The following is a 72,089-nucleotide window of genomic DNA, read 5'->3' on the forward strand; positions in this document are numbered from 1 at the left end:
GATATAACGATGGGAGATATGCGTTCGAGCGCATGGATGCATGTTATTGACTCAAATACCTCGTATAATATCTTGTTAGGAAGGACATGGATACATGAGAACAAAGTGGTACCGTCCACCTACCATCAATGTTTTAAATACTTTGAAGATGGGGTTCAAAAAAAGGTAATTGCTGATGATGAACCTTTCACCTAGACAGAAGCGCACTTTGCTGATACAAAATTCTACTTAAAGAATTATGTCTCAAAAGAAGTCAAAGTTGATAACACGATACCAATCAGAAAGGCTGATATCACAAAAAAGGTTGATGTAGCACCTGATAATGCAAGGGTCATGATTGAAAAGAATAAAACGCTTTTAGATATGAATAAAATACTTAAGACAAGTGAGGCATCTTCAAATAAGAGAGAGATTCCTATTTCTCACTATGTCCCAAAGACAAAAAAGGTCAAGATCCCACCCTCTGAGTTACAAAGTAGCAAATTGACATTTCCTATCAAGCAAATTAATGTAATCAAATCACCTTAAAAAATAATAGAAGGATTTGTCAGACCATCAAATCATGATTCATATGAATCACTTCCTAAAAAGCATACAAATGAGGGTTTTTATCCAAATGCATATAAGTTATTGGTGAAAGCATGATACAATCCCAATGAATCTTTTAAAGTAGGGAAGCTTCCAAATAAAGTTATTGACAAGGCAAATCATGGCCTAAATCCAACTCAAAAGATGATGATTGAGAGAGGGTATGTTGTCAAGCAATCGCGTGAAGGCTTGGGTTACAAACAATCGTCGCCAGTTGGAATCTATATAAATAGGATGAACATCAACTACATTACCCCTGTGGAAGAACCTATGATGTTCAACAAGAAGCCTTATGTGTTTGATCGACTTAGTGGCATGACTCCTAACATTTCTGCATTTGATCGGCTAATCAAATCAACTCTAAAAACTTCAGTGTTTGATCCATTGGGACCAATGAATAAGAAATACAAGCGCCAAAGAAATTATAAAATAATGGAAGAACAGGTACATGCTCGAGAGCATAATTCACCCAAGAATTGCCCCAGTTTGAATCCTTCTAGAATGAGGCGAGAAACAAAACTTGTAGTTTTATGTGGAGATGTCCTGAGAGAAAAAACTGATACCATAGGTCACACTAGGGAGTTAGATGAAGATGAAGAAAGTGTGAGATTATCAAATCACATCACAATTTGTGATGAGGAAAGTACTTTACTATATGCAAAAATTGAGAATGGGTTTGTTGATATTCATGCATGCCATCACATATCTTTTAACGATGGTGATCCTCAAGAAGATGAGGATGCTGAAGATGCGCCACCTGAACTCAAGGAAGGGATAAATAATATTGTTGATGCATTGAAGGAAACAAATCTTGGGGTTGATAATGATATAAGGCCTACATATGTAAGTGTTTCACTGGATGACGATGAAGAGAAGAAACATATTGAGCTGCTTATGAAATTTAGGAATGTATTTGCTTGGAGTTATAAAGATATGTCAGGATTAGACCCTAAAGTTGTAGTTCATCATCTTGCTGTGAAATGAGGCACTCGTCCTATTAAACAAGCTCAACGTCGTTTTAAACCTAAACTGGTTTCTTTGATTAAAACTAAAGTTAACAAGCTCATTAAAGTAGGTTTCATTAGTAAAGTCAAATATCCTACATGAATTTCAAGCATTGTACATGTAAGAAAGAAAAATGGTCAAATACGAGTTTGTGTTGATTTTAGTGATCTTAATAATGCATTCCCTAAGGATGAGTTCCATTCCCTGAGCTTATGATTGATGCCACAACTAGATAAGAGACAATGTCTTTCATGGATGGTTCATCTGGATACAACAAAATTCGCATGGCACCAAGGGATGAAGAACTTACTGCGTTTTGCACTTCTAAAGGTATATATTGCTACAAAGTAATGCCTTTTGGTTTAAAAAATGTTGGGGCTACTTATCAATGAGCCATGCAGAATATCTTTGATGACATGCCTCATAAAACTGTTGAGTGTTATATTGATGACTTAGTGGTGAAATCGAGGAAGAATGATGACCACTTGCAAGATTTGAGAATGGTGTTCGAACAACTTCGAAGATACCAACTCAAAATAAACCCGTTAAAATGTTCCTTTGAAGTTACTTTGGGAAAGTTTCTCGATTTTATTATTCGACATCGATGAAGATTGACCAAGATAAGATAGATGCTATTTTGAAGATTTATGAGCCAAAAAATATTCATGAGTTAAAAAGCTAACAGGGAAAATTAGCATACCTTAGGAGGTTTATCTCAAATTTAGCTGGGGATGTCAACCGTTCAGTCGCCTTATGAAGAAAGATGTTCCTTTTGAATGGAACCAAGCTTGTACCAATATTTTTGAGAACATAAAGTCTTATTTGATGAAGCCTCCAGTACTTGTAGCTCCTATACCTAGAAAACCATTGATTTTATATATTGCAGCACAAGAAAGGTCAGTAGGAGCACTTCTCGCACAAAAAAATAATAAAGGGAAAGAAAACGCCCTATATTACTTGAGTAGGATAATGACACACAACGAGATCAAATATTCACCTATTGAGAAGTTATGTCTAGCACTCGTATTCTCGATTCAAAAGATGAAGAATTTCTTTCAGGTTCATATTATACAACTTGTCTCTAAAGTGAATCCTATCAAGTTTTTCATATCCAAACCTATCTTAAGTGATCGACTAGCAAGGTGGTACCACCAATTTCAACAATTTAAAATTGTGTATATATCTCAGAAAGCAGTAAAAGGACAAGTGCTAGCAGATTTCTTGGCCAATCATCCAATTCTGAATGATTGGGAGTTATCTGATGAATTGCCTGACGAAGACGCAATGCTAGTGGAAATTCAGCCACATTGAAAGATGTATTTTAACGGTGCTTCACATCGTGAAGGAGCCGGTGCTTGAGTGGTATTTGTCACTTCCCATGGAGAAGTTTTTCCATACTACTTCACTCTAATACAACACTGCTCCAATAATGTTGTTGAGTATCAAACACTCTTACTTGGGCTTGAAATGACTATTGATATGAAATAATTGCAACTACAAAATTTTGGGGATTCCAAGTTGGTGATCAATCAAGTCTTGGGTAATTATGAAGTAAAAAAGCCTGAGTTACTCCCATACTGCAATTATGCTCAAAAGATGATAGGGTGGCTTGGAGAGGTGACTATTCAACATGTCCCTAGAAAGGAAAATAAGAAGGCTGATCCTTGGCAGCTTTAGCTTCTGCATTAGTATCGCCTGATGAAATGCAAGTTGTGGTTTGCCAAAGATGGATAACTCTGCCTCCAGATAAGCATGAAGAAGAATTTCGACATGTTATCGCCACTTCAGAGGCTGAAATTGAAGATTGGCGACAATCAATAATAGATTACTTGTGTTATGGAATATTGCCAGAAAATCTTCAAAGAAGGACAGAAATCCGACGACGAGCCCTTCATTTTGTTTATTATAAAAATATACTTTACAGGCGGTCGTTCGATGGAGTTCTTTTATGATGTTTGGGGGCAGATGAATCTACTCAAGCTATGTGAGTATGTGAGCGCATCAATCTGGGCCAAAACTTTATTTTCACATAAAAAGGATGGGATATGACTGGCAAACCATGGTGAAATATTGTCTGGATTACATCCGAAGATGTAAAGCTTGCCAATTTCATGCAAATTTTATACATCAACCCCCAGAAGTATTGCACCCAATTATTGCCTCATGGCCATTTGAAGCTTGGGGTTTGGATGTTGTTGGACCATTGCGTAAGTCCTCTGGTGGACATTTGTACATCCTGGTTGCAACTAAATACTTCTCAAAATGGGCAAAAGTTGTTTCTCTTAGATAAGTGAAGAAAGAGAATGTCGCTAACTTCATTTGAGTCAATATTATCTACCGTTTTGATATTCCTTAATACATAATGATAGATAATGGCAACCCATTTGATAACAAATTAATAACGAAGATATGTGATCTTTTTGGCTTCAAGCAACACAATTTCTCTATGTATTATGCGGCTGCTAAAGGTCTCGCTGAAGCATTTAACAAGAGACTCTGTGACTTGTTGAAGAAAGTTGTTTTCAAGTCTAAGAGAGATTGGCATGAAAGAATCGAAGAGGCTCTTTGGGTATATAGGACTATGTATCGCACGCCAACACAAGTGACTCCCTATTCTTTTGTTTATGGAGTTGAAGCAGTCCTTCCACTTGAGTGTCAAATCCCATCATTGCACCTTGCCATTCAAGAAGGACTCACTAATGAAGAAAATGCTCGGTTACACCTTGAAGAATTGGAGGCTCTTAATGAAAAAAGACTAGAGGCCCAATAAAGTCTAGAATGTTATCAAGCTCGTCTAGCTCGATCTTTTAATAAAAAGGTTCGTCTTAGATGCTTCCAAGTGGGTGATCAAGTTCTTATTGTAAGAAGGCCTATTATAACTTCTCGTTGGTCTGGAAGAAAGTTCTCTGGTAAATGGGATGGACCATATATGGTACAAGAAGTATACTCAAGTGGCGCTTACAAACTAGTTGATTCAGAAGGATTGTGCATTGGCCCCATTAATGGAAAGTTCATAAAGAGATACTATATTTGAAGAAAAGAAACACACTCCTTAAGGTACGAGTATAAACTACATGTTACTCTTGGCCCACAAGAGTATAAACTGTGCATGACATAAAAAAAAAAAATCCGCTAGGTTGAAAATTTTAAAAGAGGCGGCCTAGGAAAAAGTTAGGACACAAAAAAATAAAAAATAAAAATAAAAAAATAACTCTTTCAAAACTACGTTATGACTTGACCCTCTTCACTGAGGTACGTAGGCGCTTGGAATTACATTCTGAGTTCAGTCGTATCAGTATTCAAAAAACACATAGTTTCATTTGACCCTATTCGCCGAGGTCCATGGTGCTTAGAGTTACATCTTAAGTTTAGTATCATAAGTTCAAAAGAAATGGGGCACGCTATTATTTGAGCAATACAATGTTCTTGTAAATTGTCATATATAATGTGTGAATTAGAGAAGGCCAATCAGGACAGTATTTGAATTGACTTCAAAGAAATATTCGTACAAATCTGTAAAGCTATTAGTTTTGATTATTGTACATGTTGTAGTTCTATGAATCTTCTTTTTGGCTTCTCTACGCTAAGATATGAGTATTTTAATAAGATCATGCGTATATGAATCTGTCAGATTTTCTGCATGTGAAATTCATTTTTGAAGTTTGTTTAAAATGATCGTGAGGGACTTGAGCTATAAATTTTGGATATGTTTTAGATTAAGAAGTTTGGTTTCTGCTAAATTAAGTCTCTCCTGGCTTTGGTGCTCTCATACAATGATATATCTCTCGTACTATTGAAACACACAAAGTGATAAACAACGATGTTTAGGAAAAAATCCAAGCTTAATGCGATTATGTAAATGCATCAATATGAGTAAATAACTCTTGAAGCTAAAACGTAAAAGAAATACTTAAAGAAATATGTAATATAATGCAATCAAAAGGATTTCTAAAAGAGTGATAACTAATCTATCAGAATGCTAAAAAAATGTTTTATTAGCTCTTAAATTAGTAATTCAATAATCATGGTCATGAATTTCAATAATGAACGATTATATTCTTTAAGCAATAACTATACCTAATCTAGATGGTGGAAAGTATTTACAAACCGCATAAAGTCTTTGTCTTAGACGGTATAAAGTCTTTGGGATTGGACTATGGGATGCATTTGACTCATACGGTGTAAACTCTTTGCCACAAATCATGTAAAGTCTTTGCCTTAGAGGGTGTAAAGTCTTTGGATTGGACTATGGGATGCCTTTCACTCAAACGGTGTAAAGTCTTTGCCACAAATCATGTAAAGTATTTGCCTCAGATGGTGTAAAGTCTTTGCCTTGGATGGTGTAAAGTTTTTGGCTTGGACTATGGGATGCCTTTGACTCAGACGGTGTAAAGTCTTTGCCACAAATCATATAAAGTCTTTGCCTCAAATGGTGTAAAGTCTTTAGCTTGAATTATGTGATGTCTTTGACTCAGACGGTGTAAAGTCTTTGCCACAAATCATATGAAGTCTTTGCCTCAGATGGTGTAAAGTCTTTGGCTTGGACTATGTGATGCCTTTGAATCAGACGGTGTAAAGTCTTTACCACAAATCATATGAAGTCTTTGCCTCAGATGGTGTTAAGTCTTTGGCTTGGACTATGTGATGCCTTTGACTCAGACGGTGTGAAGTCTTTGGCTTAGACTATGTGATGCATTTGATTCAATCAGTGTAAAGTCTTCGTCAATGATAATATAAAATTATTGGCACAAATAATGCAGCACATTTGACTCCAATAGAATAAAAATTTATTGTATATGAAGTAATATTTTTCACTTGCAAAAAAAATGACTTAAACCAAAAAAGTGTACCTCGTATCTTGATGAACTCAAGAGTGTATGCAAAAAAGAGCATCAAAATGGTCAATGTCAATGATAAAAATAAATTAAAGGAGAGAGTCTATTTATAGGCAAATATTGAGGGAGTCCTTCTCCCAAAGTAACTATAATTACTTTTTGGTTAGGACTCTAGTGGAATGGTACAGATTTATTCTCTCCAAATCATAATTGGTTGTGAAATTGTAAAAAATTGGGCTATCTGTATTCTAAAAGGAGTGTGTCCTTTCTAAATTCTAATTGAATTATTATTATTATTATTATTATTATTATTATTATTATTATTATTATATTTATTATTTATTATTTATTATTTTTTTTGTTAGAAAATGCATACCCTTTATTTTGTTGATCTTTATCCTATTCTAATTGTTCAAATCTAGTAAAATAAATTGGCCACGTGATCAAGTTTCAATTGGAGTCTCATTACTTACTCCAACTATGTCACTCTAATTGGAGGAACGTATTAATTTAATATCTTCATGGTGCATATTAAATTGCACGACATACTATTATTGTTTAGTTAATACTTCAATTCCAGTCTTTTTATGAAATACTTCGACAAGACTTGAAGTAGGGGGCATTTGTAAACATTAGAATTATATTGGATTTAAATCCGTAAATTAATTTAGACTATATTAAATTTAAGAAAATAGTTCAAATAATGTGGCAATCCAAGTCAAATAAATGATCCACTAAAAGCACACCATGTGTCAAAGTTATGTGTCAATCCAAGTCAAATTAAATGAGCTACTAAAATCACACCACGTGTAAAGTTATATAACACTCTAAGTCAAATTAAATGAGCCATTAGAATCATGCCATGTGCCAAAATTATGTGGAGATCCAAATCAAATTAAATAAACCACTAAAATCATGCCACGTGTTGAAGCTATGTGGCAATCTAAGTCAAATTAAATGAGCCACTAAAATAATGTCATGTGTATATGTGACATGTTCTGACCAATCAAATTAAAGCTCTTCACCAAAGAAATCTGATTGGTGAGTTCTAACCAATCAATCAAATCACACCCTCATATCACTCTCTACAACTATATATAGGGGTCCTCATTATTCTCAAAAGGGGGTTATAAAAGAACAAGAAGCAAGAAGAGAGCTCATGGATTAAAGGCCACAACTTTTCTACAAAGCTACGAAATTCAAGTAATCAAATTCAAACTCAAGTTCAAGATCAAGAACGAAGGAAAATATCAATAAGTTCAAGATCAAGTTACTTGTTCATATTTATTATTCGTCATAACCATACAAATGTTTGTGACGAATAATTCAAATCCAAATTTGAAGATGAAGATTCAAGATCAAGCTATTCAAGCCCTTGACTCTAAATCAAATTTAAGTTCAACATATTCCATATTATTTGAAAAATCAGAGGATTATCATAGAAATTGTAACACGCACTATATTTTGAAATCAAATATTACTCGTGTTACTCTAATTTTCTGGTCTTGATTATTTATTTTTTCTCGGCTCAAAAATTTATTGTTTACAAATTTTGGCACGCCTAGTGGGACCAAATCCCCTTCATCTCTTCTCTCACAAATCAAATATGCAAATCTGAAGCCATAAAATTGCAAGGATGGAAGAATGAATACTTCAAGCCTCGTCTTTGAGCTTCATCTAGTCTACGCTTCGACAAGCCATGAAGTAGAGGGCATTTGTTGACATCAAAATTTTGTAGGACTCTACAAGACGAGTCATATTTCAGTTAGGGTTTTTTGGAGGTCACTCTACCCTAAACCCTAATTCATGTCTATATAAAGGTATTATATTCACTTGAAAAGATATCTCGAAAATTTCACAAATTAATGAAATATTCATAAAGAGATTAAAATATATCAAACTCTTCTTGATAATCAAATACTTGAAGAAGATTTATAAATCCTTTCATAGAGATCAAGTTCAAATCATCCTGGCTAGTTCAATAAATACGCTACTAAAGATCCTCGAATCACGGAGAAATCCACAGAGAAGAATCAAGGGAGGAACAGAATTGTACCCACATTATTTATCGGCATAATATTTTTTGTTTCTTTATATTTTATTTGTGATTGTAATTTATTTTTCATCATTTTAAAATTTGTTGCAAATAGGGTGTATATTGATACTTCAAAATTTTTAAAAAGTTTTCTCTCCCTTTTTAAATTTTAAATTTCTCCCTTCATCATTTTTCATTGCGCCCTTTTTTTTTTTGGTTCTTATTTTTATAATATGTTGCAACATGTTAGCAATACATGTTAACAATTTGTTGCAACATGTGTCATTAGAATTAAATTTTAAATTGTCAAATCTATTTAATAATTAATACTTGAATTACTTTTTTAAAATTTTGAATTTTTTTTATCATCTTTAATAAAAAAATTTAGAAAATAAATGAAACAAATAAAATTAAAACGAACAGAATATAAAGATTAATTTATTCGTACTTTCTTGAATAGTGGGGAAGGAGTCATGTTGCTGTCAAAATGGCGGCGAATTCTGGTATGGTCGCCAGTTTTTGGCATAATTATGTTGTGCGGAAATGATTGATTCATTTCATGTAGACCCATTCTTTTCTTTTTTTGCAAAATAACTTGGAACATACAATTCCTAGTTTTAAAAGAGTCTGGCCAACTTCCCACATTTTGTATGATTTAACAACTTTTCCTCGTGAATTTTTCTCTTGATTTTCTCTTCTGTTTTTTTGTTGTATTAAGTTTATCCTTAGTTAATAATTGAGTTTAGATCTATCCCTATTCATCACAAATCTTTCTTTGTTTAGAATTTTTTATTTGGTGTTTGATAGTTATATTAAAGTTCGACCTTCAAATAAATTTTCATTCTGAAAGCTCTAATTAAAAATGAAGAAATCTCAATCGTTCCACAATATTTCAGATCATTTTTTCCCTATTAACTACCGATAAAGGCTTTTCAATATTTAGGCTATTTTTCACAAGGAAAAGTGATTAAATTTATCCTTCACTTTTGCAAAATGATCTAAAATTGTCCCCGCACGTAAAGAAATGGTCCAAATTTCAATTTTCTCAATCTTCATCCCCCGTTCTTCTAGATTATAACAATAGATTTTGTCCACTTACAAAAACAAATAACAAAAATGACATAAATAGAAATAACAAACAAAAATTCCGTACAAAATCATTTTCATCTTTATTACTATTTTTTTCAGTGATTATTTTACCTCACTAAAAGTTTATCGGCCATCAACTACTATAGCCCCATTTTAATTGCCACAATATTATTGAAACAGCTATAATTAGAAGCTGAATAATGTATATCTGAGTTTATTTTGGTATTAGGTGGTCGATATAGAGCTCTCCATTGATAGATAATCTGAAAAGAATTATTAGTAATGGAGTTATGTCAATAGTGTTTTGATAAATGTGGGAATCCGACTATTTAGTGGTGCAATATTATTCTATTCTTTGAGCTTATTTGAGGTTTCAAGGCGGTTAATTTGAGCTTAAAGATGTAGTAATTGGTGTTTTATGAATGTTGAAGAATGTGACTGAGAGAAGTACTGAAAATATGGCGTAAATTATTGGTTTCGTTTATCAACTATTAATAGGCTTAAAAGCATATTTTTACTTGACTAATTAAATTTAGATACACTTCTGATCTGCCACATGACATAACAAGTGGTCTCAAATTTTTATAAGAGCATAAAATTTTTAATAAAAAATCGAGAGAAGTGTTGAAAACACTTTTAAATTTGAAGTGTTTTTAACATGAATAAGAAAAAATGTCTGATTTTTTTATTGTCCGACTTTTTAGTTCTAGCATTTGTTATATACTCTTAATGACGTGTCCTTATTAAAATGATAGGACATATTCAATATTAAAAGATTTTTAGATAAAAGTTTTTTTTTTTGTTATATACATATTTAGTTTATAATCATTACAAACCTATAGGTTCTTAGTAGTGTTGACAAAGAAGAAGAAGCCGGTTAAAAGAATCAAAAGCTTCTTGTGATATTCTTAAATTGCGTATGGAACAAAGGAATTAAGTATAATTTTCGACAAATAGAATGATATATTGAATTTAAGTCACAATATGAGCTCAAATTAAGACACCTAAAGGAAACGAAGGAAGAATAATTCGACAAATGACTTGATATATTGCAATCAAGTCCTAATATGTAATTATTCTTCCTTCTTTTTCCTCAATGAATATTAAAAACATGACCTTAATTAATTTGTTCATGGAAAATTAAAAGATTACTGAAATAGGGACAAACATAAGTAAATGTACAATTTGTGAATCTCATAGATGAATCATTGATTGAATGGCAATAGAACAGCAAGAGAGAAAGCTCTGTCAATTATATTACCACAACATTGGAATTTTTATTTAAGGCTTATAACATGCATGTAAAACAAAATTAATCCAAAATGGGAGCAACGATGTTCCTAATTGGTTGGTAGTATTTATTATTATATGAACATATATAGATGAACACATTAATGTATTTCATTTTATTAAAATTATTCCTAGGTCCCTGGCTTTATTCAATTGCACATGCATATATACATATTGCATCAAACTAAAACATGGTATCCTTATCTTGATAGCCTCTATTTCTTCATGTAGAATTGTCAGCTAAGGTGGAATAATCGCCTAATCAACGAATATATATCATTTCCATTTCCCACTATTTTGTAGATAAGTGACAAAAGAGTGATAAATAAAACCTACCCTACAAGTTACTACTATACGAAGCGTCTAGAACCACGTAGCAGTTGGTCAACATGTCTGCTTTTAGTTAGGATATTTTTGGATTTTTTTATATATTTTTTTAATATGTTATATATTTAAAATTACGTAAAAAGAATATAAATCACAATAATGATAACTTAAAATATTTAAAAGACATATAAAAAAAAATTGATTGACTTTCAAAATTCATTACCATATAATTAAATTGAGTAAAGAGGAAATAACATTTATTATTTGAAATTGACATAATAAGTACTTTAAATCACAATTAAAACAACTTAAAAATTTAAAGATATATAAAATATTTTGGTTTGACTCTTCAAATTCTATCAGTTGCACATAAATTGGGACAGGGGAAATTACATATATTATTTAAAAATTAAGTAAAAAGAATTATAAATCACAATAATTAACAGCTTAAAATATCTAAAAATTACATAATATTTTTTATTGACTTTCCAAATCTTATTTGTGTCACGTAAATTGAGACAACAAAATAACATACTCTCTTTTTCCATCTTTACTTGTTTACTATGCTAAAAATAAATTGTCCAACAATACTTGTTCAATTTATGAAATCAAAAAATAATTTTAACTTAGTTTCTAATTTACCCTTATCATTATCACTAATTAGTAGTCATTTTTCTATTATATTTTTCAAGAAATTATATTTATTATATTCAAAAGATGATAGAATAAAATTATCCATATATAAAAAATATTGTTAGAGGGAGGAAGTATATTGAACTCATAATGACACGGCCTTAAATATCTAGTAACACCAAAATTATTCATGTTTTACTTTTTTATTTTTTTCTCTTTTTGGATGGTGAAGAATGAATATGCGTAGTTTTTCCGTGTGACATTGAACTTTATATTTTGTCGATTGTTAGGGACGGAGATTATCTGGCCTGAATTAACAACAAATTCCACACACAACCATTAATTTCTCACCTCTTGTGTCCAAGTGTAGTGCGGTGATATATATTCCCATAAAAAGAATGGAAAATTGTTGAGAAAAAATTGAAAAATTTTCTATTAAAAGGAGAGATTCGAATTCTTAATGATTTTTTTATGGATACATATAATCGCTCAATACATGTATACTTTATCAAATATATAAATTTTTAATTAAATATATATATACATTTTTATTAGATACATATTTTAATCATCATCTCTTTTCTTTTTTCCTTCGTCTCTTTCTCCTCTTCGGTCAGAAATCGCCGTCTCCGTGAAAATTTTACTAAACCAGCAAAGGAACATATCTGCAGGTCATGGCATTGATAAACTGAAACTTTACTCCACAAATCAGTGTAGAAGCATTCTAGCGGTCATGATGATGATAGACTTAATCTTTACTCCAACAAACCAGTGAGAAGGCGTTCTGTCAGCCATGACGTTGACAAACTGAAACTTTGGTGGACCTTGTTGCTTGGACCATTCTGCTGGCCATGGATGTTGATGCTATAAAAATAGCATGGAAAGGAAAGGATTAGGAAAGAATGGACTAATTTGGAGTGGAGTAAATTAGAGAGATAATTAAGTGGATAGGACTCTATTTTAAATTATTTTTAAGGAGTGATATGTTTTAATACATCTGATTCTAAATTTAGTACATAATTAATAAATAGTTTTTCTTTGGAAAAAGACATAAATTTTCTCTTGAACTTAGCTCGAAAAGTCAGTTACACGTTTAAACTATTATGATAATCTATTACACATTTTTACTCCTTAAAGTGAATTTAATACCACACTGAGACGTACAACACCACTCTCACAATATGTGGTGTATTACACTCGTTGCCACATCAGCGCTACATCAGTATCATGTCAAAAATTATAATTCTTTTATATTTTTTTTGTTTTCTATTCTTTATTAATTAATTTTTTTTTGTTAACTATATTTTACGCTAATTAAATCCTAATTACTTATTAAAATTCTCAGAATACCACTCATCCGAACCCCCCCTCCCCCTCCAGCCCCAATTGTCTTCTCCACCAAAATCAAACTCACCCCCTTCGTCTTCTCGGCCATATCCAAGGACTCTCTATTTTTTCTAATCAAAATATATTAAATGTTCTTGCCTATACATTAAATTCGCTTGAATTTGAATAATTTGAGTGAACGAAAATTCCTATTCCATATTTAGGGCTGGGCATTCAGTAATTCAGTTCGGTTTTGATTTTTCCGATTTTCGATTTATGTATTTGTTGTATCGAACACTGATCCAAATCAATTCGATTCGATTTTTTGTAATTCAATCCGGTTCAATTTATTAAATTCGGTTTTTTATGTTATAGACCTGCTTAATGAGCTTTTTAAAATTTTAAATTATATGATATTTTTACAAGTATTATGGGTACTATATTATATATTGGTAACTCGTATCATGAAAAAAAAACTCTTAAAAATTAAAATTACTTACTTTTAACTATATTTTATTATGTGGTATTAATTTGTTGTTCCCTACAGGTTAACTAAGTGATCCTCTGTGTTGATATAACTAACCGTAGATGATGTGCATGTGTTGTACTATTGTTTGAAGAACAAACTTTTTTATGTGCTGCACTAACAAGCTAAGAACAATTCAGTCAAGAATTTGAAGAACAAACTTTTTTAACCTGTAGGAAGAAAATGAAAAAATAAATTGTACAGTGCGAAAATTACGGTTAAACCAAAATATCTAAATATTAAAATTGTGTCACTGAATATCGAATTGAAAAATTAAAATTACAAAACATATGAATCGAAAATCGAATTGGAATATCGAAATCAAAAAATCAAAATATTGAAATTTTTTAATTCGATTCAATATTTTGATTTTTTGATACTTATACGAGCCTTATACATATCTAAAGTGGAGTAGCAAGAAATTTGAGGAAGGTTTGACCAGACAAAATGAAGAAATTTATCTGAACTTACGTGATACGTGTCAATTCACATGGGGACTGATTAGAGCAGTAAATAGAGAATGGAATCTATGAAAAACGATGAAAAGGGAATTTGAGGGAATTATGTTCTAAAAGGAATCTGAGGGTTAAACTAGCAAGTAACAAGATTTTGTTTTTTCACTTTGAGGTTGTGATGAAATATAAAAATTGTGGTAAAAAATAAAGACCGAAGAAGAAAATAATAGATGGGGGTGTGAAGAAGAAGATGCACGGAGGGGGGGTGGTTTTTGATTTTTTAATTTGTTTAATTTAAATTTAATTTGACGCGCTATATTTCTATTTTATTTTTTGTTAGAGTAAATAAATTTATTTTTAAATAATAAAATATGTAATAAATCACAGTTTAAACGTGTGACAGTTTTTTTTGAGAGGAATGTATGCTTTTAGCCAGGAGTTAAATATTTGAGTGCCCAATAGAATTGAGTCTTGTTAAAGTCAAAATATCAACGTGGCATGAATATGCTTTAAGCATAATAATTAGCCTGGGCTAAGTTGGTTTGACCAACTTAGAGCCCATTTGGATGGGCTTTTAAGTTGGTCAAACCAATTTATAAGTCTTTTTTAGTTTATTGTGGTATTTGTCTAACTCTAACTTTAAGCCATAAAGTTTCTAAAGTCAGTTAAAAATGAAAAGTTAGGATTCCTAACTTTTTTTTCTAAGTACTTAAAACCATTTTCTTTGACTATATAAATTATTTTTATATCCCTTATATTTTAATTAAATTCCCAAACTACCATTTTTATTCGTTTAACCCTAAAATTCACATTATTTTCCTCATTTCTTCGGCATAAGCACTTTTATCCAAACACTCAACTGCTTATTTATAAAAATATCTTTTAGCACTTTAAAGTTCTAAAAGCATTTCATACATAAAAGTTACTTTTTTTAAGCTCATCTAAATGAGCTCTTATAAGTCCTTTTTAGCTTATTGCGGTGTTTGCCTAATACTAACTTTAATCTATAAAGTTCTTAAAGTCAGACAAAAATGAAAAGTTAGGATTCCTAACTTTTTTTTTCTAAGTGCTTAAAGCCATTTTTTTACCATAGAAATTACTTTTATATCCCTTATATTTTAACTAAATTCCCAAACTACCCTTTTTATTCTTTTAACCCTAAAATTCACATTATTTTCCTCATTTCTTCGGCATAAGCACTTTTATTCAAACACTCAACTGCTTATTTATAAAAATATCTTTCAGCACTTCAAAGTTCTAAAAGCACTTCATACATAAAAATTACTTTTTTAAGCTCATCCAAACGGGCTCAATAACGGATTTAAAAGTGAGCTAAGATACATCGTAAACCGTGACCTAATTCAATGGCTCTTCCTTATTTATTGCAACAGCCTTCAAAACGACCTGAGCTTAGCCTCGTATATACATTTTGGAGAGTAATAATTTTTTATTAATAGTAGAGCAGTATTTTATACTTGATCAATGTTTTAAAAATACTTAAGAAAATAAATATTTTTAATTTCTATTATATTACGTTAAAACAAAAGAACTATAAGGAGCATTAGATCCCTAATGTACATTGTTATGTATTACTATATTATTGTCTATTACTATATGCTTTGAAGTCAAATTTAATTGGGTCGAGGCGGTACTAAAAAAAGGTAATGAAATATATGTTGAGAATCGGTTTTCGTCGTTAAACAAAATTAAAAGGAAAATATTAATTGAAACTGTTGTAAACATAGAGTATGTGTTTAATATTCGCTCTTATCTTTTTAGAATAGATATTAAAAGACAGTGTTCACGTTATTGAGAGTGACAGTCTAATAATTTAATGCGTGCAAGCCAGAATAAGGGTGTGTTTGGTAGAACGGAAATATTTTCCTAAAATAAGTGGATTTTTTATTCATTTGCTAGTGTATTTGGTAAGTAATGGTCTTAGATAGAAGGTTAAGATAGATAGTTAAGCATTGTCTCACTTATTCTTCTATAATATTAGTTGTAACTATTAATTATGATATTATATTTGTAGATTCTTCTTCTTTGAGTTTGATTTGATTTTATGGTTTTTTATTTTTTACACTTTTTTATTATTTTATTTTATCAAGACTATTGTTTAGGATGATTTGATAGATTGTTTATAGAATTTTGTCAGGACTTTCTCCATTTTTGATATTTCCCTATATACTGATTTGGTCTTCTTCTTTTTTTGGAGTTGATGGTCTTACATGAAACAATCTCTCTAGTTTTTACCTATAAAATAGTGATAAAAATTGCATATATTTTATCTCCTTAAATTTTATTTTATGAAATTACATTAAATATATTATTATTACTATCATTTGATAAATAAATAAAGAATATTATCCTTATAATATGTGCAACACTATGAAGGTCAGGGTGGTGGTGAAGGACGGACAAGAATGAAATATCACTAACAATATTATTTTCCTCAATTTTAAATATTATTTTCCTCAATTTTAAAATATACAACCTCATTTTGATATTGAAACATCGTGATTGCTTAAAATAAATTACTATATTATAATTTTTTGTGTTTTATCAAGCTAAAAAATGATGAGTTGGTCAAGTCAATCCCCAAATATACCTTCACCTCACTAGTCACTACTAACCTTTTTTACTCCGACTCCAAAATTATTGGCTATTTCCGCGTAATTTCTCATTTTATCACTCCCAGCCAAAACACAATGCGTAAGCAGTGACAAAATCCCACTCATTCTTAGTTATCCACACCTCACTTTATTTTCCGACACGTGTCCACCTACAATTCCTCTGTTTTTCCTTACCCACTTTTATTCAAAGACCTTTCTCCTTCTCTAGCCACGTTTCCCTCTCATCTCCTATATATTCGCTTCTCCCCCACTGGTTTCAACGTTTCAACTTTCAAAGCCCCTTTTTCTCTGTAATCAGGCAATCAAATCAAATTCAATTCAAATCATTTCTCGCAAAAAGTAATGGTGGAATTGCAATTTCCCGCTGGATTTCGATTCCACCCAACTGATGAAGAGCTTGTGATGCATTATCTATGTCGAAAATGTGCGTCACAGCCGATTGCTGTTCCTATTATAGCTGAAATTGACCTCTATAAGTACAATCCATGGGATCTTCCTGGTAATTTTCATCAATTTATTCACCATGTTCTTTTTTTTAAAGATAAAGGTGTACAACTTTGATTTCTGATATTAATTAATGAAGATATTTGGTTTCAGATTTGGCTTTGTATGGGGAAAAAGAGTGGTATTTCTTTTCGCCGCGAGATCGCAAGTATCCGAACGGTTCACGACCGAATCGAGCTGCGGGAAATGGATATTGGAAGGCAACAGGTGCGGATAAGCCGATTGGTCGTCCGAAGTCAATGGGAATTAAGAAAGCTTTGGTATTTTACGCAGGCAAAGCTCCGAAAGGAGAAAAAACCAATTGGATTATGCACGAATATCGGCTTGCTCATGTGGATCGATCTGCTCGTAACAAGAACAATAGCTTAAGGGTCAGTAAATGGAACTGAATTACATTTGTGATTTGAGTGAATTTAACGATTGAGATTTGATCCTTTTGACTGATCGAATGGTTGCCTTTTTTTTGTTGTTGTTGCTTTTCACAGCTTGACGATTGGGTTTTATGCCGAATTTACAATAAGAAGGGTAAAATTGAGGAGAACCAATTGAATAGTCGAAAAATGGATGTTGGAATGTCGCCGGCGGCGAGCGAAGGTGATATAAAGCCAGAGATTATGCCGTTTTCAGTTTCAACAAGGCCGTCGCACCAGATTTACGATGACTTGATGCACTTTGATTCGTCGGATTCTCTCCCAAAACTTCACACTGATTCCAGTTGCTCGGAGCACGTGCCTTCGCCGGAGTTCACATGCGAGAGGGAAGTTCAGAGCGAGCCGCCACTGAAACTGAGTGACTGGGAGGAAAGTGCCCTTGATTTTCCATTTAATTACACAGATGCCACTACCACCACCAGTTTGTTTTGTTCTTCTCCGTTCCAGAGCTGTTATGAGACGTCGCCGCTTCAGGATATATTCATGTATCTACAAAAGCCCTTTTAAGTGGGGCCCTCCTCCTTCAATTTTTGATCGCACGTGCGGAAGAGACCGAAGTCAATGACTTGGCACGTGCAGATGCATTGTAGAAATTAAACGCCTTTTTCTATTGCTTTCATATTGGCGATTGTTTTAGAGATAAGAGAAACAAATTGGCGTATATAGTTTAGTACAAGGTAGAACAATAGTAGAAAAAAAGCTGTGAAGTCGAATTTTTATTGTATTTATTAGAATATTTATGCAACTTTTGGATTGATACTCACAAACTACAAAAATTCAACTCTCTCTATCATTATTGTCAAATGATGTACAAACGACGGAAATTTGACATCTTTGTTACGAAATCAAATACGATCATAATACTGTATAATAATCATCAATAGAAAAACACGAGGATAACCATGCAATTTCGGTGGGAAATTACGCAAAATAAATTCAATTATAAAATAATTTATTATAAATGAATCAAATCTAATTTATTTAGTCTTAATAGATGAGCTGTTGAAACTATTTATCTGTTTATCTCATTTTCTTATTTCACACGTCTAACATTATTATTATGAATTACTTCTTTGTGATACTCCGTCGATCGATATATTGATACCACATCAATATTATATAGAACTAAACTTTAATTATTTATGATACTTTATCAATATATTGATACCTTATGAGTATCACATATGAACTCTTTTTAAGAATAAATATAAAAAATTTTAAAAAAAATTATTAAAATCACAACTTTATTTATTAAACTCTAAATTAATTATTTTTCTTTTTGCAGTTTTTTTTTAAAAAATTGTATCTAAATTATGAGTCTTTTTTAACTGTTTTTAAATTAAAATATCAAAGAATTACATCAATGATAAGATAACATTATTGTAACACCTTGTACATTTTAAGGCAACTAGCTCACTAAACTAAAGATGTACATGCAAAAAATTATATTTTTTTTTGCCTTACGTAATTAGTTGACGAGTTGTCAGGGATATTATGATTTTAAATGGGTAGTCAGATTGAGTATTAGTCAAGGCATTTCACAATAAGTGTTACACCAAAGTTAGAGGCCCAAGAAAATCTTGGAACAATAGTACAAGTTGAAGATTAGGTCATGACATATTATTTCATATGATCTCATATATAGTCTGATTTGGGACAAGCATATCTTCATGTATATAAGGAGTTAGAAGGCCTATTACATATCAAATTAAAGATAATTGCGTCTAGTTTTCAACGAACAAAATCGCTCATTAACACGACTTTAGAGTAAAAAAATGTGTATTTTACTATGAACTTCGTAGAGGTCAAAATTGGCCACGCTGGGCACGTGACTGACACATGTTAAGTCGGTCTAAATGTTTTAAAACTTATATGGACGAGTTTAATTCATTACAGATTGATCTTAACTGATTTTAGAAGCCCCTCCTTTCTGTTTCTTCAAACCTTCTCTTCTCCAAAACTCCTAATTGAAAAAAATCAGTCAAAAATCAAGTTTTGTTCTCAAGCAAGTTTAGAATTTACTCAAGTCTTTATTTGAATTGATGGACAACATTTCTCCTTGGTTAGGGTGAGCTTAAGGGACTGTATTTTCTTCAATTAAGGTATGATCAAGTTCCCTAATCTCATGTATGTGATGTTCTTGATGTTTTAGCTATATATTCTATGGGTAGGACTTACAGGACGGTGATAGGAAGTCGTGAGTCCAAGTTCCACCGATTTTTATTGATGTATTTGGCGAGGAGGGAGTGTGTGAATTTGTCTGGTAGCTGCTGGTTAGTGTATTGGAGTCATTAAAGTCTAGTGTATTGTTGTTTGTAATGCGTAGGATTGGATTTCAACAACAACAATTAATTTGAGTATTTTTTGAGTTATGCCTATCATGTGTTTATTGAATTGACGACATGACTTGGATATGTTGTGCAATTGTTTAAAGTCAGATTGTCAGTGGATCAAGGGATAATTCAACCATTGTAATACATTAAAGGACAAAAATCAAGGTATGTAATGCCGCCCATTTTTTTCGTTTTCAAGCACGAATCTACGTCGTTGATAGGACTAATACTCATATGTTTAAAACTCATATCAAGGTATGATATGGTTCTGTTAAAAGGTTGGAAAGACATGGTAAAGGTCTATAATTGTTTGAGGGTTTATGATATATGAATGCAACGTAAATGAGGATATATATACAATTATTATCGTAATTGAAAATTGAGTTTGGTGACCCCTTATTGTAGGCACTGTGAGTTGGTCTTGTATGTGTTTTCATTAAGAAATAGTCGTGTTTAAGAGTTCCATATTTCCATGTTAGTAAGTCCAAATAATCAAAAATTATTGTGATTATCGACACGATAAGTTAATAATGAAATTCTAATTGTATAGCTGTCGTCATATATAAAGGAAGCACCTTATGAGCATGATATATATATGTATATATGCAGATCCTAAATGTTAGTGGATTATATAGAAATATAAATATACATGCTCTTGTTAAACCTATACGCTAAGGCGACAGTTACATCTTTAGTACATCATTCATAAGCATACTATATTCCTTATAACATCTACACCTTTTTAAGGCCGTTTAAGTATTGAGTATATGTACTTATAAATATCTTTAGTCGGCTTAGCCTGATTTAATAGATGATATGGGATAAAAGAAGGTATTTGAAAGCTTTATATGTTACATATACATAATTATAATTCACGAGTCTTAAAGAGGCCTATTGAGGCCACAACCTTGAAGTGATCTTGCATATGTTCTATATTTATTAAATATACTCGACATGAGCACTGTCGACTCAGTGGGGGTAATAATTATTATGAATTTATATTACACTATTGATGAGGTAATGTTGGTAGGCAGATACAGTATGGCTGCAACTATAGTTCACTAAACCACCATAGCAGGCATGTCTAGTGGGCAGATATTTACCCAATTATAACACCACCACAACGGGCATGCCTGGTGGGCATATTTTATTTTTCAGTTACGACACCTCCGAGATGGCCACTAGGCTGGGCAGGGTCACCAGTATGAAGGGATTAACATATTGTTCACCATTAATGCAGTATGATTTGTATATGTGCTTACTTAGTTGTCTTCACCTAGAAAGGTTATGTTGTTATTAGATTTTAGCTCCCTGTCGTAAGTTGTTTCTATCCCTTACTATCAGTATTTTTGATATACTTATCTTTACAGCTTTCAGCCTTACATACTGGTACATGTTATTTGTACTAATGTCTCTTTTCTTGGGGACGCTGCATTCGTGCTATAGGTGCAAGTAGAGGCCCTGGTCGTCAAGTGCAGTAGGAGTCTGACTTCAGCTGAGAGTTGGTATGCTCCTTATATGTTCTAATTTGACAGTATTATATTTTGATCTTTTGTGGGTAGGCCAAGCCCTGTCCTGTGCACTATGTTTGTTACTCTTTAGATACTTTTGTGGGCATGTATGAACAGTTTAGATCAATTTGATTTTATGGTCTTGTCGACTTTTGTTGCTCAATTTAATTGTATTATAGCCTACCTAACCTTATGTTGTTTTTCAAATTTTATGTAGTTGCGACCTTATCAGTCCAGGTTGTTCTGATAGGTGGTCTGATTGGCCTAAGTGATACAGTTTTAGATGTTATATAGCCAACGTTTCGATTTAGTCAATATCGAGGCCAATCTCGTCCTCCTCCAATTTTGGGGTATGACAAGTATGTAGATATACCATACGATATCATGGATGATTGAGTAATCTCTTCGAAGGACTGAAGCAAATCCCAATGAGAACACTAAGTTACTTTTTGATACCACCAAAGTATATTATACTTTGATTGTATCAAGGAAGAAGAAGCAACCCTTCAATGAAGACATATACTGTAATATACTATGATGATATTACAGAGGAAAATAAGGGCGCGCGAATAAAAATAAATATGTCAGTTTAAAATTAAAAAAGATTATGAAAGTAATCGGTCATTTAAAGATAAATATTTTACTTTTTTTAAGTTATAAACGTTCTTTTCCCATGAACAAGGCAGCCAACACCCAACAGTATATACATAGGGAAATAATCGCCCCAAAGCGATACCTGTTAGGTAACAAAGCAAATTAAATGCAACACAAACGCACGTAGGAATACCAACCCGTACATAAATTACTAGTGCATGAGAGAAAGCAACATCTTAGATGGCTTGAGAAATAGAACTTAAATATACATATCCATACATACCTATACATATGTATACACAACATATACATACTATATACAACCGAGTGTATATGTAGCATACACTATAGTCATATTTGGTAAATTAGATGGCCAAATGGTATATATTGATAACTATCTCGATCTTTAATTTAAAACCACAAAATTCAAAAATATATCTTACTTTCTAATTAAACTTCATGCTCAGACAAACAAAGACGCATAAATTGTATATCATTTCATCTCTACCATAGTCGACTGAGAGATTAATTGACATTTGGTTTAATTTGTTGCAACTTCCATTTCCCTCTTATATCTTTCAAAACCTATTATGTTAGATGGTGCCCTGACAGGACATACCCCCAAAGTTGTTTAGAGATGTGATGCATCAAGATTCAAATGCATATATTTTTGTGTTCAACTGCCAGTATTTGGTCTAACCTCCGCCATTTTGGTAATCCGGGTTGAGAATTTTACCAACACAAGGCTTCCCTATGCGTAAGATTACATTTTCTGGTTTACAGCTATCGGTTGAGTTTGTTCGTAACACCAATTCATAAGTTGCAGATTGGATCACTGGCTGCTGCTTTTGCACGAGCAAGATCTTCACTAGTTGCTGCAAATTAACAATCTTGTCATGTTGATTAAACTAATCCCACTTCACTCGTTGAGCTGAAAAAACTAATAAACTTTAATGCCAGACCTTCTGCACAGCAATCACCTTTGGCATTTGCTTCTACTTTGCATCACAAATACACCACTGGGATTTGAAATAAACATTACAACAGATTTAAGAGGGAAAACGGATCCTCCGTTCTTCTCATCGTGATCTCTATTTGATATTGACATTTCTAAGAACTGCAGAAACTGTACAATTTGGTGCTTAATAGCTAGGTGTAAGACTTACCTTGTACCGCCAGAACCTCTCTCAACTTCTCTGTGCTTGCAAATATCTTACAATTTACTGTTACACCACAGGTAGCAAGGCTTTAGATATGACAAAACTTGGACTTTACTCCCCAACAGCTTTTGCATTAGACTGGAATATGAAGAGATTGTTCTTTAACAGGTCCAACACGACTTTGGGTCCTCAAGTTTGCATTATTTCAGTCTTGCTTCCCCTCACTCACAATCACTAGGAGTCCTACTGGACCAGGTAATCTCAATCTCTAGAGTCCGCGATGAGCCATCCTTGTTGCTATCCTGGCTGAGGCTGAAAAGACCACTGTACATGCCTTCACTAACAACTTTATCAATTTGGATTGTTACCCTCCCGATAGTAGTCTGAAACAAAAGTATACACATCAGAAATGCTGAGACTGATATCAAGTAGGAGTGACCATTCTATTATCTCATCCTATTACCAAATGCAGCACATACATAGCATCAAATCCTGTTTTATGTACGCATCATTTTTACTATAAAGAAGCAACAGAGTTGGTAGAACTGATGTTCTAGCCGGAAGTTTATTGGTCAAAGAATTAAACTTCACATCGAACATTCAGAACATAAAGCTACTTACCTTCCCAAATGTGTTTTTGCTTTTGCACAGGATATGTAACTTTTGTCCCTTGGGTGGTAAATCAAAAGCCCATGTGAAGCCTTCTTTCCATTCTGGCGATGTACTGTGATTCACAACCTAATCATAAACCATGGACTGTTAATATGAAATGTAGCTCACCAAAACAAGAAGCTTCTTTATATATAGGTTCTTTAACACATTGCTAAACCTAAATATTACTTAATTGGTAGACATAATTTATTTCTCTTGGAAGTTCCTATGAAGTATAATCAAGTAAACTGCAAGTCTAATAAAATTACAGAAAAAAAGGGCCACAGGAAAATATAAAAAAAAATGTTTTCACCCCACTTTATTGACCACTAGGCCACACCTTTGGGTGCTAAATTCATTCGTTGTTTAATTTACTTTTTATTTGTTAGAACTAGAATAAAACTAGGAATAGTAGATAGAATCCTACTTGGATAAGGATTATAATGTAGTGTCTACAAATAGGGCTCAGTGTAATAATGTAGATACCAATTCGATAATATTTTTCCCCTATATTTCTCACATGGTATCAGAGCATTGGTGAGAAACATCTGACGAAGGAAATTTAGGTCAAAACGATCGTCGTGCATCGAATTTCGACGACTTTCTGGGGTTGTTTTGTGTCAACCTGTATTCGTCAATGTTGTGCAAAAATTAACACTACCACGGGGTCTCCCCGCCTCTCGCGATCATGATCTATAAAAATTCCACTTGCAGAAAACCTTTTATGCGCCCCCATGCACCATTGGAAGCAGGCTTCGTCAGAGAGATCTGGCGTGTGAGCCTCTTTCCGACCACTCATTTTGAAAACTATTGTTGTGCATCATTCCAACAAAATCAGTAATCATTGTGCAAATTCAAAAAAAAATTCCGCGTAAATGCTCCATGCTTTATGAGTTTAAGTGCATTAAAGAATTTTTAAAATGTTATTTTGTGCTCTCGTGCATGTGGGGACGAGCTTGTACGAGTGTCACCATGTTATGAAGTTTATGACTACTATTTGATGAAACTAATAAATGATCATTTTATACGTTTTACAACTACGATTCATGTTATTATTAGAATAAAAGAAACAAGATATGAATGATATATGGGTGGACTTAGCATATACAACGTGGATCTCAGGAACTAGTAACAATTGCGTGATCTTGTATTTGTATTGAAAAATCCAGTAAATATATAAGAAAAAGGACTTGGGAACCCATTAATAGAGTATATTGTTGGTCTAGTGGTAGAAAAAGAACCTTTAAAGCTTGTTTTTTTAGTCAAGGGTTCAAATCCCTTGGGAACCCAAAAATTACAAATCCTAGAATTGCCTCTGGAATGATATGATTTTTACATGTGTCAACTATGTTCAGGTTGTATTTGTGATTTGAATATTAAAAAGCATATTTTTGGAGGAATCCTCAAATCATTGAGTGGGTATTTACCCCATAACGTTTGGTGTTGCCCCAAAACCATACATGTCGGCGTGGGATTACAACTAAATCCATGTCACTCCTCTAAAGACTAGAAGTGTATTTGGATTTCTCTTTAGTCTTCCTAGCATCCCATATCCTACTCATACGACATTTGCGAGTTGGGCAGATTCTTGTTGATCGGGAGAAGAGGATCGCACCATGATGTACACATGTCGTATTATGTCACTGTCTAGATGGAACCTCCCTAGTATTAAGAAATATTTTGTTTATGGCCTACTGGCAATACTATAATTGAAAAAAAGATTTCTAAATGATTTGCCATATGTTTATTCTCATTTTGAGATTTTATCGATAGAAATGAGGATTTTGGTTTTGATATTAAAGTGTCTATTACTTTAAGGTACTTGTCCCACCTTTTAAATAGAGGTCAATGAAGCATCTTGTACCACTTGGTTTCGGCCCCTTAATTTCAGCTAGAGGACGCCATAGCTTGAGCACCACCTACATACTTTCGGTGTCGAGCCCCACACTAGGCCTGTGGTGGCTTCTCTAGTCATTCTTCCATTAATATTACATGTCGGGCCAAAAAAGAACTATGGAAGGTGATTAAACAGGACATGACACATCTTCAGCTTACTAAGGACATTACCCCAAGATACAAAGGTAAGAAAGTCGAGGATTAGAGTAGAAGGGTAGTAGGTAGCCAAGTGTTGTCATATTTTTGTGAGAGAGGTAGCAGGTCATTCTCCTCTTCTCATCTTCTCCTTATTTAGTAGTACTCCAATTTCAATTTGTTTGGTTCGTTTTGACTTGTATGGAGTTTGAAAGTAAAGAAGACTTTTGAATCATGTGATCTTAAACTAAAAATATGTAAAATAGACCAAAATGTTCTTTAATCTAGTGTTATTAAACATGCTGTTAGAATAGGAATAGGTATTACACAATCCTACTTAGAATAGGAATAGGAATAGTATATAGTATCCTACTCGGTAAAGAATTGTTATATAGTGTCTATAAATAGGGTTCTCTGTGCAATAATGTAGATACACAATAATAATATTTTTTTCTCCAATATTTCTCACATGGAATCAGAGCAATTGTGAGAAAAATATCCTTGGAAATTAGGGTCACTGTGTAGATTTTCCGGTGGCTGTCCAGTTTTTCGACAATTTTTTTCCTAGTGAGGTCGCCTCCCCATTTCGAGGCTGACCATATACTGTTATTTCTGATTCTGACCAGTTTCCGGCGACTGGTCATTTATTTTCCAGATTCTGACAGCCTATTTCCAATTTATTTATATATTTTTTTCTTTTTTGGGGGGAGAAATTTTGATTTCACAAGATGTCTTTTGGGGTGAAAACTTTTGGCATAAAAAATATGGAAAATGGAAGCTCAAGCTCTATGACCACTTCTGAACCATTAATGGGAGATTCAAATTATCTAGCTTGGGCTTCCTCAGTTGAGTTGTGGTGCAAATGTCAAGGTGTTTAAGATCACTTAACGAACAAATCATGTGTGGTAGATGAAAAGGTAAAGTCTAGTGTTGAAGATGCAACAACCAAAACACACTGAGAGAAGGTTGATGCTCAATTATGTAGTCTCTTATGGCGCTCTATTGAGTCCAAGTTGATGCCTTTGTTTCGCCCATTTCAGACATGTTATTGGAAAAAGGCTCGTGCTTTATACACTAATGACATATCTCGTTTCTATGATGTGATATATCAAATGACCAGCTTAAAGAAATAAGAATCTGATATGTCTACCTACTTGGACAAGTACAAGCAATCATGGAGGAATTTGAAACGTTGATGCCCATCATTACGGATGTGGAAAAACAACAAGAACACAGACAAACATTGTTTCTAGTTCTTACACTTGCTAGACTGCCTACTGACCATGATTCAGTGTGTGATCAGATTTTAGTTAGTCCTACGGTTCCTACAATAGATGAGTTATTCTCTAGACTGCTTCATCTTGCCGCGCCTCTCAGTCACAAAGGTGTTTCATCATCCACCGTTGACTCCTCTGTTCTCGCATCTCAAGTCATAGAAAAACAAACATATCAGTCTATGGAGGATTGGCGAGGAGGTCATTTTGGAAAACCTCGATCCAAGTGTAGTTATTGCCATAACCTTGACAAACTCATGACATGTTATATTTTGCATGGTCCACCACCCAGTTTTGATCCTATTGCTCTAAAGAAATATAATGAGTTTTCTTCGAAATCGTGCAAGTATATAGACATCTCCACAAGTAGTCTCGGTTGCTCCTCCTGATCGACCATCCAATACTGCTCATATTGCTCAGACAGAATATGATGAGTTCCTTCAGTATTGAGCAAGTAAGTAAACATCTCCACAAGTAGCCTCGGTTGCTCAGCCTGATGGTTCTCTTGTTGGTAATTCTTTTGCTTGTGTTTCACAGTCTAGTACTCCTGAATCATGGGTCATGGACTCAGGCGCTGCTATTCTGATCATATTACTGGTAACAAATCACTTCTGTCTGATATTGTTTATTCTCAATCTCTTCTTTATATTACTAAACAAAACCAAAAGGGGTTGGACAAGCCAAGTCCCTATCTTTTGTCACTCTAGACTCTGTTCTTTATGTTCCTGGTTCTCCTTTTAATCTGGCATCTATTAGTCATTTGACGCATGCCCTATATTGTGGCATCATTTTTTGATGATTTTTTTCTCATGCAGGACAGCAGCACGAGACAGATGATTGGCACAGGACATGAATCATAAGGCCTTTACTATTTTACCTTTTCAAATTCCTTCACAGCATGCTATGTTACAAATCCTCTAGCCCTAATTCACAAACATTTGGGACATCCCAGTCTATTCAAGCTACAGAAGATGGTGCCCAGTTTGTCTAGTTTATCCATATTAGATTGTGAGTCGTGTCAACTTGGGAAACAGACTCGTGCTACATTTTCACGTAGTATTGAGGGGCGCTAAGAGTCTATTTTTCATTAGTTCATTCTGATATTTGGGGTCTTAGTAGAGTCAGCCCAACCTTAGAATTTTGTTATTTCGTTAGTTTCATTGATGATTATTCAAGATGCACTTAGGTTTTCTTAATGAAAGATCGTTCTGAGTTATTTTCTATATTCAAAAGTTTTTTTGCTGAAATACAAAAACAGTTTGGTGTTTTTATTCATACTTTTCATAGTGATAATGCCTTAGAATACTTATCCTCCTAATTTCAGGAGCTTATGACTCACCAAGGGATTATTCACACAAACATCTTGTCCGTACACCCCTCAATGGAACAGCATAGTAGAAAGGAAGAATACGCATCTAATTGAGACTGCTTGCACTATTCTCATTGAATCCCATGTTCCGCTGCATTTTTGGGGTGATGTGGTCCTTGCGTCTTGTTATTTAATTAATAGAATGCCTCTATCTTCTATTCAGAATCAGATTCCACATTACATATTGTTTCCTCAATCACACCTTTATTCTATCCCTCCTCGTGTCTTTGAGAGCACATGCTTTGTTCATAACTTAGCCCCAAGAAAAGATAAATTAGCCTCCCATGCTCTCAAATGTGCCTTCCTTGGTTACTCTCGAGTTCAAAAAGGGTATTATTGTTATTCACCTGATCTTCGTCGATACCTTATGTCCGTCGATGTCACATTCTTTGAATCTCAATCATACTATACCTCTTCTGATTATTGAGGTCTTACCCATACCTCAGGTCTTACATGTGCCGACTTTTGAGGAATTTACGATTACTTCTACATCTCCAATTGTAGTGCCACCACTCCTGACTTATCATCGTCATCCTCGTCCAGCACTAGTCCCAGATGATTTATGTCATGCGTCGAACCCTGCCCCTTTATCGGACTTGCCTCATCTTAGCCAATCGATTACACTTCAAAAAGGTACGATCTACTCAAAATGTTAACCCACATTATACTTTCTTGAGTTATCATCATTTATCATCACCCCATTATGCCTTTGTATCATCTTTGTCCTCTATTTCCATCCTAAGGCTACTGGTGAAGCACTTTTCCACTCTGGATGGAGGCAGACTATGATTGATGAGATGTCTGCTTTACATTCGAGTGGTACTTGGAAACTTGTCTCTCTTCCTGTAGGTAAATCTATTGTTGGTTGTCGTTGGGTTTATGCCGTCAAAATTGGTCCACACGGCCAAGTTGATCGGCTTAAGGCCCACCTTGTCGCCAAAGGGTATGCTCAGATATTTGGACTAGATTATAGTGACATTTTTGCTCTCGTGGCTAAAATAGCATATGTCCATCTTTTTCTCTCTATGGTTGTTCGTCATTGGCCTCTTCATCATTTGGACATTAAGAATGTTTTTCTGCATGGTGATCTTGAGGAAGAAGTTTATATGCAGCAACCACTTGGTTTTGTTGCTCAGGGGGAGTCTAGTAGCCTTGTATGTCGATTTCGTAGGTCACTCTATGGTCTGAAACAATCTTCTCGAGCCTGGTTTGGGAAGTTCAACACAGTAATTCAGGAGTTTGGCATTACTCGTAGTGGAGATGATTACTTTGTGTTTTATAGACATTCTACACCAAATTTGTGTATTTATTTGGTTGTTTACGTTGATGATATCGTTATCACTGGCAATGATCAAGTTGGTATCGCTAATTTGAAGTAATATCTCTTTCAACATTTCCAGACTAAAGACCTCGGTAGACTGAAGTATTTTCTAGGTATTGAGGTTGCTCGATCTAGAGTAGGTATAGTTATTTCTCAACACAAGTATGCCTTGGATATTCTTGAGGAGACAGGAATGACGAGATGTAAACCCATTGACACCTATGGATTTGAATGTTAAACTTCTTCCAGGACAGGGGGGGCCACTCAGTAATCCAAAAAGGTATAGATGGTTGGTTGAAAAGTTAAATTATCTCAATGACTAGTCCTGTCATCTCTTTTCATGTGAGTTTTATAAGTCAGATTATGACTTTTCCTTGTGATAGTCGAGGATCAAGGCCATGAGCATATAACCGAATATATAGACGCTGATTGGGCAGGACGACCTCTGATAGAGGGTCTACATTCGGATATTGTGTTTTAGTAGCAGGTAATTTAGTGTCATGGAAGAGTAAGAAATAGAGTGTGGTTGCTCGATTTAGTGCAGAAGCAGAATATCGAGCAATGACGATAGCAACTTGTGAGCTAGTTTGGATCAAACAGTTGCTGAGAGAACTAAAATTTGGAGAAACTGGTCATATGGAACTTGTATGTGATAATCATCTGGCTTTTCATATCGCATCAAATCCAGTATTCCATGAGAGGACTAAGCACATTGAGATTGTTTGTCACTTTGTCAGAGAAAAGATACTCTCAGAAGATATTGTTACCAAATTTGTGAAGTCAAGTGACCAACTTGCAAATATCTTCACCAAGTTCCTCACTGATTCTCGTATTAATTATATTTGTAACAAGCTAGGTACATATGATTTGTATGCACCAGCTTGAGGGGAGTGTTAGAATAGGAATAGGTATACACAATCCTACTTAGAATAGGAATAGTATATAGTATCCTACTTGGTAAAGGATTGTTATATAGTGTCTAGGGTTCTCTGTGTAATAATGTAGATACACAATAATAATATTTTTTTCTCCAATATTTCTCACACATGCCACGTGGAGAGTTAAAATAAAAAGTTGCCAAAAAGGAAAAAAATGCAATCTTTTTTAAATGGACTAAAAAGGAAAGTAATACAAACAAATTGAAATGGATGGAGTATTAGTTAGTAGTCGCATAGTATCTTATTCTTCAATTTTAACTACTACGTGTTACTTCATTTGCTTTGTGTATCTTGCTATTTTGCTCCCGTTATTTTCCTTCCAATTCTACTCTGATTACACTTCTTTTGAGTCAAGGGTCTACCGAAAACAACCTCTACCCCACAAAGGAAGAGGAAGGCATGCATACATCCTACCATTCCCAGATACCACTTGTGGGATTACACTGGGTATGTAGATGTAATTTGCATATCGGTCCATGTCCCATTCCTACGTATATGTAATGAATTCTATAGTCTTCATTGACTCACTATGGATAGGTTTATATGCACTTGGTATTGCATTTGAGCTTCACGAGACTTAATTCAACTATGTGACAGCTTTGAACCTTTGTACGGGATGTTCATGCTTTATAATTAGTTGAACAGGGTTTGTTCAACGAGCCAGGCCCGTCGGATGCTGGTTACTGCCACTAGTTTGGGTCGTGACAGTGCAATACACATACCCTGCTATACTCAAGGTAGCTGTGATGGTACTTAATGTATATAGCCCTAGTATAGTTGATGTAGCCTGTGATTGTACAGAATTGTCATTCTCATGATTAGCGAATGATTTTAAAAGTGAAAAACAGATTTTAGAATAACAAAAGCCTTTGTACTTCATCAACAATTATAAAGTGCTGGCTCATTACCTTCGTTTGCCGTGATGGACCATTGCCAATAGTTAATTGACAAAAAGCATTAGTCCCTCCCATCATCTGCTTTAAATTGTTTGCACGCTTGATTGTGACTGTCAAACAACCTGGTAAGCAATGCAGCAGGCTGTCTGCTCTATCATGGAAACTTGGTGGGCAAGTCTTCATTAGCATCTGCAATATTGGAATGGCTTCAGCTGCAACCATTGCTTGTGACTTTGACACATCCATTGGCATAATTGACCATGATTGCTTGAGTAAGCATAGTGTGGTCAATACTGAATCCTGTGCAGCGTCACTACCACACTTCAATGCGTCCACCAGATGAGGGATACAAAGCGTAGCAGCATCAGAAACATGGAGCTTGGGAAAATTAGAAAATATAACATGAATGGTCCGCAGAATCTCCTCATTAGCAGCTGCCGAGGTCCACAATTTGTCAAGTGCAGCTGCATTTCAAGGAATTTTAAAGTGTTTAAAGCAAATAAGAGGGAAAGGAAATACTTGTACTACAGTCTTGACAAGAAGAAAAGAACAAAAAAGAGATGAGAACAAAAAGCATGCAACAAAGATTTAGAATTTGGTAGCTTAAGACATTAGATCGTGGAAATTTGAGCTTCGAAATTCATATATCAGAAAGATTAACTGCTGCATTGGAGCACTACAAGCAAAACTAGACCACTGGAAACAACAAGCATCTGGGAAACAGTTTGACATCTTGTTACTTAATATACAGGGTTTTTTTTGGTTTTTTTTTTATAAGTAGGATTGTTTTATTTAATGGCATTAGGTTTTATGTCACCAATCTAGTGCACTTATGTTTTTCCTTTTGTCTGCTGCCCAATTCTTTGAACCAATATCTTTATCTTACAGATCTAGCTTCTGAAATGACTCTGTAGCTTTCAATTAAGTGCTAGCTTCTAAAGTGACACTTTAAAGCTATAGCTTTCAATTTATTGTTTTAACACTTTTACCCTACTTCAACTTGTGGGGACATAAAAATCAAAATGTAAAAAGAATAACAATTGCAGCATAAACTTCCTAAGGGCAAAATATTGGAACAGAGATTTATGTCTGAAGACTCCTTTTCTGGGTTTTCAGCAGATTTCATGTACCATTATTTTCGGGTAGGCTTTGAATGGTTCACGTATATTTCCATAATAGTTCTTCACCAGATGTGGGTGGCTTCATCATCGACGCACTTCAAAAAATTAAAATGAAAAAGGTCTCCCCTTTGTCCCAATTTATGTGGCACACTTTCCTATTTAGTTTGTTCCAAAAAGAATGTCACCTTTAGAAACAATTGAACTTTAAAATTCTCATATATTAAGGTGATTTATAGCCATATAAATGTCCAAGGCTTGTCTTAGATCACAGTTGAATTTCAAAAATCTCATATTACCCTTAATGAGATGATTATGGCCACACAAATGTCTGAGGCTCATTTTAGATTACAAATTTCAAAAGTCTTGCTTTCTCTTTAAATTTGTGATGAGTCAAACCATGCACATAAATTGGGAAGGGGGGTTACTACTTAATAAGCAAGTTACCTGTCAAAGATCTGATAAGCTCGTTTGATACATATTCTTGAAGCGTGTGATTTGAGAATAAAAACCTTACGAGCAGAGATGCCTGGGCTAAAATTTCTGAATTACGGATTAAAAACAGTTCTTGAACCACTAAAATTCCACCTGCTTCTGCAACAGCTCTCCTGTTTGTTCTACTGCTCATTACAAAATTTTGCAATGCACAAATTGCCACCATTTGCATTTCTTCTGTTGGTTGATCTTCAAGTAAACTTATCAGAGCTCGACAGGCTGAGACAGAATCACTCGCTCTAGCTAGTCCTTCATGCTGGGAGAGATCACCAAGAGCAAGAGCTGCAAGAAGCCTACCAGATTGCGATCTAGACTGTGGATCCAACAAATATTGTGCCAGAGGAGCAATTGCATACTTACATACCTTCAGCTCTCGTATGCTGACATTGTTGAAAAGGGCTTCAAGTAATCTTCCTGATGCTTCTTCACACTGATGAGATCTTAGCAGATCCAGAAGGGCATCTACTGCACCTACTTCAGCCATCAGTTCTGCACTTGAAATATCAGCCTTTTCATGAACTATGAGTGCATCTAGGGCAAGAGTAATGGTGGTCTCGACTGTTGAACACAGCATCTTTACAAGAACCATAAGGGGAACTTTGAAGTAGTAATCAGAGTTAGAGCATAGGACATTGCAGAGAACCATAGCTGCTGACTCCCACAATGCAACAGGTGGTACAGGGTCGTCTTGAACAATAACCTTTGCAAGCTCAAAAATACCACCAGCATCAGCAACTGCTTTTGGCCAGCTTAATGAGATATTTTCCAAAGCTTTAATTGCCGTCTGTTGCAAGTTCAAAATACCAATGCCTGCTAGCTGGACAAGAGGCACTACAGCATTTTTTGTAGTTATATCCTGCTTAAAATGCTCTTGTGCAAGGAGGTGAGATAACAATTCGGTTCCAAGTTGCTGGATAGCTTCAGCTGGGGATTCAAGAAAAGAAATCAGAGGCTCAATTACCTGGCTAGGAGAAAGATTCAGAGCTGCAAGACTTTGTGGCTTCTCTAGAATATTTACAAGAGTCTGCAAAGCACTGTGCTGTCCCCACAGTCCAAAATCTGACCGTAGTAAAACCATAAAGAGAGGTTCTACAATTTTTGCAGCAGCTGGGCTTCTCGAAATAGCACTACTATTTGTCAATATGCGGAAGAGTTCTGCAATAGTGGAGCATAGGGAACCGGATGCAGTTGGGAGCAGCTCAATGCAATTTTCTATTATGCCTGCTTTGACCATATCCATCTTGCGGGGAGTTCGGTCTTTACCCAGCTTAATAAGTGTACAAATACTCGCGTCGCTGAGCCGGTGGTTTGAGCTACAAATCAGATGAACCAGAAGATCAACAAGATCATAAGCTGATGCAAGCTCCACCAGCTGCTCATCATCCAACAAGCTCTCAAAAGCACAAACTGCTGATTCCACAGCCCGTTCTGCATCAGATTGCATTAGCATTACTAGGGGCTCTATACATTCAGAAGCAATTGGCAATGCTCTGATTTTTGGATCACCAAAAAGTACAAAGCACAACTCGGCAGCATCACTTTTCAGTTCCAATGGAGAAGCTGAACAAAGAATTTTATGTAGACTCCCAAGGGGATTCCTTTCTAAATCAGCCATCAGTGATGCTTTTGAATCACTTTCTGATGTCAACTTAACCAAGGCGCTAAGAGCAACTTGCTTTTCACTTTCTAATGCAGTATCAAGCATGTCAACTAATGGCTGAATGGCTTGAATTGATGCTTCAGAATCTCGGATGTTCTCAGCATCAAAAAGTTCATTTAAAGCCCTAGCAGCACTCAGCCTTGCATTTCTCGACCCCAAATGAAGAACAGCAATCAGTTGTATCGTGCAACTAACTGCTGCTTCATACCGGAGAAGACCAGAATTGCTGAAGAGTATTCTCAGTAGCTCAGAAATAGTTGTCTCAGTCAAGTCTTGAGGGCTCAAAGATAGGTATTTTGTTAGAGCCTCCAGCACCCCAGCTTCAGCCATGATTAATTTGTTTGCATTGTTACCATCTGCAATTTGTATCAAGAGACGCACAGCCAGTGGAGGTGCACCTGGTCTATCAGGAAGTGGTTTTAACAGATCTACCAGTAGAGGGATAGTCTTGTGCGCAGTTGAACCAACTCTCACATCATCAATTTCAAATAGATATTCCAGGGCAACCTGATCAGGGTTTCTTACCAATAAAAATTCTTCAGAGAGAGAAACAAGATTTGGCATATCTATTTCAATGTGACCAATCAAGCTCACTAAACCAGCAATTGCACCTGAATTTGCAATACTAAGATTTATTCCCTTGTCCCTCTGACAAACAATACTAGCTATTGCCTGAGCAGCAAAAAATCGATCAATCATTTCATCAGATTTCAGAAGATGAGCAAGCAAGGGTATAAAACGCATGGATGTTGGAGAGGATACTATATTGGCATCTTGGAATAATATAGACAAAAGCAATGCACTGATCCACATGCCCTCTGCATCTTCAAACTCTGCCTGCCATAACAAATTGTTCTTCAGTTCACTTGACCTAATAAAAACTTCAAAAAGAGCATGTGAACCTTCATCACTTCCGATGATTGGATTCAACAAAGGTGACAATGAACCAGTTACTTGGTTATCAACCTTTTCTTCAATTTGTTAATTATTTTTCATTAATTTCATCTTAGTTGCCAAAGATGAGAGGGTAAGCTTGCATATTCAAGTGCTCGGAAAAATTTCCATTTAGCAACTCAAGTGGTTTCTTTTAAGAGCTAGCACATGGCAAGACAAAGAGAAATCAGTATAACAGAAGATGAGACATGGCACTTCAAACGCATTAGTTTTTATCATGATCCAAAAACATGAAGTGAACATAAATGCTGGCCCTACTCCAGAAGTATGCAATTAATACAGATGATACACCTCACAGCCTTGCAAGTTCGTTATTACGGGTAGTTCCTCCAAAGGATCGGACTAATGACGTATACAATACTTGATTTTTCGATGTAGATGCTACATAGTTGGTTAAGTTAGGTAAATGAAATATTCAACAGTTTTGAATAGTTTTACAGTACCAGTCATCAGGTATGCAATCAACAACATACCCAGTGTATTCCACAAGTGGGGTCTAGCGAGGGTAGTGCGTACACAGTCTTACCCCTACCTTGTGAAGGTAGAGAGGCTGTTTCCAATAGACCCTCGGCTCCATCAGGTATTCAATCAGTCTACATAAAACCGCACAAAGAATAATAACCTGAGCCAAGGTTCAAAAACCAAAAGTACTGAATAAAATTAGCCAATCAACACTTATATTGGTCCAAGTTGAAACCAAACTTTTGTTCTTCAAGAAGAGGCCTGCAGCACAAAGACAAAGTGTAAATTACACAATGTATACCTGTAGATTGTAAGTGTGTCTTGAAAGCTTGTCAGCAAGAGCCTCAAGTCCCCCTGCTTCCTGAACAGTGGACTTGCTATTTATATGAAATGATGAAATTATTGATAGCAGCCAAAGGGCAACAGTACCCCCCAAGACCATTGCTGGATCTGGAACCTCAAACTCATTTCCTTCCCCAAATGGAGTTCTTTCTGTGAAACCCCTAGGGGTTCTGACTTCAATTTCTAGAGAAGAACAATTAGAGTTTTTCTTCATCATATCAACTAATGCATATATAAGAGGTTTCAAGTATCCAGATGCATAAAGTGCATCCATTGACTGAACTTTGTGTTCCTTGGCAGCACAAATTACCAATGCTGTCCCACCAACTCTTACTTCTAGACTGCTGGAGTTCATTATTCTATCAGCCAATGCACCTATTGACCTGGATCTTGACACTAACAGATCACCTAGCACAACTGGTTGATCTCCACATAGCCTGGATAGAATTTCTATTGCTTTATCTTGGACCACGGGAGATCCCTCACATAGGCAATGTATAAGAGGCTCTAAACTAGATGGAACTTCAACAAGGGTAGTCCAGGGGTTGTATGTTGAATGTGTGCCTTGCTTTTCCCTAGCAAGAAGTGCAATAACATCTAAGGCGTCTGCAGCATCAGTTTCATCTGCACTCATAGCTTTTAAGGATTCCGCAATAGCGAGAACAGCAAATCGACACTGAGCAGTTCCTGTCAGTACATCTCCCACTGGAAAATGTCTCAATAGTTGATGAAGGCCACGTGATGCATTTTTCTTACCTTCTAATGATCCTTCTCCTAGAACTCGGGTAAAAGCAGAAACAACATCTTCAGCCAGTGCTTCCGCAGCAATCTCTGGATCAGACAACAGATTGGCTAAAGCAGTCATTGCAGTCTCTGCAGAATCAATAGATGCAGTTCTACCCAACTTAATCAGCAGTCTTACATCTCCTTCAGCAATATAAAGCATCTTATTTGTAGATTTTTCTTTTGTTGGACGGGACAAAGCACCCAAGGCTCGAGCTGACTGTGTTGCAACAACTGGAGTTTTGCTATTCAAAAGCTTCTTGAAAGGATTAACAACTTCATCCATTGCAAGGCTGTCACAAATATCATGCCGACTGCTGAATAGGTCTGCCAGGACAGAGGCAGCATATTCTTGAGTCTTTTCATTTGAGGAATTTAGAACTTGGACAAGTGATCTTAGCCCTTCGTTAGCAGCAACGCCTTTATGTACAAGGTCACTCTGAGATGCCATGGTAAGCACATGACCTAACACCTTAATTACATGGGCCTTTGAGCTTGGTGAATCTCCCTTCAGCAATAGTAGCAATTGATTTATAGTAGCCGAGTCAGCAGTGGTGATTAGTTTTGTTAGGGATCTAGCTGATGCTTCTTGTCCCTTTGGTCCACCATTTTTTAGAAGCCACAAGAACGAGTGTATAGCTCCAGCACTTTCAACACAGGCACGGATGTCTTCACTATGGCAGCACAGGTTATACATAACATGTGCTGCATCTTCCTTAGCCTTCTGAGACCCCATTTCTAGTAACTGAACAAGTGGAGGGATCCCACCAGCAGCAGTGATTGCCCACTTGCTGTCATCAACTTGGTCAGTTAGGATTGCAAACATCTCAACAGCATACTCTTGATGTTGTTCACTGGATAACCCCAGCAGTGATATCAGTAACTGAATTCCTTCTCTCTTTCCAATTGCATCCCAGACACTCACTCCATCACAACATAACTGTATTAAGGAGAGTATCAGATACTCCTGTGCATCACCACTGGCCATTGTTATCAGGCCCGTAAGAACCTTCTTAGATTCTGATTGGTGGATGAGATTTGACAGATGAGCATTGCCATAAAGACTTGCCATTGCCTCAAGGAGACGTTCCTGGACCAACTTATTATCCCGTGGCTTTAGAAGCATTATTAGAATATTCTCAACCTTTGTTGCGTCAAAACTTTCTTCTGAATTGATCTCAAAGATCATAAGAGCATAAGCAAGTGCTCCAATTATATCAGCAACAGGAGCAGCTAATCTTGGGGACTGAGAAAGTTCACCAAGATACAGCACGAGAGCAGACATTCCACCGCATATATTGGATAAAGCTTGTATCGCATGCCACTGCAGAATCTCTCCTCCTTCGCCTTGCATACATTCTTTGGATGGAGCTACGACAGCCCCTATGAGAATTGGCACACCTTGTGAGTCAACAACAGCTTTCTTTGCTTTGGTTGATTTGAGAGAAAGAACCTCTAGAGCCTCAGCTGCACTGGCACGGACACACACATCATTTTTCTGATGTAAGAGGCCTAGGAGAGCTTTGATTGCTCCAGAATCAATTATTTTTGGAATGCTGTCACTGAGTGCCAACATTACCCGGGCCAATAGAGAAGCTGCATTTGATTGAGTTGCAGCATTATCAGAAGAAAGAAGTCCTACAATAATGTCAACTCCACCACCCTCGAGTGTTGCCCTCCAATATCCATCTTTATCACCACAGAGATTTCTCAAGGCCCCAGTCACAAATCCTTCTACTGTTTTATCCTGCTTCTGCTTTGGGTTAAGCTGCTCCCACAAAGTTGGTACTACACCCTCTGTAACAAACATTTTAGTGCCAATAGGGTCATCTGAAAGGCCACTAAATGACACCTGAAAAATCGCTTCTGCAGCTGCCTTCCTTGAATCAGCGGAATCCGACTTCAAAACTGAAAGTAGAGGTGGAATACATCCACCTAGAAGAACCTTCAACCTTAAGTCTTCATCTTTACATAATATAGATAAGGTTGCAGCAACATTTACTTTTGCCAAAGGAGTGCCATTTCTGAGAATGAATATGAATAATGGCATTGCTTGGCCATGTGAACAAATAAGACCTCGTGCTTCCTTTCTTGCTTTGGCTATGCCAAGCAAGCGTGCTGTAGTAAGTTCTTTTTCATGTGGAGAAGATTTATTTGCATGCAGCTGCTCAATAAGTTGAGCAACGGTTGACATTGTCTTTTCTTGATCATCCATTTCAGCAGTTCCATTGGCCTCACTGAAAGTAAATAACATCTTTTATTGTCAATATAAATCATAGTATGCCTTATGTAAGGGATAAATTTAAAGCAAGCAATGTGGAGATGATTTCTGTCTTTAGACAATTAATGATTGGTAACAACTAAGTGATTGCATATGCCAGATAAACCCTGGTCCTCCCAGTGTTCCATGTATAGAAATAATAAAGGATAGATGGATCAGAAAAGCTCAGCAGCCAGGAAGTAAAATATTCTACTTAACTTCAGATAAATGAATTGTTCTGGAACAAATTCTCTGATTGGTAGTTTTGCTGGTAAACATTTAAACTAACCCAAGTAGCACATTTACATATCTAACATGCACATGAAAGGGGGTAACAGACCTGTTCTTCTGAGAAGAGAATGAAACCTTCCTGTCCCTCAATTCAGGGGAAGAAGATTTTGACATTGGCAACAACACTCCACTTTGAAACTCTTCTTGCTTCCTACAGAATGTGACTACCTTACATTAGTGTGGCATTCAGGTTTGCTTGATCAATGACACCACAAGCGAAAATACATTGAAGAAAGGGACAAAGTGGATAAATTTTCTTCCTGATCTGCTTCACTTGGAAAAAAAAATCCATTTTAGACCCTTTTCACAAACTTAAACTTCAAGATGAGAGGAGGATTTACCGTGGCCGGAAAATTTCGTCCCAATGCTGCCAAATTCAGCTCCTCTGTTATTCTCCTAGGTTAAAGTTTTTCAACAATTTAGAAGCTAGGAATACCCCATTTTTCACATAGCTGGACAAAATTTGAACCAATTGTAAGAAAAATATTTCACCAAGAAATTCTGCATAAACCCCCAAAAAATTATCAAAATCATAACCAGATCTCCATTAACGAGTGAGACTCTTAATACATACACTACATTATTATATAAGTATATGTACCACATGTATATAATTTGGGGAATAATGAAATTGTGAAAAATGAATTAATAAAAGGCATTTAAAAACTTTAAAAAACAACAAATATACAGAGATCGAATCAGAAGGAAACATTGCAGAATCTTAAACGATGAATGTCTGTATACATTACCCACGATGACGTGAAATTAATAAGAATATCTTATTAATTTGAAAAGTAATTTACAGAAAAAGAAACAAAATATAAAGGTTCCAAAAAATTGTACGTACCTTTTTGTGTGAAATTTTAACAGTTTCTGCAGAAAAAGAACATCATCATCAATGGAGGGAGACAAGTAGGTCTAGAGAGAGAGAGAAACAGAAAGCGAGAGAGAGAGAGAGAGAGTGAAGTATAATTGACACTTTTTTTTGGCTTCATTTCTCCTGAAATATTTTGACACGCATTTTTTTTCCCAGCACGGTAGTATAGGTATGGATCAGACAATAAATAAATAATTAAAAGAGAAATTAGCTAAATGTCCTTTCAATTTATATTCGAATTATCAATTACATAGTTTAATTTTATGAGATCCTATCACTTTACTATTTAAAATTCAAATTATTATCTTCTTAAATACTTATTTGATAAAGTGAGTGTATCCCACTCTCTTTGAAAGTGTATCAAAAATAAAATATTAAAATTTTAATTTTAATTTCTTTTCAAAAATATATGTATTTTTAATCATTATTTTTTCCTTATTTATTTTCTTTCTTCTCTTTCAACCTTTCCATCACTGCTCCAACCGGCCTTCGATCCAGAGCTTTTTCTTTCCTTTGATTGTGGCCTTTAACTTAGATTTATGATGACTTCGGTGGTGGATTTGAATGTTTTTTTAAAATTCGAAGGTTTATTCTTAGGAGGAGATGGCGGAGAGCTCTTTGAGTAGGTGAAGAAGATAATGATGGAGGTGGGGAGGTGATAAAGGCAAAGATGGAAGCAGGGGTGGAGGAGCGGTGGGAAAAATCCATCCGTCAATAGTTTTTCTAAATCAAGCTTTCTTAGGGTTGAAAAAATGGTGGAAGAAGAAGGGAGGAAGATGAAATCGATTTTTTTTTTAAAAAAAAGAGATTAAATCGTGAAATACACATGTTAAGCGTGTGTGTTTCACCACATGACTGGTTATGATGTTTTAAGGGGTTATATATTTCACTTTTAGAATGTTTGGGGGAAGGGGAGTAAATAGGACCCCTAGTGAAAAATATGTGTGTAGTCGGAATTCTGGTAATACCTTAGGGGGGCATTTGACTATTTTCTCTAATTAAAAAAAATATAAATTTTATAAATAATATTTATTTGTTTGTTTGTTTGTTGTAACATAATTATAATGTAATATAGATTACCTTTAACTTTGATAGGGATTCTGCCTTAGCAATACTAATTGAAAATTCAAGAAACAGTCAAAGGTCAAAAGGTATTCAAATGAAAATGTAACACCTCGGAAATTTTAAGTTTAGATTAAACCATACCTATTAGATCATGAGAAGTTAAGGAGTTGTACACTACAACAAATGGGGATTTACAGGTGTCATTTATGGCCTGTAAACCAAACCATAGATCGTAGATGTGTTTCATAGATCAACTCCAGAAACTAGGATGGTAGCTTGAGTTTCACAGACCCAAACTACGGGTCGTAAATCAGGCTCAGGCTACGGATCGTGGATTGATCTTGTGAAACAAACTCTTCAAACTTGACTTTAGCCTGACTTTTACAGATCATGTTTATGGCTCATAGATGGAACCACAAACTGTATATTCTAAAACTCAGTATTTTAGTCTGATTTTCACGGACAGGATCTATGCTCCTTAGATCAATTTACGGATTGTACATGTACCTCGCGGAATCTATCGATGACAATTTACTTTCAAGGTTATTTTGGTCTTTTCTCACTCTTTTAATTTCTATATTATGTCATTTTAGCCTATTCTAAGTGGAATTAAGAAGAAGTTAGTGGACCTAAATCTCTCCATTCACGCTTAATACCCATAAATCATCATCAATATGCTCAAGGTTCCTCTCAAGCAAGATGCAGGATTCCATAGCTTCAAGCCTTAGTTCAAGGATTCAAGCCTTGATTTCCGTTTTACATATGTGGAATTCATGTCTTGAAATTGTGATAATTAAATTGCATGATTTTCATTCAGAATAGTAAAATGATCACGATCAGTTAAATGTTCAATTTTTAGTTCCACATATAATATACTTTCAAATTAAGTGTCTTCCAATTAAATTCAGACTCTTCAGTATGCATGAGCTATCAGGATGATTATCATTATCATCATCATCATTGCCGTCATTGTTGTTGTTGTTGTTGTTATTATTATTAAATTCTTTTACTTCTATAGGTCGTTGAATATGAGTGGGAGTCTGAAGAATTGTCTTGCTTTCAGAAGTGGAGGCAACATTAGATGGTTGATCCTTCTTATGACTTTAACCAATAAAATTAATTCATCAAGTTTTTTATCAAGGGAACTAATATGTTCTCCTAGAACTTTAACATAAAGACTCAAATAATTATTTTGAGCAATCAAATTATTAATTTCTCGTATGCTAATTTTAGCAACATCACTATCAATGAATTTCTAAAAAACTGAAAAAGTGAGGCCTATATTATTAGGTAAGATAAAAGAATTTTGAGGAGGGTAAACTATTTTAATGATATTACCACTTCCGTCTTTATAAGCCCTTTGTTATAAAACTTTGACATACAAAGGTAAATAGGTGGTTATATACCAAGGAAAAAAATACATAATTTGATTATATAAAGCACAAGATTCATAGAAGTCTTAAGAGATGTTGTTTAGATCATCTTGACTATAAGTCTCAAAAAATCAAGTTTTAAACTTGTTTCATTTATCGTGAGGAAATTCCTTTTGAATATGCTGACGTTCCAGGGATCCTGGACTAAAATCTATTTGGTGTGTCATCATGATTTAAATTTTGTTTCTATCAATGCCCTCATTAGGGTCAAAATCTATTTCGAATGCAATTGGATCTAAGTCAGACAATTTATCAGTAGCTTGTACAATATTAGTAACTGGGTCAATTTTTACCCTTTCAACCATTTTATCACTCATAGTATCACTTAGAGTATGTAAAGATAAAGCACTATGTAGAGATAAAACACTATTTCGAGCCGGGCCATATATGGATGCTTCTGGAGTGATATGGGAAATATGTTGGATTTTAGGTAAAGATCTATACCCTAAAAATGATTGTCTGTTATAAACAGGAGATTTATATATCGGAGTTTTATTATCATTAAATTGGATGCATATCTTTTCATCAGGATTTTGGGTAATATGCAAATATTCACTATTAGTCAAATTATTAGTAATTTGGTTTGGAGCTATAACCGAGTCTAAGGTCCAAGTGGTTGGGAAATTAATTTTTTTCCATTTAATTGGTTTCCTAGTGGTGGCTTTGAACTTTGTAAAATTTGTCTCAACTAATATAGTCTGATTAGATGTATCATATAATTTATATCAAGGATTTAGAGTAGATAATCATTTAAAATAAATTTTGTAAGATAAACATATAAGTTCAGAACCTGGAACATAGTTATAACCATGTGTTTTAACATTTAATGTTAATGCATCAAGAATATTGACATCAGACAAAGATAATTGAAGATTAGGTTGCGTATTGAAGTAAACTGGTCTGTATGCTACAGTTGATTCAATAGAACCCATTAATGATTGTCGAAAATTTAATTTTCTAGCATCTCTTATTGCAGCTAGAAAAGTTTCAGGTAACCCTTTAAGAGTTAAAGACTTAAAAGCAATTTGAATCATGCCTATATGCATAAAATTATACTTAGATCTATAAGATTCTATATCTCTTTTATTTAATAAACAAATAGTTTACTCATCAGAATTAAGAGTTATTGATTGTTCAGTTGTTTTTATTAATTGTTTGGTTGAAAATTTATCAAACCATCCATAATCATATATGATTTTTGCATCAATATTTGGAATGGTCCATTTATTTAATAAATCAAAATTTTGAGGTACATCTACCTCTTTCAACCTAGTACTTTTAATACTAGTTTCTCCAAGATCCATATGAAAAGAAATCTTATCTATGCCAGAGATTTTAGATCTATAACATATATATCATAAAAATTTCTAGGCTCTAATACCATCGCAACTAGGATCTTCATAGATGGCTTACGGAGTCCGCGGGCCATCCAAATCTTTCTTGAAACTATATCCTTAAACTTGCAGTTAGCAAGGATAAAATCAAAATATGAAAGATTTTATTTAGTTCTTGACTGTATAGAAACTTTTACCTGAGCAAGGGGCCTGTCAGATATTCCGATACGTACTATTATTAAATCGGCAACTAGCAGTTCTTACAGTGTGAAATATTGCTCCTTTTTCTTCTTTCTTTAACGGAGACTTACATCACCATTGTTTGCTAGGCTGAATTAACAAAGTAGTGCCGGAATCAACTGTACAACCATCTCAGAACCAAGTCATAGAATTATGATAAAATCTCGTATATTTTAATTAAGTCTGGTTCTTTCATGATGTATATATTATACAACTTAGATATCTAGCATAAATATGAGATTTCTAGCCGGACATAGTCACGGCTATAGAGAAATATAAGATCAAAAATAAAGACGAAAAATAAATAGCATACCTTACCTTGAAGGCTGTTTCAAACTGCAAACTTTATTCCTTGATATCTTACAAAGAGATAAAGTGAGATGTATACAAGAGAGAGAAGAGAGAGAAAGGGAGTGCAAAAAACTATGCCTAAGAAATGAAAACAAACACTATTTATATAGAAGGGCTAAGGAGACAAACGAAATAAAAGTGGGTCCCTTATGTGGGTCCCTAAAACAGTATATCTACTATAAATATACAATGTTTCTACTGTAGATATGAAAATAATTTCTTTACTTTGAGGTTACTGGGGATATATCCCCGCATGGCCCGCCATCTTTTCAACTATCTAATGGTGCTTAGTGACCGTCTCATTCTGCCTTTCCTTTTCCTTTGATAGCTGTTCGAAGGAAATCTTTCTTGTCGTGTAAGGAATCGAGGAATTCTTCCACCTTTTCGGGCTCACTTTCAGATAATATAGGCCTGGGTCCATCTGACTGGGCATCAACGATATCATCGCTTGCTTCACTTTTCATTGAAGTGTCAGATTTATCGTATTGATTCAAAGTATGAAACAAATTTCTTTTGACTTTTTCCAGGTATTCATTAATCATTTCTTGTTTATCGCCCAGTTGCACTGAAATTATTCATGCAATATGTTTAACCAAGTTATCAGCTATCAGTTTCTTTTGGGGTAGCTTTGTATATTCTTGTATTTTTGCTCGAATACCATCTGCGAGCTCTTGGCCATATGGCTCCTTTGTTTTAGGATCCTTTCGGGTTAATTTATCCCAAAAATTATTATAATATACCCCTGATATAAATATGGAATTTTTTCATCTGGGGTATATCCCACTTCAGGAAGCCATTTATGAATCCACGGTATTGAAAATTCAATAAAAAAGTATATTTGGTCAATTTTATCGATTGAAAAGGTATAAATCTATGAGAAATGGAGAAATCTTCGCCCATTCTTTATATAAGTTAAGGTATTTATATGGTAAAATTTTTATCGTAGGCCGTGGAATGTCCACCATCGAATAAACTAGTTAGGAATTGTTCCGTTGCATATCTTCACACAAATTTTAATAAACTAAGTATGCTTGTGTTTATCATTGTTATAATAAAAAACTTTGTGAAAAAACTGGATATAATCCCAATATGTCAGGTTAATGTTCATGTTATTAACACAAACCTGTCGTTTATCATTCTAGAGATTCCCCATTTTTAACAGATATAATCTGTTTGATGATTACTTTTGAGAAGTTATAAACGTTCTCTTCTATGGTGAAGTGTTGAAAGTCAACACTTCCTGTTTTGATCATTATTGTTTCATAATATGTTCGAGTCTTATATGAATCACCTGGAAAATATAATTCCCTTATCAAATATCTTTGAATGATCTTCCATGGATCATCTTGTCTCTGAATATCAGAGTTTTCTAAAAGAAATATAATTTTTTTTGTAGGTGCTTCTTCATAATTTTTGTCATCATCTGTTTCTTTAATCATGGCAACAAAAGTATCTTTTTGCTTTTTGGATTATAAGTATGCCTTGAGTTGTCCATATAATGGACTGTTTACTGGAATATCTTCCAGATTAATTGAAGGAATATCTTCCTTTGGAGTGGATGAAGATGCTTCACCGACTTTGGAGTTTATCAATCTTCTGTTTCCCATTCTTAAGACAGGAAAATTGCTAGATGCTGATGAAGAAGAGCCATATAATGGCCTTTGTGAAGGGGATGATCTTCCCCTGCCTCTAGCTCTGTGGTTATTCCGTCCTCTGATTATAGACCACAGTGGGTCTGCCATTACTGTAAACACCAAATATTAGTGAAATTCAAAGAAATCATTTATATCAAAATAATAAGGACCATCATCGTCCTCATAAGAATGGATAGAAAAGTGAAATGATTCCGTTTCTTCTTTGATAATATCTTCAATTATTTTATCTAGTATTTTGGCTTGATTATCTTCATATAGAGGGATTGCCTTTAAAATTGTTATAAGTGTTTTATCATCAAAGAAAGCTGCGAAATAATACATGATTAATTGATTAAGTATTTTCTAGATAGGAAGTCGGGTAAAGAATTATCCATTTTTTTTATACTGAATATCAAAATCAAATGGGGCTAATTGAGCTTTCCACCTAGCAAATATTAATTTGAAGGCATCATGCTTAAAATCCTTGTCAAACATATATTTGATTGATTGAGCGTCTGTCTTAATTAGAAATCATTGATTGTATAAGTCATCCTGAAATTTCAAAACACATTTAACAATACATAACATCTCATGTGCCACCGTTGCGTATTTACGCTGGGCTTCGGTCCATTTACCTGAATGAAATCTTATCAGATATTCACATTTATCATGAAGCGCTAACAAAGTTGTCCGGGAAATGCTTAAGTATTCCCCCATAACCAATATTAGAAGCATCAGTTTCAATAATTTTTGGCCAAGTTGGGTTAGCCTGTGTTAAACAAGATAACGATTTAATACGCTGTTTAACAGATTTAACTAATTCAGTCAGACTATCAGTCCAAGGAGATTTATGATTCTTTTTTAATCGTTCATATAAAGGGGATAAATCTCTAGATAGGTTTTATAAAAAAAGAGAAATATAGTTTAAGCTTCCCAAACATCTTTGAAGCATAGTTTTATCTGTTATAATATCAGAAAATTTAGATGCAAAATCAATTGATCTTTGAATAGGAGTGATTTTTTCTTGACAAATATTATGACCAAGAAATTTAATATCTGTTTGGAACAAACTCATTTTGGGTTTAGATATGACCAAACTATTTTGTATAACAATCTTTTTGAAAATATCAAGATGCTTGATATGAGTTTCAAAAGTCTTTGAATATACTAGAATATCATCAATATAGACAATGATAAAATCCAGATAAGGATTAAAGATATCATTCAAAATCTTCTGAAATTCAGAAGGGACATTTTTTAATCCAAAGAGCATTACATTCTATTCATATTGCCCAAAAGGAATATTAAAAACAATTCTATAAGTATGCTCTTTAAAAATTTAGATTTGCCAATAACCTGATTTTAAATCAAATTTTGAAAATATATTAGCATCATATAATCTTGATAATAAATCTCTTTTATTTGGAATAGGATACCTAATCCATTTTAAAAATTTATTTAATGGTTTATAATTTATAACCAATCTAAAAATACCATGTTCTTTCTCAGCTGCATTATTAACATAAAAGGCAGTGCAATACCATGGTGATTTTGATGGTTTTATCAAACTTTTTTATAAAAGATTATCAATCTCTTTTTTACAAAATTCCACTAACCCAACATTCATTTGACAGGAACGTGACTTAGTGGGAATATCATCTTCACATAAATTGTCTTCATATGAAAGAGTTACAATGTGCTTTTTTTGATTCCAAAAAGCACTGGGGTGATCGGCGCAAATATCAATGGCTAGTTGTTCAAAAATTAATTTAATTTTTTCCTGTACTTTGGCATGTCTTAATGAATAAAAAATATTCATACTGTATATTTCCAATTGTAAAGAATTAACATGCTTTTGTTTTATATTAATTAAATCATTTATATCTCTGGTCACTGGTTCAGTTATAAATGAAAATGATATTTTCTTATTTTTATAACTAGCAGTAAATCCTCTTGTATCTATTTTCGAAAAAAGATATATCGTATTAATAAAATGGGTTCCAAGTATAATTAAAGGATGCATTTGATTTATCAGTTTTACATGGACAGTTATTACCTGTGCAGTTAATACCACAATTAGATGAAATATCATTTTCATTATCAGAAAAATCAATAAGTTCAACTTCTCTTTCAAATTTTTCAGACCTAGATTCGGACTCTGAGTAATAATCTGATTCTGAACCAGAAGTGTATAGTAAGCCATAAACTTTATCATGAACATCGTCATCAAGTTTTAGACTCTTATGTTTTTGAAGCGTACAGTTGGGAGAAATATGCCCATACTGACCACATTCATAGCATTTAATTTTGCTAAGGTCTCTTTTAGAATATTTTTTTGTAAATCTAGTGGATTTTACGGTGGGCTTTATTTTCTTCACATTTTTTTCTTTATTCCAATGAGAGCGGCGGTGTTTTCTATAGAGTCTATCTTCCCTAGAGTGACTAAATTTTTTAGTCTTTTTACTTGTTTTATAAAAAAGGCCATCTACAGCAAATTGAGTACAAAAGTCTCCTAATTGAGATTTTTCTCTTTTGCTATTAGCTTTTAATTGTTGAGCTAGTTTAAGCTCGTTGCATAGATTTAATCATTCCTGAGTCCATGTGCTAATTAATTGAGCATAAAATAAACATCATAGGGAATAGCTGAATGAGTTCCCCTAAGGGTTTTCCGAACTCTTTCTGCAAATAAAGGGGGAAGTCCATCAATAAATTTAGTCTTCCAATGAATAAGATTGACCATCGAATTTCTCAATTAGAAAATCATGATAACAAGGATGATTCAGAATCATCATTCCCTACTGATAAAGGGAAAGGTAAGATTGATGTTTTAATCCAAAAAAAAATTTGGAGAATCTTCTAAACAAAATTCATTTTTAGGAATGTTACATATTGCAACTGCTTATCGTTAGTATATAAAATGCACCATTTTAATTAATAATGAATTTACTATCACTAACACTGCCATGGTTGATATCGAAGCAGATGTTAGTTGTATTAAAGTAGGATTAATTCCTTCAAGATGTTTTAAAAAAACTACCCATGCGGTTAAGTCAGCATCTGGGCATACTTTAGATATAAATTATAAATTATCTAATACTCATATTTGTTAAAATCCGGTCTGCATTTCTCATTTCTTTTTACTAGTCAAAGATCAAATGCATCCTCCAATTATACTTGGAACCCTTTTATTAATAAGGAAATATCCTTTTTATTTATAACTGAACCAGTGACCAAAGATATTGTAACGACCCATTAGGTCATTTTGAGAACTAGAGTTTTTTATTTCATAAAAGTCTCACCTCGTAAATTTGTAACAGATATTTTGAACTATTCGATAACTATGGTTATTAGTTGAGGGGTAAATTAAATAACTAATTTAATTAGTGGACTAAGTTGATAATTTATTTAATAATCTATACCAATTATTAAAATAAAAAGGTAGGGTTATGAATTATAGTACATAAAGATTAGAATAGAAAATAAAAAAAGTGAGGGGACGAGGAACCTACCTGCGGCGACAACCTTCAGGTAAACATTCAACTTGAATGTACATTAACATGGAAAATTGTGTGCTTCAATTTACTTATTACTTTGGAAAATTATTATTTTATTGAAAGAAACGTGTGGAAGGATTGGAGTCTGTTAATTGTTTCTACTACTTTATGATTTATATTAGTTTGATGGGAATTGAATAGCAAAAATGGTGTTGCTGCAATATTGATTCTTAAGATCAGGGGACAAGAGTTAGTGGTATTATAATTGGTTAATGATGACTAATAATATGGTGATGATGGACAATCATTAAAAAATAGTATATAGGAGTACAAAATGAAATTTAGTTTTTCTCTAATTTGGTTTACGGGGTGGATTAACGTTAATGACTTCTTAATTTAGCTTCAATGCTTTGGACTATTTTTTTCTGATACCATATTATGATTCTAGTTTTTACATATTAGTATACCTAATTGAATATTAGGTATATGATATTATATGAATATTAGGTATACGGTATTATATGAATATTAGGTATATGGTATTATATGAATATAATTATATTTTAATATTGGAGGAATTGCGGCGTAACCCTAGGCTTGAGATTTAGGACATTGATTATAGATTTGGGTGAGATTTTGGGTCTGGGCTAGACATATAGTAATATGGGTGTCTACGGATTCATTTGCTTATGTATATTATACATTTGATAGATTGGAAACATTCGGGGGCATCGAAGAAAGGAAACTCATTGGTGAATTAGCTTGCTTGACTTCAGTTCTTCGGTTGAGGTAGGTTATGGTTTATTCTATATCATAAATAAACTCTTAATAGCGATTGATAGTAATTGAGTAATGTGTGAAGTTTACCATACATTTAATTGTTGTGGTTTGAATGGTTGGTATCTTGTTATGATTGGTTTGAAATTCCAAGACCGTAAAATCCATAATTTTAAACTTTCCCCCTCAAAAGTGATGCCTTGAATAAAGAAGACTTGATAAAATATTATTAATAAAGTGGAAAGTAATAATAAAGAATGATAATTAATTATATTTAAATCGAGTGTCACATTCCGACACAGTATATTTAGATCGGGTGTTATATTTGGATCGGATGTCACGAGGCGACACGATATTATTGAATCGGGTGTCATGTTCTAACACAAGATATTTGAATCGGGTGTCACGAGCCGACACAATATTATTGGATCGGGTGTCACATTTCGGCAGGATAATATTAAAGGAAAATAAATTAAAATGACTTAATACTACCCAATCTCAAATAACTCATTTTCCAAAAGAGCGTGATGTGGAGGCCCGAATCCTCATGTGCGATCTTGATATTATTGACTGGTTATGTAATTATTCATTGTGTTGTCACTTGATCTTGATCTTGTTGGTTGTCACTTGTTAAGTATTATGATTGATTTCACGCTATTACTTTATGCATATTGATTTCTAATTTGAGTCGGCCGATGATACCTACTCATACATGTTGTCCTGTACTGACCCTTACTTGTATTTTTCTTTGTTTTATTTTGTGGAGTGCAGCGAGTGTCCATCGATTTTGACTCGACCTCAGCTCTAGCCAGTGTCCAACACATCAGGTTCTAGGGTGAGCTATTCGTTCTAGCTCTATTGAATTCTCTCAGGCATGACATGATGTCCTTAGTTTTCGGACACATTATGTTATTTATTTATTCTGGTGTTTGATATTTTTAGACTTAGTATTTTAGAATTAGATGTCCTTGAAGTGATGACTTTCAGGTTTTAGGAACACGTATCTAATAAACTTTAGTGTCATATTTTATAAGTCGGGGTTTGTATCATTGGTTCTCCCACTTAGGAGGTTAAGTATGAGTTCCACTCATGGTCCATTTTGGGTTATGACAAACTTGGTATCAAAGCCTTAGGTTCAATGATCTCATCACACAAGGACAGGTCTAGTAGAGTCTTGCGGAACGGTACGGGGATACCTTTACTTTTCTTCGAGAAGCTACAGGACTTTAGGAAAACTCCATTCCTTCTTTCTTTCATGCTATTACTTACATCCAATTGGTATTTGGGTGATACAAATTGATATCTAACCTTCTTCACATTATTTTCGTAGATGGTTAGAACTAGAGCAATAGCAACACTTAAGCCAACCGTCGGGGTGTTAGCCAGAGGAGGAGTAGCAACGAGAGGCCGTGGTAGAGGTCGTGGGAGAAAGCCCACCAGGGGCAGGGGCCAGATATCTAGGCCAGTCAGGGAAAGAACAGCAACCCCTCCACCGACTGATAAGGTAGCTGGAGAGGATGTTGAAGAGGAGGATGAACAAGGTCAAGAGAAAGAAGCACCACCCCAGCCTACTTCAGAGATGATTCACCAAGTTCTCACCTATCTTAGTGGGTTATCCGATTAGGGACAAGCTTCCCCAACACCTCATATTCCAGGAGTTCAACATGTAGCTGTTGTGGCTCCCCGCATGACTGCGTCCTTGGGAACAATCGTGTTTCCTCGAATGACTATAGGTTCGGTAATAACTAGTGACCAGCATGATCTATATATCTATTTGGGATAGTTTTGAGAGAAAATAAATCTCTCATTATCTGTTCCTGATTTTTCATGGTAGGAAACTACATTTCTAATTTATCTTTTACTGCTTCCAAAGTAATTTCTTTTTGAGGCAGTTGGGGTCTAAAAGATATTTTTTCATATTTATTAATCTGTACCTCCGTAGTTGTAGAAGTATTATCATCTTTTTGAGCCTTTATCAGGATGGTAATAGTATCATAGGTGTAACACCCCCCAAAATTTTCCCTAATATTTAGACCTTTTTTGTATACGTGTAGGTCGAACTCGATTATTGTGAAATATATGCATGAGTTAGGATGAGATTCCTAAGTAATTAAAGAGTGTTAGAAGTGATGTGGGGTCATAAAGGATCCCTAGAACCAAGCTAAGTCCAAAAGGATTCGTCTTGGGTAAGTTGTTGAGGGAGTTTGTATAAGGGTCAATTTCTAACGGCCATATCATTTGAAATATGATGATCTGGGTGGCCCACGACCTATTAAGTTAAAGGTCATCGAGTCTTCTTTCCAACGCCACCAAGAATATAATTTTTGGAGTTCGGAGTCAAAAGATATGACGACCCTAAGATAGACGGGTACTGCAGGAATTTCAGGCCCGGGTGATAACTGCTGGAAACCTGGGCTTGGCGCCGCAGTGGCGCGACGCGCCACTATCGCGCCAGGAACAAGCCTCAATAGTTTGGTCCCTGGAGCGGCGCGCCATTACGAGATGTGTAGGATTTTCAAGCCTATTTTCCAGAACCCAGAAAATATAGGCTTAGCGCTGTAAGGGCGCGATGCGCCACTATCGCGCCACAAAACAACCTCAGTAGTTTAGTCCCTAGCGCGACGCGCCACTATTTGGTTGCAGGGTTTTCTAGCCTATTATACTTGGCGCTGCAGTGGCGCGATGCGCCACTATCGCGCCAAGAGTGTTTTTGGCCTATTTTCCAGATTTTTGGAGAAAGGGCAATTTGGGTATTTCCCCAAATTATATATACACAGCCTTGGGATGTTTTTTGGACCATTTTTAGTCCCTTTCTCTCTCTCTAAAAGCCCTAACATTTCCCTCTATTCTTCTTCTTCTTCTCCAAATCCTTCTCCAACAAAGAGTGTCTCCAAGAGCTTCAAGAATTCAAGCTTTCCATTGGAGACCCAACATCAAGGTCTTCTTCAAAGTCTTCAATAAGGTATGTAAGGCTACCCAAAACATGGGTTGAGTCCACCCATGTGCCCTATATCTTTCTTTAGATTTATTATTCATAAGAATGGAGTTTAATGATAGATTTATGTCCAACTAGGTCTTTTTCATCTATTATCCTAATTTTTCTTTATGTGGATGTTGTGGAGTCAAGAAAGTGATGTGCTTCATGTTGTTATGAGTTGGTTGAGATGAGAGGTCGAACTTATGTTGTTAATTCCTTAACTATGTTGATTATGATAAAGAATGTTAATTTTTCTTAAATATGTTGTTTATCTTGAATTATCGATTTTAAACCTTGGAGTTGTGATGAGTCCCAAAAGATTTGTTAAATGAATAAAAGAACGATTGGATAGGTTTGTATGTTGTTATAAATGCATATTTAATCTACTCTTGAAAGATATGATTGAGATTGATCGGATTGTATGATTGGGAGAGGTTTGATTGTGGTAGAGTTGATGAGTTGACAAGGTTGTAAATGAGACTTGTCAATATGATTTGATTGAGTTGATTGGATGGAGTTTTATGAGCATTGAGTCTTGGGAGGAGTATCGAGCACCGAATTGGGTAAGAGTAAGTAATAACTCGAATCCAATAACTACGTCGCCAAACATAAGAGGGGATTGAACCGTTAAAGTCGGATGCTTCCCCAAATTTATTGTCCTGACATTATAGGACTTGGTTGGATTGGATCCATGATTGGTTGATTCATTCATACCCTAGCAAAGTATGAATGGACGCGGCAACAACGTCGGTTTGTTGTACTATCACTGTCTCATAAGTGATGGTTGTCGGATAAGAGAAACTCCCATATAGGTCTTGATAGTACTCTGAGTCGGATTGAGTTGAATGATATGTGATTGGTCCCATCTAAACCATATTCTTGTTTAAACTTAGGGCACTTGATTGAGTTGTTATTTCTTGAGTCGAGATTCTGAGTTGATTTGATACTTCCTTGGTGTTTGTTTCATTCGGCCATTTTCCATACTCATATATTCCATGTACTGACGCCATTTGGCCTGCATCATTTCATGATGCAGAGACAGGTACTAGAGATCATCAACCGGCGCACCGTTGAAGATCTACCCACCCCCAGCTAGTTGGTGAGTCCTCCTAGTCTCCGGAGGATGCCGAGATTTGTCTTCATAGCATTGTTTTGTCTCTTTATTTTGATTGTTGGTAGCCATGGGCTTGTCATTGGCACCTCCTAGATTGTCGATAGAGGCTTTATAGACTAGAGTATGGGAATGTTGGATTGTTCTTTTGAGTAGTTCTATTAAAGCTGTTTGTTGATTTGATAGTTGTTTGGCCTTTGGCCCTAAATTATGAATAGTATTCCTGTGATTGAGTCTTCCGCAGAGAGAATGTGATTGAATGAAAGTGTGACTGGACCAGGTGGTTCGCTTGAAGGTCAGAAATGGCTTTCGAGTGCCGGCCACGCCTAGGGTACCCTCTCGGGGCGTGATAGTAGGCTTCACTATTGACCAATTCTGGAAGTTATTTGGGCACATATGTTGAGTAATTTATCAGCAATAAGTTGTTCACAATCAAAATTCGCAATTTCAATAATATCGGATACTGCTGTTTGAATATCCTTGAAACATTTATCAATATCTTACAATGTGTCATCATCTGCTGTTTAATTCTTCCATCTCTGGTGAGAAAATCTGCTGCAACGTTTTTGTTAGTTCAAATAATTTCAATATCAAAAGAGTATTCGAACAATAACATTTTCCATCTAATAAATCGTTTATATTCCAGTTTTGATGAAAGATTATTTTGCACAAAAGCTTTTACCTGTGTAATATTAGTTCTTTTTGTAATATCTAGCCTTTCTGTTTTTGAAATATTTCTTTTTAAAGAGTTTCTACTTTTTATATTTTCTTTTTATATTTTTCTAATAGTAGGGACTTTCACATCCAATCATTATAGGCATTTTTGGATTATCACAACATAGACTTATTTTCTTTCTTAATCCTTTTGTTGCTTTAGCTAATATGGCGTTTGCACACCATGTACTAAGCTTATCTTTTAAATGAGTTATTCTTTATCCTAAAGTATCAGCTGTACGGGGATGATAAGTATCTATTAACGTTTTACCCCAAGGGTCTGGTATCTTAGTGAAAAACAGAGGCAGATACATTTTTGTATTTTGTACTCTGTTATAAACATAGTAATAGTAATCTTGAAAGACACAAATATATTTATCTATTTCACACATATCACATAATTGTAATCGTAACAAAGCGATTTCATATTTTTTAATCGTTGCAGGGTCTTTTAAAATATTATCTTCTCCGATAATTTCTAATCTTATAGCTTCTGAAGCCCTTGTAATTAAATTAGCAATATTATCATCAGTACCGAAAATATCATTTCTAATGGCATCATTTAAGTTTTGCCAAAATCTTAGCACACTATTTAATAGACTTTATTCCATAAAATATTTAATTGTGCCATAATCCATTTTATTTACTGTTACTGCTATCCTTAAAGAAGTTTTCCATTTATGTATAGCTTCTTCAGTATTGTTGATACAATCTAAATCTAGATATATTGCAAACGGATTAATCGCTTCACTTTTCATTGATCCTATGAGTGTATGACTGTCTCTTGCTCTTAGAGCAAAATTGATTCCTGCATAAGCCTTGGTAGGTTTATTAAAACTTGTTCGGCTAGTTTCAGCTTTAGTAGGAAGCTCTGTAATATTAAGATTAAAATCTACTTCTTCTGGTTTGTTAGTATCCATTTTTAAATTTATCATATCACCTTCGTTTTTTAACTTGGTTTCTTTTATATTTATTATAAGATTGTCTATTTCAAAAATTTCTGAATCGGAACTTACCATTTTAAATTATTTCTTCCGTATCCTTTGGGTATTTTTATTTTAGCAATATGAGATCCTATTGTCTCTGTGGTTTTGGTTATAGGTTCTTCTAAAATTTTGTGTTCTTTTTGTTTTATCAAGTCTTTTAAAACCTGGAGTTCTTGAATTATTAAGTTTCCAAAGTAGATTATCGTTCTTTGAACTTCATACAAATCTTGTTCTATTTTCACAGGATCTTGTTCATTAAATAATTTATAATTAGTTTTATTGTCTATTTTATCCTAAACTAGCTGGATGTTGTTTAAAATAATAACTGCTAAGTAATTTTATATTATCTTTTTCTGATAATATTTTATCATGATTAGCTTTTATTGCCTCTTGTGCATTCTTTATTTATTCAATCTTTGTATTATCTAATTTTTCTAAATATCTTTGATAATTATTTTTTTATCTTAGCAATTTTTAAATTTTTCTGAAAAGTCCAATAGAAACGATTATCTAATCTTATATTTGAAAAAGATGGTAATTTGTTCATTATCCTATACTAGAAGAAGGTGTGTTAGTTTTATTTTTGATGAGTTTTACATTATTTGTTAGTCCTTCAATAACTATATCATAATCAGATACTAATCTTTTTGTTCTAATTATAGCGACCTTATCAGTATTATCTTCTTGGAGTAAACGTAACAATTTTTTATATTTTTCTTTGCCTTCTCGGCTATTCCTTATATGTTTTCTAAATCTCCAAAGTATGAAATTATCTATTCTTATATCACTAAAAGAGGGTTGCTTTTTTATTCTATATCTATTCTATATCTATATCATTAAAGTTTTCATCGCATCTTAGGGCCACAATTATTTTATCAAATTTGTCTTCACTATTTTCTTGTCTAATCTTGATATCTAAAGAGGACATGTTTTGAGTAATATCTATTTTCATATTTTTAACATCTATCATGACTCTGATACCAACTGAGGGGAGAGGTCCAGAAACTCGCTGGTTCGATAAATCAATAATCTGAGTGGGTATATTTTCATATCTAATAACACAATCATCTTATTTAATAAGTAAAATTAATTTTTCTAAAGGGGAATATATTATGTCTAAAATCAACATAGTAATTGAACATAGAGTAAATTTCCTAAGTATAATATTATATTAGTATAATTTCGTAACTTAAATAAAAAGTTAAGGGTTCAACACGCTTCCATATCTATCCCGTTTTGATCACAAATACTCCGGGTATCCGCCAAGACTTTTACTGGACGTTTCAGTCCCAACCATCTTAGTTCCTCAGTTATTTTATTATTCTTATTATCGTTCTTAGTATTGTTATTGTTATTATTCTTCTTATTGTTATTATTGTTGTTGTTATTATTATTATTGTTATTATTCTTATTCTTATTCTTATTATTATTGTCTTATTATTGTTGTTGTTGTTGTTGTTGTTATTGTTATTTTTATTGTTGTTATTGTTATTGTTATTTTTATTGTTGTTATTGTTATTTTTATTGTTATTGTTATTGTTGTTATTGTTATTTTTATTTTTATTATTCTTATTATTATTTTATTGTTATTATTGTTATTGTTATTATTATTATTGTTATTGTTATTGTTGTTCTTCTTCTTCTTCTTCTTCTTCTTATTATTATTATTATTATTATTATTATTATTATTATTATTATTATTATTATTATTATTATTATTATTATTGTTATTGTTATTATTGTTATTATTATTATTATTATTATTTTATCATTGTTGTTCTTATTATTATTCTTATTCTTATTGTTATTATTGTTGTTATTATTATTATTATTATTTTTATCATCAGTTTATATTCAATTGGGAGTAATATTTAGCACCGATCGGACATAGGGAGGAAGACTCACCATCAATTTAGGATTGAGACTTTTAGTAGTAATTCCTAAGCTCAGAACTACGTGCCACTATAGGTTAAGGGTCACCCGTCAGATTAGGACTAACTCCTTAGTCTTTTTTTGACATCAACTTAGTGGATTCACATTGAACAGTGTCTCTTACCCTGAGAAGGTATAGAGCTCCTTCCAGATGGGATATAGGTTGGACTATATTTTGATCATACAAAGGTTGTTGGGTATTAGTATCACTCATAGTACAACACAGTACAATTTTCAATTTAATGCATTGACTTTATACCTAATTATTTCAGCTCAATACCTATTAGTTACATGTCAATTTATTTGGTCATTAAGTATTCTCATATACCTCAATTTTATGTTTAATTCATTACATCGTATTACGACTTGTCGTAATAGAAAAGTTGATTTAACTTTTCAAATTTCACATAATTAAGAAGTAGGGAATCGTTCTTTCATTAACCCAATGATCGCTTAATACATATAGTATGAAGCATGTGCTACAATGTTCTCACTTTATATTGGTGTGTGTTTCTTAGTCTTTTTATGAATTTGACATCGTATCAATCTTGGTCTAGCCACCTCAAGATGTATAACCTGATTTTTCAACCAAACAATCCTCAAATCCAACCTTTTGAAAAACTTGCATCTAGCTTAAAAATAATTCATTAGGATATTATAACTCATTAGTCTGAGCTCTTGTCAAGACCTACCATTTTATTGAGAAATATACATGACCTTGCACTAATCAAGGTTAAAATATGCCTCACCTCTGCATGTTCCTCGACATTAGAGAAGATTTTTCATGTGAGTGAGTCAATCTCGCGACTTGCTTACACACTTATATGCTTCACTAGGATTTCATCATATGCATGTAGAATATGAAGATAATCTCAATTATAATTCATTGATTAGTACACTGTTATAATTAAAATATCTTAAAATATTAGATAAATATTAACATATCATTCGCAAACATGGAGCCACATCATTTTTCTCAAACATGTCTTTAGAAATTGAATTTTTAAGAGGATCAAACCTCCATCTTTACATAGGTATGTATTGTAATCTTATTTATCTGCTTGCAACAATGTCACTCAAAATTATACTTGATATAATTTTTTTGGTCTTACGTATACTTAAGATCCTTTATATATGCAATAGTCACTTGACCATCGCAATATAAATTCATGGAACCCTTAGGATTCATAGCAGCATTAAATGCTCAAAGAAATTCTTTTAAAAACAAATAACTTTTCATGATACAAATGCACAAATCATGAACTCATCTTGCATAGTCTAAAAGGTTGTGCAAGTTTATTTCTTACTTTTGAAAATATAACAACACTATTAAGGAACATCTCTACGTTGATTTTCTATTAGTTTGATCACCGACTTAATCAACTTCTGCATATACTCTAGGGATTAAATGCATTCACAATGACAAGTGGAAATAATCTATACTCTTTTGCTATCAAAATATTATCTTCAATGATTTTCAATGATATCTTTTGAGATTAAACTGATAATTTCTAATCAGACCTATATCATAACAAATATTCGAACTAGTGCACATCATAGCATACATCAAGTGTAATGACCTTGAGGGTCATTTTTGGAAAATTTGTGAGAAGTTACCATTTTACCCCTAACATTAGTGCCCCCGAGTTTTATTGGTTCAGTTTGTGTGGTTGAATGTGTTAGATCTTAATAGTTAGTGAATTAGACAAATTCTTGAGTTTTATAAAGTTAGGTGAAAAAGTAATTTTTGGGACCAATCGGAGCTATGAATCTCAAAATAGGATTCTCTCAGTTCCATCAGCTTCGGAACGTGGAAATTGGTCTAGGAGAGTCGTCGGAATCAAATTTGGGGTTGATATGTAAATTTGAGGTCTCAAGTTGAAAAGTTAGTTTTAAATGAGTTAAGTTTGACTTTGGTCAATGAATCAAGTTCGAAGACTCAAATTGGATTTCTGATGATTCTCATAGTTTCTGGGGTGATTCTAAATCTAAAAATGGCTTCGTTGTAATTTTTAGAGGTTTCGAGGGTATTTTGGGTATTTCAAGTGCCGAAACTAGTTAAGTTATGATTTATCAGATTTTAGATCAAGGATACCTCGAATTTAAATTTTGATAGTTCTATTGAGTCCAGAATGTTGAATTTAGTAGGAGTGCATATATGATTTGTGTGTACGGGATTCCAAACGAATCCCAAGGGTCTGATTAGAGATTTGAAAATTTGATTTTGAGTTGTTTCTATGTTGCTGGTGCATGGGTACGCTTAAGCAGACCAGGTTCACTAAAGAGAACCTTCTATTTAGCGAGATCCATCACTTAAGCGAAAGGGCTCACTTAAGTGAGGTTCGCAAAAGTGAACTAGGTTCGCAAAAGTGAACCAGGTTCACTTCTTTTGGTCGCTTTAGCAACACCTGAGAAGTCCAAAATTGGGATTTGGGTTGTTTCTTCCATATTTGATTTTCAAGAGCTTGGAGGGGCGATTTATGAAGTAGATATTCAGAGAATTTCATTTGGGTAAGTATGTATAACGTAAATCCTTCGATTTCCTTTCATTAACTTGTGATTTCACCTTGAAATTCATGATTTTGAACCCAAACTTTGGAGGTTTTTCATGAAACTTGAAATTGTGATTTCTACTTCAAATCTTCCTTTATTTTTATGGTTTTTTCACCTGTGAACGACAATTTTCGTGTAGAAGTTGATTTTGAAATAAAATTTCAAATTTGATCCCTTTTCGAAAATGATCAATTTTTGGACTTTTTTATCCTAGTTATGAAACCTATCAATATGGGTATCATTGGACTCTTTATGACTCATATGTTTCATTCTTGATAGCGGGTTATCTTTCTGGGCATTGAATTCAAAGGTGATCGTCCGGTAGAGCATTTGAGTACGATTTCGGCAATTGAGGTAGGTTTGGATATCCCTCTTGGGGCTGAGTTGGGGTGATTAGTCAAATTCTATGTTGAGACTTCTACTCAGTCAAGTCATAGATTACACAGTCCCAATCACAGATAAAATATCACATAAGGCCCCCACACGGGCTACACATCACATATAAGCCCCCACACGGGTATCACAATATAAATTATTAGTCCCATGAAGAGGTTATTTGACTTGTAATGCCCACCTAAGGGGTTGAGTTAAGGGTTTTGAGCATGCCTGAGTATTGAGACATTATCGAGAAAAGGGTAGACAGTTAAATCGATGTAATTTCTTCCCATTACTATCTATTGAGGGTGAATATCATGCTTAGGTTAAGTTTTGAGAACATTGAACCTTGTACTACATATTGAGTTGAATGTTACCTCCATGCCTTATATATTGTGATTGCATTCATCCTTATTTATTTTATTATTGATCATTGGGAAGTGGAAAACTATGGAAAACCTTTTGAGAAAGAAAATGTTACATCTTTTGTATCCTTGACCACGAGTAGGTGGCAAGCGGATGAGATATTAGTATCATGAGTCTTTGGCCACGAGCTAGGTGGCGAGGTAGTTAATACATTGAGATTGTGATGAGGTATATGGTATGCGAGACCCCCATAGGTCCTGCTTGTAGCATAACTCGGCAGGTGTATACGACAGATTGTGAGACAACCTTGATCCCATCGTACCATTATATAATTATGTCATTATAATGAATTGCATTACATTGGTACCTGTGATTATTTGCTCTATCTATTTAATTATGATATTGAACTGTATTTATGTGTTTACCTTATTTCGTGTGGTTCTATATAAATTGGCAGTAGGTAGCCGGAGTGGGACTTTTCTGCATGTAGGTGGTAGCATTCCTTAGTTTATTTCATAGTTTCTGATTAATTCCTTATACTAAGTCGGTTAAACTATTGAGTATATGTGGATTGTGCTCACTCCTACTTCTGTGTACCTTTTGATGTAGTTCTTAGTCAGGGTATCCCGTGCGGTAGCTGATCTCCTTCTCTTATGGATATTTACTATTTAGATCAGTGGTGGGATATTGGGATATAGATCGCCTCTAGTTCATCTTTTATTTATAGTCTTTTCTATATTTGGAGACTTATACTGTGTATTCAAACTCATATTTGAATTTAGATGCTCTTAAACTTATGAAACCAGATTTTAGGATATTTTTGTTGTTGCCCTTTATTTTGTGTTCATTTGTGGTATGCCTTCCCTTTGGAGTCTAATATAATTTTACTTTTTAGCTTACATATTGGGATAGGGTTTAGGATGTGTGCCATCATGACCCCGACTTTTGAATCGTGATAAATTGGTATCAGAGTGCTAAGTTCACCGATCTCATAAGTTAAAGAATAGGGTGTCTAGTAGAGTCTTGTGGATTGGTACGTAGACGTCCGTACTTATCTTCGAGAGGCTAAAAGATACTTGTTAGGATAAAGTCCTTCTTTTGATTCCTTTCGTGTGAGTTATTAATATCAAGTATTGTATACCTCTAATCTATTTCTTCTGCACATATGGTGAGGACTAGAGCTGGAGTCACTGAGAGTGAGGCTATACTTGCTGCCCGAGCCCCAGTTTGCGAGCAAGGAAGAGGACGTGGTGGAGTCAGGAGATGAGGGCGTGCTAGAGGAGCGACACCTTCTTGCAGCCGAGCTAAAAAGCCATCGCCTGATCCGGTGTATTAGCACGAGCATGATTATGAGTAGCAGACTAAGGAGCAGAGGCCAGCCCAGCCTCCAGCGGTTCCTGATAGTACTCAGATACTTCAGGAGTTATTGGTTAGATTATTTGCTAGAATGGATTGTGCTCCAGCTCCTGATGTTCTCCCAGGTACTTTAGGCTCTTCTATCGCAGTTGGTACTACGCCACTAGTTTAGGGGCCTAGTGTTGGGTTCCAGACCCCAAGATATTCTTTTGTGGCTTCTATCATACCCTCAAGATTTATAGCTCTACCAGTTTCTGCTAGTGCTGCCATGTCGATAGCTGAGCAAAAGAGCTTCGGGAGATTTGTTCAGTTGGCACCTTCTACATTTGATAGTACGGTCGGGGAGAAGGCTTATAATTTTCTGACTGAGTGTCAGGACAGGTTATTCAACCTGGGTATTCTTGAGGCACATGGAGTGGCATACACTTCATATCAGTTTATATAGGTGGCCAAGGAGTGGTAGATCGATTATTGCCCGTAGGCCTGCTAGTTTTCCTATGATTAGTTGGGAGCATTTTTTAGAGGTGTTTCTTGAGAGATTCGTGCCTTACAGCCTTCGTGACCAGCGCACAAATGATTTTGATAGATTGGAGCTGGGCTCTTTATCTATATCTGAGTATGAGTTTCGCTTCTATGAGTTGTCTCGTTATGGCTTGTCTAGCATTCCTACTGAGTTTGAGCGGATATGCAAGTTGGTGAAGGGATTCGCGGGTTATCTTCATGAGGATACAACTTCTCTAGTACTATTCGGTGGTACTTTCCAAATTGTTATTGACCTCGCCTGGATGATAGAGAGCATTCGGCATGCTAGACAGGGCGGGGCCAAATGGTTTTATCGACAAAGTCAGTTTGGTGGGCACTTCTTCAGAGGAAGAGAGTTCGGGTTTAAGTACCCATGGTTATTAGGGAAAATAAATCCAGGCAGCTATACAAGGCTCAGATGGTACAGGTGGATCTAGATCGGGTTAGACTGGTTATAGTGGTTCTTCGGGCTCCAAAGGACATATTAACACTTCTGGTTATCCCCCACGCAGTTCAGGACCTCAAAGCTTCTTTGTATGTGATGAGTTTGGGCCCAAGGCCCAAGATTGCCTTAGACATACTCCTTTTACTAGATGGACCGGGACACCAGCTATTCGTTCTACTCCCGCTCCAGCTGACGGAGCTAGAGGCGGCACTCATGGTGGGTCGCAGGCTAGAGGCGGCCGTCAGCTATGCTTTGCTATACCATGTAGATCTGAGGCGGAGGCCTTTTATATAGTTGTTACATGTATTATTTTTATTTGCCAGCATCCTGCTTCAGTATTTTTTGATACAGGGTCTACCTATTCTTATGTGTCGACCTATTTTGATTTTATATGGGTAGTGATTATGTGTGTGAGCCTTTTATCTTTCTTATTACTATTTCTACTTTGGTAGGTGAGTCCTTAGTGATGGATTGGGTATATCAAGAGTGCTTGGTGATATTTTCGGGTAGAAAGACCTCGTGCAGACTTGATTTTATTAGACATGCTTGATTTTGATGTGATATTAGGTATAGACTGGTTATCTCCTTATCATATTATATTAGATTATTATGCAAAGACCGGACTTTAGCTTATCCCAGTTTGCCTAGCTTGGTATGGAAGGATAATCCAAGTTCATATTCGAAGGAGGTGATATCTTATATTCATGCTCATCGTCTAATGGATAAGGGTTATTTGTCTTATTTAGATCATGTACGTGATTTCACTATAGAGTCACCTCCTTTAGAGATGACGAGGGTGGTGAGAGAGTTTATGGATGTGTTTTCCACAATTTTTCTAGGTGTTAGTCCGGACCGTGATATCAATTTTGTTATTGATTTAGAGCCGGGCACCAAGCCTATCTCTATTTCTCCTTATTGGATGGCTCTAATGGAGTTGAAGGAATTGAAAGAACAATTGGAACATCTATTGAAGAAGAAGTTTATTCAGCTTAGTGTATCGCCGTGGGGTGCACCTGTCTTATTTGTGAAGAAAAAGGATGGTACCATGAGGATGTGTATTAACTACTAACAGTTGAACATGGTCACCATCAAGAACAAGTATCCTCTTCCTTGCATTAATGATTTATTTAACAAGCTTAGGGTGCATCGGTGTTGTCCAAAATTAATTTGAGGTCGGATTACCATCAGTTGAGAGTTCAGGAATTTGATATCCTAAAGACTGCATTTAGGACTCGTTATGGGCATTATGAGTTTATAGTTATGTCCTTTGAATTGACTAATGCCCCGACTGCTTTTATGGAGTTGATGAACCGGGTATTCCGACCCTATTTGGTCTTATTTGTGATTGTATTTATTGATGACATCTTGGTTTATTCCAAGAATGAGGCAGATCATGTTAGTCACTTGAGGACAGTCCTTTAGAGATTGAAAGAGGAGAAGTTGTATGCACAATTCTCCAAATATGAGTTTTGGCTTAAGTCTGTGGCATTTTTGGGTCATGTGGTGACCAAGGATGGTATTATTGTCGATCTCACTAAGGTGGCAGTAGTTCGTGATTGGGTTAGCCCTACTTCGGCTATCGAGATTCGAAGCTTTATTGGGTTGGTAGGCTATGATCGTTGGTTTGTTCAAGGCTTTTCTTCTATCTCTTCCCCATTGACTAGGCTAATTCAAAAGACCATGGCATTTCAGTGGACTAATGAGTGTGAGGCGAGCTTTCAGAAGCTTAAGGAGTTATTAACTTTAACACCTATTCTAGCCTTACCCGAGGAGGGTGTGACCTTTATTGTGTTTTGTGATGCTTTGGGAGTTGGCTTGGGTGGTGTATTGGTGCAAAAGGGTAGAGTTATAGCTTATGCTTCTCGATAGTTGAAGGTATATGAGAAGAACTATCCTGCCCATGACCTAGAGTTCGGTGGTGTTTGTTCTAAAGTTGTGGAGGCACTATCTCTATGATGAGCATTGTGAGGTCTTTACTGACCATCGTAGCCTTAAGTATATCTTTTCTCAGTCAAATCTAAACATGAGGCAACGTAGGTGATTGGAGTTAATGAAAACTATGAAATCACCATTTTTTATCATCCGGGCAAAGCTAATGTGGTAGCGGATGCCTTGAGTCGCAAAGCACTTAGTATGGGTAGTTTGGCCTTTCTTAAGGCGGATGAGAATCCTTTGGCTTTGGAGGTTCAGTCATTGGCTAGGCAGTTGGTCCGACTTAATATTTTTACACATCATAGCATGTTTGCCTTTGTGGAGGCTAAGTCTACTTTGATGGACCAGATTCATACACACCAGTTTGAGGATGACAAGTTGAGGGTCATTCAAGAAAAAATATTGAGTGGTGAAGTAAAATCAGCCTCTCTTAATCCAGAGAGAGTTTTGAGGATTAATGGTCGTATTTATGTGACTAAGGTTGGTGAATGGGTACATATGATATTGGAAGAGGCTCACTGTTCTAAGTTTTTGATTCATATGGTAGTGGAAATTATGTTTCATGACTTAAAACAACACTATTGGTGGTGTGGCATGAAGAGAGACATTGTTGATTTTGTGGATAAGTGTCTAAATTGCCAACAGGTGAAGTATGAGCATCAGAAACCGGTGGTCCTATGTAAAGGATGCCCATTCCCGAGTTGAAGTGTGAGTATATTACTATGGACTTCATGTCTGGATTATCCATGGAATTGGGTAAGTATGACTTGGTGTGGGTGATTGTGGATCGATTGATCAAATCAACCCATTTTCTTTCGGTGAAGACTAGCTACACTGTGGAGCAGTTAGCTAGAATCTATCTTCGTGAGATTGTTAGGTTATATGGGGTGCCTATCTTTATTATGTCAGATCGGGGTTTAGTATTCACCTCTCATTCTTGGGAGGCATTGCAGTGTAGTTTGGGTACGCGACTAGAGATGAGTACACTATTTCATCCCTAGACCGATGGTCAATCCGAGCAGACTATTCAAGTTTTGGAGGATATGTTTAGGGCCCGTGTGATTGATTTTGGTACCCGATGGACCAACACTTGCCTTTAATGGAGTTTTTTATAATAACATTTATCGCTCTAGCATTCAAATAGAACAATTTGAGACATTGTATGGTCATAGGTGTCGATCACCTATTGGGTGGTTTGATTCAGCGGTGGTAGATGCATTGGATACTGGCTTACTCAGGGATGCCATGGAGTGAGTACGTTTGATTCAAGGTCGACTATTGACAGATCAGAGTCATCAGAAGAGCTATGCTGACAGGAGGGTTCGTCCATTAGAGTTCATAGAGGGTGATTATGTGTGGCTTGAAATATCTCCCATGAAGGGGGTGATGTGGTTTGGGAAGAAGAGCAAGCTTATCACGATGTTTGTTGGCCCATTCAAGATTCTGAGGAGAGTGGTGGAATGGCCTATGAGTTGGCCTTACCCCCTTGACAGTCAGTTTTCCATTTGGTGTTTCATGTCTTTATGCTTCGCAAGTATATATCAGATGAGTCCCGTGCGATTTTTTATGATGCGGTGGAGTTGGGTCTGAATTTGACTTATGAGGAGGAACTGATAACTATCTTAGACAAGCAGTTCGCTGGCTTAGGACCAAGGAGATTGCTTTGGTCAAGGTGGAGTGGCAGGATCGGCCTGTTAAAGAGGCGAATTGGGAGTTAGAGTCTGATATACAGGCTCGGTAACCTCAACTTTTTTAGACTCCAGGTACTTTCCTTTATCTTTTGTTTGAGGACAAACATCCTTTTTAGTGGTGGATATTGTAATGACCTCGAGGGTCATTTTTAGAAAATTTGTGCAAAGTTACCATTTTACCCCTATTATTAGTGTCCCTGAGTTCTATTGGTTCAGTTTGTGTGGTTGAATGTGTTAGATTCTTAATAGTTAGTGATTTGGGCAAATTCTTGAGTTTTATAGAGTTAAGAAGTGAAAAAGTGGTTTTTGGGATCAATCAGAGCTATGGGTATTAGAACAAGATTCTGTCAGTTTCATCAGCTCTGCAATGTAGAAATTGGTCTAGGAGAGTCGTCGGAATTAGATTTGGAGTTGATATGTAAATTTGAGGTCTCAAGTTGAAAGGTTAGTTTTAAATGAGTTAAGTTTGACTTTGGTCAATGAATCGATTTTGAAGACTCGGATTGGATTTCTTATGATTCCAATAATTTTGGGGGTGATTCTAACGCTAGAAATGACTTAATTATAATTTTTAGAGGTTCCGAGGGTATTTTGGGTATTTTAAGTGCCAAAACTAGTTAAGTTGCGACTTATCAGATTTTGGGTCAATAATACCTTAAATTCAAATTCTGATGGTTTCATTGAGTTTGGAACATCAAATTTAGTAGGAGTACATATATGGTTTGTGTGTACGGAATTCCAAACGAATTCCGAAGGTCCTATCAGAGATTTGGAAATTTGATTTTGAGCTGTTTCTATGTTGCTGATGCTGGCGTTCGCTTAAGTGGAATAGGTTCTCTTTTTGCGAACCTTTGCTTTAGTGAGACCCATCACTTAAGTAAAGTGGCTCACTTAAGTGAGGTTCGAGAGAGTGAACTAGATTCGCAAAAGCGAACCTCCGCTGTAGCGACCCTTGGGAAGTCCAAATATGGGATTTGGGTCTTTTCTTCCATATTTGATTTCCAAGAGCTTGGAGGGGCAATTTGTGAAGTAGATTTTTAGAGAATTTCATTTGGGTAGGTATTTATAACTTAAATCCTTCGATTTCCTTCCATTAACTTGTGATTTCACCTTGAAATTCATGGTTTTGAACTCAAACTTTGGAGGTTTTTCATGAAACTTGAAATGGTGATTTCTACCTCAAATCTTACTCCATTTTTATGGGTTTTTCACTTGTGAACTCTAATTTTTGTGTAGAAGATGATTTTGAAATAAAATTCTAGATTTGACCCCTATCCCTCGGGACTACTAGTAGCTTCGATTGTTGAATCTCGTGTAAGTTAGGTTGTGGTTTCGAAAATGATCAATTTTTGAACTATTTTACCCAGTTTCAAAACCTATTAATATGGGTGTCATTGGACTCCTTATGAATCGTATGTTTCATTCTTGATAGTGGGTTATATTTTTGGGCGTTGAATTCAGAGGCTGATCCTCTAGTAGAGCGTTCGAGTGCGGTTTCGGCAATTGAGGTAGGTTTGACTATCCTTTTTGGGGATGAGTTGTGATGATTAGTCAAATTCTATGTTGTAGACTTTGGGATGGGGTCGTAGAGTAGTTTGGGACTAATAATATATATTGTGATGCCCGTGTGGGGGACTTATGTGATATTTTATCTGTGATTGGGACTGTGTAATCTATGACTTGACTGAGTAGAGATGTGAAGAGGTTATTTGTCACGACCCAACACTGCGGGCCATGACGGGTGCCCGAACTCAACACTCACGTATACCCCTGCTAAGTATAAGTAAACCTGCCTCCTGTTTGAGTTATAACGTACCAACAGACAGCATAAGGCAACACAACGTATAAGCCGATGAGGCTATCGTAACATGTAGGGTTGTTCCATAATGAACACACGCGTGAGCCGACAAGGCTGCCATGACAAAGGGAATGACCCAAAATATAAGACATATAGGCACAACTGTACACACGTACATATACAACCCACATACATGTCCACAAACCTCTAAGAGTAAGAATAGTAACATAAGGCGGGACAGGGCCTCCACCGTACCCGTGAACAAATAAATATATACATCAAGGGTTAGTACCAAAATCTAGGCTCCCGCATAATAGAGCACCTCTGAACTGCTGAGTGGGACTTCTACACTGGTGGATCCCCAAAGTGTGTATCTGTACCTGCGAGCATGAAACGCAGCTCCCCGGAAAGAGGAGGTTAATACGATATGTGTACTAAGTATATAAAGCATAAAATACCATAAGGAGTGCACAGTTGACATAGGGATGCAGAGAACAAGTATAATAATTAATAAATCACTATAACTGCATCTTGTAAAACGATGTTATGTATCTCAGTGTCTATTCCGTACCCGTCCCATTATGGGACTCAGTGTTATAAATGTATCATTATGTCATCATATGCGTATATATACCATACCCGTATATACCATACCCGGACCTGTATGGGACCCGATCAATAATCATGTCATCTTACCATCGTATACATATATCATACTCGGCCCTTTATGGGACTCGATCAATAATCATGTCATCTTACCATCGTATATATATATCATACCCGGCCCTTTATGGGACTCGGTCATACCTATCCCTTTATGGAACTCGATCATACCTATCCCTTTATAGAACTCGGTCATACCCATCCCTTTATGGGACTCGGTCATACCCGACCCTTTATGGGACTCGGTCATATCCGGCCCTTTATAAGACTCGGTCATACCCGACCTTTTATGGGACTCGGTTATACCCGGCTCTTTATAGGACTCGGTGAATACTTATATCATCTTATATTATACCGACCCTTTATGGGAATCGGTCATAACCGACCTTCTTGTGAGGGACTCAGTGGAAGATATATTAACCATATGCACGAGCAGAGCAGTGAGTAACCATATGCAAGCTAAATCATTGTTTGAGACTCCATGAAATAGCCAAGTGAACCGTCACTTGAAATTCTGGGTAGTAATTGTCTTGAGTACCCTCTGAGGGTCATTACGGATCATATTAATTGAAGCCTCAGGCGTCATAGATGTGCATCAAGATAATGCTACACAACTTACGCAATTAGGGACATTCATCGCCCTAGAGCCCTTAGGAATACGAGCTTGCGTATCCAATTACTACCCAACATATGGAAGGCTCGAGGGTAGTAGTTCAACTACTTTAGGACCTTTAACATTCAGAAGTGAGTACAAGCCACGAGTTACACCCGGGACCTATAAATGGAATTACCTCTAACTCATACCGTATACCGCTTCACTCACATTAAGCCATTTCAAGAGAAGGGAGGGATAGGCTTCACGTGTACTACCTTTCGTCATGTAGAAGACTTACAAGACAATAACTCAACTATCACAGGAGTTCTAACATCAAGAAGTGAATAAGATTTACGAACCATACTCGGGGTTCTATGAATGAAATTATCCTCATAGTACATATACCAACCACTTATGACTAAGACATGCTAAGAGAAAAGAAGAGATAAGCTTTACATACTCTCTACTTCCTCTCATATAGTCGTCATACACATATATGCCGTGGACGTACGGCCTGATCCTTAGATAGTAACATGTATCCTACTTGGACCATCAAGGGACTCGGTACCTTAAACATTTCATCATAACATCATAACTGATGTCAAAGACATATCAAGAGAGAAGAAGGGTAGCTTTACATACTTATGCCAAAAACATGCCAAGAGAAAGAAGGTAGCTTCACATACCTCTTATGGATTACCCTTAACCACGTTCACCTCATCGTCGTTTGAACCTATTTAACATGAAA

The 72,089-nt window shown here is 35.0% G+C and overlaps 2 protein-coding genes across 8 annotated transcripts; one reads left to right on the forward strand and one right to left on the reverse strand.

The window, feature by feature from the left end:
• The first annotated feature begins 17,002 nt into the window (after positions 1 to 17,002).
• LOC129904321 (NAC domain-containing protein 2-like) lies at positions 17,003 to 18,444 on the forward strand. The gene is made up of 3 exons (XM_055979882.1): positions 17,003 to 17,241; positions 17,340 to 17,617; positions 17,732 to 18,444. Exons 1-3 carry the CDS (start codon positions 17,085 to 17,087, stop codon positions 18,182 to 18,184), a joined length of 888 nt encoding a protein of 295 aa, XP_055835857.1. The 5' UTR covers positions 17,003 to 17,084; the 3' UTR covers positions 18,185 to 18,444.
• Positions 18,445 to 22,955: 4,511 nt separating this feature from the next.
• On the reverse strand, positions 22,956 to 41,125 carry LOC129904076 (protein CELLULOSE SYNTHASE INTERACTIVE 3-like). Of its 7 annotated transcripts, XR_008770370.1 has the most exons (10): positions 40,968 to 41,125; positions 40,462 to 40,572; positions 40,170 to 40,271; positions 36,746 to 39,806; positions 33,321 to 35,865; positions 31,768 to 32,219; positions 23,897 to 24,013; positions 23,282 to 23,658; positions 23,078 to 23,134; positions 22,956 to 22,990 (listed from the first exon to the last, which is right to left on the reverse strand). XR_008770370.1 is itself a non-coding variant. In XM_055979604.1 (8 exons), the coding sequence occupies exons 3-8, from the start codon at positions 40,232 to 40,234 to the stop codon at positions 23,497 to 23,499; spliced, it is 6,402 nt and encodes a 2,133-aa protein (XP_055835579.1). In that variant the 5' UTR covers positions 40,235 to 40,271; positions 40,462 to 40,572; positions 40,968 to 41,125; the 3' UTR covers positions 22,956 to 23,496. The 7 variants fall into 7 exon arrangements, 3 of the variants coding, with proteins under 3 accessions (XP_055835579.1, XP_055835580.1, XP_055835581.1); XR_008770369.1 differs by lacking the exon at positions 23,078 to 23,134; XR_008770368.1 differs by having other exon boundaries at positions 22,956 to 23,134.
• Between the last annotated feature and the right edge of the window lie 30,964 nt (positions 41,126 to 72,089).

Source organism: Solanum dulcamara, chromosome 9, assembly GCF_947179165.1.
Source record: "Solanum dulcamara chromosome 9, daSolDulc1.2, whole genome shotgun sequence".
Classification (NCBI taxonomy): domain Eukaryota; kingdom Viridiplantae; phylum Streptophyta; class Magnoliopsida; order Solanales; family Solanaceae; genus Solanum; species Solanum dulcamara.

Coding starts and splice junctions, on each gene's coding strand:
- LOC129904321 (XM_055979882.1), top strand. CDS start 17,085: ATGGTGGAATTGCAATTTCCCGCTGGATTTCGATTCCACCCAACTGAT. Junction 17,242..17,339: donor CAATCCATGGGATCTTCCTG/GTAATTTTCATC, acceptor ATTTGGTTTCAG/ATTTGGCTTTGTATGGGGAA. Junction 17,618..17,731: donor ACAAGAACAATAGCTTAAGG/GTCAGTAAATGG, acceptor TGCTTTTCACAG/CTTGACGATTGGGTTTTATG.
- LOC129904076 (XM_055979604.1), bottom strand. CDS start 40,234: ATGTCAAAATCTTCTTCCCCTGAATTGAGGGACAGGAAGGTTTCATTC. Junction 32,220..33,320: donor GCTTATCAGATCTTTGACAG/GTAACTTGCTTA, acceptor CTTGAAATGCAG/CTGCACTTGACAAATTGTGG. Junction 23,659..23,896: donor GCAAAAACACATTTGGGAAG/GTAAGTAGCTTT, acceptor CTTTTGTTTCAG/ACTACTATCGGGAGGGTAAC.